Raw genomic sequence first — 67,464 nt, 5'->3', positions numbered from 1 at the left:
GACAGTGAACCATGAAATTACAGGATGGAGAATCTGACGTGCAAATAATCTTCCTCTGGAGCTCAGATTCAACCTGGTAGGTGATTTATTTTTGTAAAGTCTTCTCATGATTTGATTAGTCCCCAGATGTGACACAAATGTAATGATGTGAATAATACTGTGTGACTTAAGATTTTCAGATGTAATTAATTTGGCTGCCATGTGTCAATGAATAGTGGCAAATTATCTGATTAAAGGTCTGACCCAGTAGGGACCTTCTTATGTAGTGTCATTTGTAAATCAGTGCTGCCTCATCAGCTACTTCTTACTTGATGTAAGTGATGTCATGTTGTCGATAAAGCCACCAGAACAGAGACAAACACCCTGTTTGTCAGAGTTGTGAGAGGAATGAACAATGGATTAAGAGAGGAGCAAAACTGGGACTCAAATAGAGAAAAGACACGAGTGTTTGATCCAAAACACAGACAGATTCTCTTCATCTTTAAGATGCTAAGAGTTAATATCAAAGCCCTCAAAGGATAGATGTGTTTGGTACACACATGATCCCTGGTTATGTTTCACAACACAAAAAAATATATCATTGATTGGATTGAGGAAACACTCAAGTTAGATAAACTCAACCACAACAGCAGTTCAATTTTGAAAGTTATATTACAGCAAAGGGAAGAAAGAAAAAGACCAGATCAAAACCTAGTATATAGCTGGACACTCCTTTATCTGTTTACTTCTGTCCTACTGTCTGTGCTCAAATATACAGTAATTTAATGCAGCTGAATTCCCAATGAAGCCGTTCTCATTTACATGTTTTTCTGTTTCTGTTGTTAGACGACAGAACAAGTATGAAACAGTGACTGAAACGTGGCCCATTAAGACGACATGTTAACCAGCAGTCACTTCCAAGCTGCTGCTCTGCTGCTAAAATCCTGGTTTCATAACCACGACGTCTTCTACGGAAAGTAGCTAAGGTTTGTCCAGAAAGTTGTTAGATTTATCGCCTGGTGCTTTTGTGAAGAAAAGTCACTAAATGGGTGAAAAGTCTGTAAATCTAGCGACAAAAGGTGCTCAGTTGGCAACGCTGCCTGTAACCCCCCCTGATTAGTCAACAGAAACTCTTTGTGCTAATTCATTTGAAAGAAATAGAAACAAGGGGAAAGATCCAACACTCGATGGCCGACCAGTGTTGTAACTTTATCACTCACTCAGTCGGTCACGGACATTTGCGTTTATACGGCTCGCCCCACTGTTGTGGTCCAGCCTAAAACACAAAATTCTTCATACTCAAGTACAGTTCCAAATGTTCAGTTCAGTTCATTAAATAACACAAATATCCACTTTGGGATTTCCTGGCATCCCACAAACAAAAGTCAAAACAAGTAAGTTTTTCCAAAGACAGTTCAGTTCAGTTCACTCACAAAAAAATCCACAAAGTCTCAGTCAAGAAGGACAAAAAAAAAGAACAAACAGTCACCAGGCTTCCATAGATTCACACTTACGGTGGTGAGTCTTTTATACGCCGTTGTCAGGTCTCCGGAGATGTTTAGTTGTCAGATCCCTGGCAGTTCCCTGGAAATGGTGAGAGGAGCGAAGATACTTTGCCAGGGTCACGGGGATAAACACCCGCATGTGGTTCGAACGCAGGCTTAACACGCCATAAATGCCTGGGGCAGACTTACCAAGTGTTTCCTGTGCACAAATGACATCTGGTTTACTGGATAAATCATCTACATCCTCTTTTAATACCTGTCCGTGATCCGACAAACTTCTAGCATTCCATTGTAGCAGGAGGACCATTATTAGTACTCTCCAACCCGTGATTGCTGCTGGCTTGGTTGAATTCCGAGATCGTTCCTCACCTCCTTCCATCTCAGCCCGCTGATATCTAGACGATGACCTGCCGCCTTCACGACTAACTGTACTCTCTCCGTTTTGGCTTTAACTTCCATTGTAGCATTTACTACTCCTGCTATGAAAGTGACTGGCACTCTTCCCTCATTTGCCTGGTCAGAATCTTGTGTGGGTTGTTTTCCTGCTCTGTTTCTTTCTTCAGTTCCTCCTCTGACTCACCATCTTCACAGCCTCTGCATACGTGACCTTTCTGTGAGCTCTTACCTGCTGTATTCCCATTTCCCTTTTCATCACTTCACATCCCCTATAAGCCACACTGTGATTGCCACCACAATTACAACATTTTGGTTGTTCCAGATTACATTGCCCATACTCATGATCTTCACCACATCTGGTACATCCTCTTCTGCTTTTACATTTCATGGCTGTATGACGGAACCTTTGACATTTGTAACAGCTCATTGGCTTTGTGCACGTACTCCCTTACGCTGTAACTCAAGAAGCTTAGAGTCACTTTCTTTGGGAGGACTTGCTCCTCAAAATCCAGCACAACAAACTCACTATCTTCCCTCACTCCTTCTAGAGTTACCTGCAACCCCCAAGCACCTTTCAGAATTCCTCCCTCTAAGTTTGATTTAACTTCCTCCGTCGTGACTCCGACTGGCCCCCACCAAATCACTCCCTTACTCCACTCACTCGCTCTTTCAATACAGCTTGCACTTGCCACTTTAAACAGCTCTATTTCTCTCATGCTGTCAGCCTGCTCTCTCGCTTCTCCACTTGTGCCAACAATCAACAAAGTTCCATCTTTCAAAAACGTAGCCATGTGTATATCCCCAATCTGGTTTCTTGATACAGTTGTCAATTTCACCCGACTCATGGAAGAAATTCCTCTCTCCTCACCAAACTTCCTCAGCTCTCTCCTCTATTCCTCTCCCATACCCTCCACTGCTCCTGATTTTCTTTGCACTGGCCCCAGCAAAGTTATTTACTCCTCACTACCTTGGCTTACCTCCATAATGTCATTACTATGAGCTCTATCAGAATCTCCCCACTCTGGTCCATTCACAGCACAGTTGTGCCGTCCCACCACAGCTTTCGTCAGCTCATTGGGTTTCTCCATTCTTGTTAGTTCTCCTAGTTTCGGACCTCCAGCTGAAAAACATGCCTTTGTCCCATGATCATCCGTCAGACTTCTCTGACGGTTTTGTTGAAGTTTCAACCGTATGATTCTGCACACCAAACTCCGCTACTAGCCGAGGCCGACATCTGAGCCTGTCGCCACACTGATTTGTGTGTCTTATCATAAAGGAAGGTAACGGGCTGGACACTCTGAAAGCAGGTAAATCAGAGCCATATCACTGGTTGACAGGACTGGTGGGGTGTGGAGGTGGGTGAATAAAAACCCATTATCAACGTGACTCAGGCCTTGGCCAAAATCCTCACACTGATTATTATGTTGACATAATAATGCAATCTATAATTTAGTCTTATAACTGTGCCAGACAAACACAAACAGCAAAAATTACAAGACTTTCAAGTCATCATTACAACTATTGTTTCCAGTATAGCATTTTTACATGGTGCAGTCATTAATATAAACCCATCAGTGGTTATAATTTGGCTGATCGCCACAACCTACAGTCTGTTTGTGACTTTGTTTCTGGTCACAATAAGATGTAGGTGAGATATTTAACATTGACAGAGTTCCACTGATTTATGAACTGTTTGATCATAAAGTTACAGAGTCATCTCTTCCTTTAGGCGTCAACTGTGAAGATCTGACTCCAGTCAACAATGAAGAGTTCAGTTCAGAAGGCAGCACTGTTACTCTGTCCTACACATACTCCAAAGCTGCTGCTGCTTACTTCTTCTGGTATCGACAATATCCAGGAAAACCACCAGAGTTCCTCATCTCTCACTCTGCTTGAGGAACAGTGGGAACTGCTTCAGTCCCTGGACTGAAGATTAAAGTGGAGAAAAACCAAATCAACATGAACATCTCCTCTGCTGCAGTGACTGACTCTGCTGTGAAGCCCACAGTGACAGCAAACCCACAGTCTCTGTACAAAAACACAAGCTGACACACTGACAAGCTGCTGGAAGCCTTTTTTCCACGGTGGAACGCAGCTTTTTACCTCCACTAGAGGGCGACATTATCCAGTAGGCGGTGCATTACTGCTGCACTACGTTCAACCATTCTGTCAATAATAACTGCTGCTGTGAAGAGAACAATTCTCAGACTGAATGTTGAACATCAGCTAGTTTCTCCTGCTGATTTAAACCTTGTTGTAGAGATGGAACTTTGGCTGTGGATTATTCTCGCTGCTCTTTTCTTTGGTAAGATGGAAAGAACAAAACGTTTCCTCTGAAAACACTTCAACATGTTACTGAGCTGTAGAGTCAGTGCTTTTAATGATTATTATACAGAAAATCAGAGCAGATCATTTCTGCCGACAATTGTAACCTTGTAAAAGCACTTTGTGTGTCTGACTCTCTGGGCAGGTAACTGTTTAAACCACTGATTGTTCTCCTTTAATCAATCATCTTCATTGATTCGTCTCTTCCTCTGCATGTTCTGTTCTTCCCCAGAGTGTAAAGGAGAAGACAGAGTGATCCAGCCAACAGGAGATGTCATTGCTACTGAAGGAGAGACAGTTACACTCGGTTGTACATTTGAGACCAGTGACCCGGGACCTTATCTGTTCTGGTACAAACAAGAAGCAAATGACTTCCCAAAGTTCATGTTGAAATGTTTCTCAAAAACAGTACAAAATGCTGAAGAGTTCCCAAAAGACAGATTTAATGCTGAACTAAACAAGACATCAGTTCCTCTGAAGATCCAGAAGCTTCAGGTGACTGACTCTGCTGTGTACTACTGTGCTTTGAGGCCCACAGTGACAGGAAACACCAGAACTCTGTACAAAAACCTTTGGAGCAAAGACAACAGAATACTCCACAACATCCACTAGAGGGAGTCACACACTGTTAAACTTCACTGGTTTCTTATGATCCAGTCTAGATTCTATGTACTGAAGAAAAAAGCAGCAGAGAAATGAAGTGTTTGCTGTATCATGAAACAATGAAACTCTGATGATAAGGAGGTTTTGTGAGATGATAACTCAGTGGATGCGGCAGCATTTATAGAAACAAGAACAGAGACATTATTTAAATACCTGGTACCTACTGGGTACAGTACTGGGTAATAAAACTTTCTTCATATCGTATAAATGAAGATCAAAAAGAGAACAGTCGCCTCTTGACATTACATGACACAGATTATATTCCTACATTGTAGTTTCACTCATTCACAATCATTAGTACACAGGGATTTATTTTCATGTCTTCTACTTCACTGTACGATGTGGAATGAGGAAAAGTCAAGAGAGCTGCTCTGGATGCTGAAATAACCTGTCTGAACTGAACTTTGGGAGGAAGAGAATCTCTAAAAAGGTTTATCTCTGGCCCGCCACTGGAGTCCACCTCAAACAATGAGATTATTTCTGTCTCCAGAGCAGAAATGTTTGAGGAACTAGAAGCTCAATCAGCTTGATGTTGAGGAGAAGGGCTGTGCAGCAGAGAGGCTGTTTAGTTTTTTCATTCTACTGCAGTGGAAGAACATTGTTCATCTGTTTGGCTTCAACAACTCCAAAGACATGTTGCTTTACCTCTTTTTGATTTTATCTCACTTCATAGGTGAGTTTAGGAACAAATGAGTGTCTCATTTAACCTGATGTATTAACCTGATATCCTGTCGCCATTTTACAAAACTTCATGGTCGGAAACGCACCATAATCTGTCTTTGTCATGAAGTTTTGTATAATCCAGTTATGATCTCAGCTACAGTTGAGTTGTTTCTGTCCACAGAGTAAAACTGTACAGTGACATTTTCCACTGTCTTCTCCTCTCAGCCTCATGGACAATGTCAGTCTCATGGCTTCATTTTCTCTACTTTTTCCAGGACTAATAGCTGGAGACACAATCTCTCCTGTAAGAGATGAAGTCAGTGGAGGAGAAGGAGAATCTGTCAAACTCAGATGTGTCTATGAGACAACCAGAGATTATGTTTATCTTTACTGGTACAGACATCATTCTGACCTTCAGGCACCTCAGTTTATACTCTGGAAAGGAGCAAAATCATGGAGAGATGGGGAATATATTCCTAACAATCGATACGAATCCCAAACAACAGATACATCAACTGAACTGACCATAAACAGACTAACCCTGGCAGACACAGCCCTCTACTACTGTGCTCTAGAGACACAGTGATACAAAGTGTAGAAGAGGCTGTACAAAAACCTGAACACAGATATCTGACTACTCTTCAAAGAGGAGTGAAGTGGTATTCAACCCACAGCTTCATATCAGATGGACTCTGCTAATTGCTGTTTTCTCAGAGTCACTGTGGTGACAGCTGCTAGTGAAACACTGTGGGTGGATTCACATGAGCAGCAAATCCACATCAATGAAGAACCAACTGGATGGTGCTTCAAACACGAGACACCAGGAAAACAAATAAATGGACAATGACGTCCTCACTTAATCCTCTTCATACACTGCGGGTCATTAGGCCACGATGAGCTGCTTCCATTGTTCACTGTCCTTGGCAACATGTGGAGCTACATCCCAAATACACACTAAAGCATTAACTCATAAAACTCTGAAATCATCAGTACTTTATTTTTACAGACATTGAAATCGAAGGAAAAACTCAGCAGAATCAAACTTTAACAGCTCAAGTTTTTACCTAGTTTCAACATTGGCTGATTTAAGCTTCCACAACAACTCCGCCATCTTTGTATTTGACCAACAGATACTAAACTGGCAAATCATCCTCAAGAGAAAAAACACTCTGAAAAGAACATAAAAAGTCACATGATGATCAAATATTAACCCTCAGTTTACCTGTGATCTTTCTGATAAAAGATATTAAAGGGGCCGTAGCAGGTTCACAACAATTAGTCAATCTGCGCTATTTGTAAAAGAGGAAACGTGTCACCTCAAATTTCCAATGATGATTTCATACAAGACAAGTTAAGGTAGGAAAGCAGAGCGGTACAAAACTGTGTTGAGTGTAAAGTTGTCAGTAGGGGGGGTAACAGAGGGCTGTGAATGAGCCCTGTCACTGTGATCAGGCTCCTTCTAGTCCACCAACTTAGTGTTGATGAAGACTAAACAGAGACTTCACAGCCTTCGTTATACTTGCTGTAGCTCACAGCGACTCAACACTGCAGATATGACGCCTCTGCTCATCTCAGTGCTGCTGGCTGCTATGTGCCTTGGTATGAACACAACTCAGTTTCTCTGATATCGATCCAACACTGAGACGATTCTCTGACAGCACACTGATACCGTTTGTTGGTGTTTTACAGAATGCAGAGCACAAAAAGTCAACGTGCTGCAACCAAAAAGAGATGTGACTGCTACTGAAGGAGAGGCAGTAACACTTGACTGTCTATATAACAGCAGTTCCACAAGTAATTATCTCTTCTGGTACAAACAGGATGGAAACAACAGCCCCAAGTTCATCCTGAGGCGCTTTAAACTGGATGGAGGGATCACAGCCGATGAGTTCAGGGAGAGATTTTCATCCACTCTGAATTCCACCTCAAGATCAGTTCCTCTGAAGATCCAGAAGCTTCAGCTGACTGACTCTGCTGTGTACTACTGTGCTGTGAAGCCCACAGTGACAGGAAACACCAGAACTCTGTACAAAAACCTTTGGAGCAAAGACAACAGAATACTCCACAACATCCACTAGAGGGAGTCACACACTGTTAAACTTCAGTGGTTTCTTATGATCCAGTCTAGATTCTATGTACTGGTGATAAAAACAACAGAAAATGAAGAATTAAAGATAAAAAACTTGTTTCATACGATATAAACTCTGATGATAATAATGTTTTGTAGCTTATTATTAATAACTGAGTGTAACAGTTAATACTTTGACATCTAATAGAGCTCAAATTCACCTGTGTAGGGAGAATATTTTCTGTGAGTTTCTCTCTCCTTTATTGACAATTGCCCACATGTGAAACACTTTTAATACTGAAAACAACATATTTGATGTAAAAATAATCAATATATCAGTATAACAGTAATCATATGCAACTGGGGGTCAATATATTTTATGTTATACTTCATCCCTATGTTGACAGATCACAGTGTGAGTCCACTGTCTCTATAAACTGGTTGGCTTCACAGATTTGGGTTTTGATTTCTCTTAATCGCATATGAATAAAAATAGATTTCTCCGTTGTCCTTTTAGGCTGTGATATCCTGTGGTGTACCACAGGGTTAAGTCCTAGGTCCTCTTATTTTTTATGGACATGTTGCCTTTGGATCCTTACACACTACATCAGTTTCCTTTTTCTTTTTTTGCTGACAATGTCATGATCAATCTATGTTTGTTTAAAACTGAGTAATTATGGAAGTTGGTGGATTACATGTTATGTGCTGGTGTTTAAGACCAGTCTGCAATTGCATAACTCTAGGACTAAGGTCCTTGTGATAGAAAATGAGAAAAGTAAGTGGGTTTATCATTTAAATATCGCTTTTAAAGAAGAATTCAACTTAAACCCAGATTCAGCTCCAACATATTACATAGCTTACAACATATTACATGTAATGTACACAGAAGAGCAAGGCTTCAGTCTCTTCATGACCAAAGATGGTAACACTGTACTGGACTAGTGTTGATTAATCAAGTTGAGTTGTTGGGCTCGTGGTTTCCTATTTCCTATACATATGCATGTGAATGTATGTTTGGCAAATTGGCCATTGGATGGAATAAACAGCTCTGGAAAAAATTAGGAGACAAATTTTTCTGAAATCAGCATCTCTACATGTATGACAGCCAGTGTCTGTTGAATTCCAACACAAGCACATCTCATTCTACTTAATGAGGTACTGATTAGATGATCACCTGAACCAAATCTTATTTAACGAGGAAGAGTATAAAAACCACTGCTGTGGTCATCACTATCCTCTTGCAATAGGACCAGCTGGATGGCAAAACAGTGCTAGTAGTACCTCAAAAGTAATTGGAATCAAAAATAACTGTTGACCATGCAAAAAAAGTTTTGAGTGAGAAAAGAAGGGTTCAATTCTGGCTTTACTGGCAGAGGATACAATGAGCGTCAGGTTGTTTTCATCCTTAAAATTTCTAAGACTGCGGTTCAAAGAACAAGGTCAAGCAGCAGACATTGGGGAAAACAAAGGTAAAGACCCGACTCTCCACTGACTGGGATGACCGTCAACTCATTTGAATGGCACTCAGCAAGCGTAGGATGACATCAAGTGACCTACAAAAATAATGGCAAATGGCAGCTGGGGTGAAGTGCACGGCGAGAACGGTTCGAAACAGGCTCCTGGGGCAGGGCTCAAGTCGTGTAAAGCTAGAAAAAAGTCCTTCATCACTGAGAAGCAAAGAAGAGCCAAGCTGAGGTTTGCAAAAGGCCATAAGGATTGGACCATAGAGGACTGGAGTAAGGTTATCTTCTCTGATGAGTCCAATTTTCAGTTTTGCCCAACACCTGGTCGTCTAAAGGTGAGACGGAGACCTGGAGAGGCCTACAAGCCACAGTGTCTCGCACCCACTGTGAAATTTGGTGGAGGATCGGTGATGATCTGGGGGTGCTTCAGCAAGGCTGGAATCAGGCAGATGCGTCTTTGCGAAGGACGCAGGAATCAAGCCACGTACAAGGTTATCCTGGAAGAAAACTTGCCGCCTCCTGCTCTGACAATGTTCCCCAACTCTGAGGATTGGTTTTTTTCCAGCAGGACAACGCTCCATGCCACACAGCTAGGTCAATCAAGGTGTGGATGAAGGACCACCAGATCAAGACCCTGTCATGGCCAGCCCAATCTCCAAACCTGAACCCCATGAAAAACCTCTGGAATGTGATCAAGAGGAAGATGGATGGTCACAAGCCATTAAACAAAGCTGAGCTGCTTGAATTTTTGCACCAGGGGTGGCACAAAGTCACCCAACAGCAATGTGAAAGACTGGTGGAGAACATGCCAAGACGCATGAAAGCTGTGATTTGAAAATCAGGGTTATTCCACCAAATAATGATTTCTGAACTCTTCCTTAGTTAAAACATTAGTATTGCGTTGTTGAAAAATGAATATGAACTTGTTTTCTTTGCATTATTTGAGGTCCCAAAGCACTGCATCTTTTTTGTTATTTTGGCCATTTGTCATTTTCTGCAAATTAATGCTCTAGAGGACAATATTTTTATCTGGAATTTGGGAGAAATTTTGTCAGTAATTTATAGAATAAAACAAAAATGTTCATTTAACTCAAACACATACCTATAAATAGTGAAATCAGAGAAAGTGATAATTTTGCAGTGGTCTCTCAATTTTTTCCAGAGCTGTATATGTTATGTACTGACCAACCAGAATGAGTTTCTTTGCTTTCTAGAAAACTACAACAGATTAGTTTTGCTCTCTGTTCGGGGAGACAGGGGTGTTTTGCTGACTTGTGTAAGTTGCTGTCTCCTTTTATTGATCAATAATAATCACATTAATATTCAAATCTGTCAGTGTCTGTGCTTTATTTGACCCTGTGTCCAGAGTGTTGACAGAATTTCCACCACATTATTGAAGGTCCCACCGAGATAGCTGCCCCTCTGCCTGCGTCCAGAGAGGTATGACCTCCCCTTCCCGGCCGGGGCAGCTTTACAAAAACCTGGTTGAGAACCCTCTAATCTTTTCTGAGACGCCTAGGACGTTTTCTCAGGTCGCAGAACGGTGTTAGGGGCTTTTCTTTTTGGTGGATTATAGGAACTAAATTGGCATGTTAATTTTTGTGGAAATTATAGCCGGTCACCGTTTCTGTTTCTAAAACTGCATATGTTTGTCTAAACGCCTGCACTGATTGGGATTGAAGATTTTTGTTTGTTTTGACTCCAAGCTTGGAGAGGGAGTTTCGCTGAAGAAATTTGCCTGGCGGAGAGATGGTCTCTTGCCCTTAAAAGTGCATCAAAAACAGGGAGATCGGAGTGGGATTTCGCCTGAAGAGGAACAGGTCTCCTGTTGCCTCCGGATCAGTTCGAAAAGGTTTTCGATAAAAGCGCTGAGTGAGTCTGGGCACTCATAGCTTCCTTGATCAGGGCGAGGCACTAGCCCTCGTTTAAAGAACAGGTTCTTTCTCTGTCCGGAGGCGCTAGCCCTCACTAACATCTCAGAATTAAATGAGTGCTCGATTAAATGAGTGTATGATTTCTCTTGGGTAAGTGATATTTTAACTGTATCCGAATTTTCGGGGAATATTTCTTTTTCACCTCTGTGTATGTGACAGACAGTCTGGGGTGGGTGTGTGTGAAGGCCTCCTTTTAAAAGGTTGTGTGCTGTTGAACTGGATGATGTGTGTGTGTGTGTGTGTGAAAGTGTAAAAGCCTTTGTTTCTTTGTGTCTAGAGGATTTTAGGCCCAAAAAGCAACAGCATCCCCTGAGGCCTGATGCAGAAGAGGGCATGACTCCCATCATTGAGCAACTCCTAAGGGATAAAATTATTGTTCCAGCCCCAACCCCTCCATGTAACACTACACTTCTTCCACTGAAAAAAGCTGATGGCAAATCCTGGCGACCTCTTCAAGCTTTGCGTGCTGTAAATGAGGCTTTGTCTGCTCGAGCACCGGTTTTACCGAATCCAGCCACAATTTTGTCTTCTGTTCCTGGAGATGCAAAGTGGTTCACTGTGATAAATGTGGCTAATGCATTTTTTAGCATTCTACGTGAACCAGAATCACAATCCTTGTTTATGTTTACTTTTAAAGGTAAAAAGTACGAGTGGACTTCGTGTCCACAAGGCTATTAGCAATCGCCAACAATTTAATCACTTTGAGGGAAATTTGGCAGGCTTTGTACTCCCTAGAGGGAGTAAAGTGACTCAGTACGTTGATGATCTTCTGGTGTGTTCTACATCTGTAGAAAATTGTATCGCCGATACAAATGCCCTATTGAAATATGTGGCTCCAAAGGGGCAAAAAGCATCGCTAGAAAAACTCCAATTGGAGAAACAACAAGTAGACTACCTAGGACATGAGATCTCACAAAACAAACCAACAATTGGCAAAGACAGAATCCAAGAGGTGTTGTCAAGGCCAAAGCCTGTGACAAAAAAGCAGGTGCTGTCCTTTTTAGCATGTACAGGCTACTGTAGACAGTGGATCGCTGGTTATGCTAAATTGGCTCAACCACTTTCTGACATGGCGCATGCGAATGGACTGACTGCACGTGACTCTAACTGACTCCTGACGATACTGGCTCCTTTGTGAAACTGAAGGAAGCGTTGGCTTCTGCTCTGACTTTAGGCATTCCTGATATGTCAAAAGATTTTACTTTAGCAGTAGATGAAAACAATGGATTCTACAGCACTGTCTTGCTCCAGAAACACGCTGACAAGTTCGAGCCGGTAGCTTACTACTCTCAAAGACTTTCGCCTGTTGCGAGAGGTCTTCCACCTTGTTCTAGAGCAGTGGCTGCCGCTGCAGCGGCAGTGAAGGTTTCGTCTTCCTTGGTAGCTTATAGACCGCTGACTGTCTTGGTTCCACATGCTGTAGCTGCCATCCTTTTGCAGGCCAAAACAACTCATTTTACCCCCGCTTCCACTCTTCATTACTACAATATCCTGAACTTGTCACACGTCACCCTGCAAAGGTGTAATGGTTTGAATCCTGCCACTCTTCTTCCAACTGAGGAAGATGGGGAACCGCATGACTGTCTGGCAGTACTCACTGAAGCAGTGACTCCCAGAAAGGATCTTTCTACCACACCCCTTTCTTAGCTGGACCTGATCTGTTATGTGGATGGATCGACTAGAGGGGTAGATGGAACCGGAGCTGTTGCCTATGCCATTGTTATGGATCATGACGTAATGAAATCTGCGAGGCTTCCAATCCACCTTTCTGCCCAGGCAGAACTGAACTTTTTGCTTTGACAAGGGTATGTATTCTTGCAACTGGAAAATCTGCTACTATCTATACTGATAGTCGTTATGCTTTTGGGGTGGTTCATGATTTTGGGGACCCTATGGAAAAACAGTGGATTCTTTACATCGTAGGGTACATCGATTCAGCATCATCACCTTGTCAACTACCTTCTTGAGGCCATCTTACTTCCGTCTCAGGTGGCTCATATTAAGAGCCAGGCACATGGTAGGGGTGTAGATGCTGTCTCTAAAGGAAATGCTTTTGCTGATTCCTTTCCTAAATCTGAAGCAATTTCATCTGATTTCTTTGATCCGCACATGTCCCTCAAAGACATCAAGTCCATGGCAAACCCTGCGGAGAAGTCTGCATGGAGGAAACATGGTCGTTGTGACCCAGAAAGTGTTTGGAGGGGCCCAAAAGATGAACCTTGTTTACCCAAGCAACTTTTTCCTTACATGGCTGAGCTCGCACATGGGCTAGACCGTATTTCAAAGGGAGGTATGATTGATTTCATTGCTCAAAACTTGGATTCAATTTGGTTTGGCACGGTGGCGGAGAACTCCTGTAAGAGGTGTTTGGTGTATGCTCAACATAACACATGTAAGAAACTCAACACGACACGCTCAGCATTTCCTACACCTAGCAGCCCCTTTCAACATCTCAAGATCTATTTCACTGAACTCACTCCAGCTAGAGGATATAAATATTGTCTAGTTGTCGTGGATTTGTCCTCTAAGTGGGTTGAAGCCTTTCCCTGTAAACATGCAGATGCAAAATCAACTGCTAAACATTTGCTACAGAATTTCATTTCAAGGTGGGGGACTCCAGAAAAATTGTCATCAGATAATGGTCCCCATTTTAATAAACAATAAAACAAACTTGTTTTTGGCAGAGAGAGCAGGTATTGATTTGAAACGACATTGCACCTACCACCCAGAGAGTGGAGGTACTGTAAATGGAGCAAATGGAGCAAATGGACTGCTGAAAAACAGGCTCACAAAGATGATGGAAGAGACGCAATTAGATTTGGTCTATGGTCTCCCCGTGGTGCTAATGTATATGAGGGGAAGACATCATTCTACCATAGGTTTGTCACCACATGAAGTCCTAAGAGGCAGAGTTATGGCTATAGGCCAAAATCTGAAGCAGGGAGCACATACAGGTCAGATTTTTGTCGATGAAGCCATAGTAGCTTATTGAAAGCAGTTCAACCACATTGTATCTTCTATTTCTGCTCAGGTGAAGGCGGCCCTGCCATCGCCCCTGGGGAAAGGTCAGACGACCCATCCGTTCCAGCCATTGGACTGGATATTGGGGAAGGACCTGAGGAGGCGCCATTGGCATTCCCCACGTTGGAGAGGCCCATACCAGGTTCTGCTCACCACACCCACAGCGGTGAAAGTCAAGGAGAGAACAACTTGGATACATGCGTCCCACTGTAAGAAGGCATTGATGTAGTGAGATGGAAATGGCCAAACTGGAGTTGGTGGTGTTGGCCGTGCTGATATGCTCACTAGCACCTATGAGGGGGTTATCAATCTCCAATGTTGCCTTGGAAGAACATACTGCAGTTAATTTAGCCTTTTATTGGAACCATGCTGTTGTTATGTGTCTTTTGAGTTGTGCTAAAGCTATGATCTGTAAGCTCATTAACACTTCATTGACTGCTGTAGCAATACAATATGGTGCTAAATGTAATGACACTGATGATGAAAACTATCTCCAGCAGTTGAAACTCTACCTGGATCCAGATGCACAAAGTATATTGGTTGATGAAACCGGAGTATAACAGTGATGAAATGTTTTACTATGTATGTATTAAAGACATTTTCACTTTGTTATGTTTTGAATGTATACTGAAGTGTATTACTCTATGATTATATGCTAGGCCTTCATTATAGACTTTAAAATGCTAGTGCCTTAACTAAATATGATAAGCATGTTTATTTTTGATTGTTTTGAAATGGTTTGATGTATACCCTTAAACCCAGATTCAGCTCCAACATATTACATAGCTTACAACATATTACATGTAATGTAAACAGAAGAGCAAGGCCTCAGTCTCTTCATGACCAAAGATGGTAACACTGTACTGGACTAGTGTTGATTAATCAAGTTGAGTTGTTGGGCTCGTGGTTTCCTATTTCCTATACATATGCATGTGAATGTATGTTTGGAAAAATTGACCATTGGATGGAAAGTATACGTTGATATGTACTGACCAACCAGAATGAGTTTCTTTGTTCTCTAGAAAACTATAACAGATTAGTTTTCCTCGCTGTTCGGGAAGACGGGTTTTTTTTTTTTTGGCGACTTATTACCCTATTACTGATCAATAATAATCACATTAATATTCAAATCTGTCAGTGTCTGTGCTTTGTTTGAGTCTGTGTCCAGAGTGTTGACAGAATTTCCACCACATCCTTTTACTCACCCCTGATATTATTAAACCACTCGAAATTAAATGTTACTCAGCTGACTTCTGATGCTAAACTCGTGGTCTGGAAATAATAATTCATGTGGTTCATTATCAGCTGACTTAAGTTGCAGTGATGATAGAAAATAATCTGAAAAGGTGATCTATCATTTAAATAAATCCCACTACCGTCTTGTAAATCCCACTATAAAGAAATCACCAAAACCTTGAAAAAAATGCTGCTACCAGTCTGTTAACCAGGAGGAAGTGTAACAGAGAGAAGTGAAAATACAGATCTAAGACGGAGAGAGATTCAGGGAGGAGCTGAGCTGTTACTGACCTATAGAAGAGAGAGGAACTTCCAGATTCAGCAGAGTTCAATACACAAACCAGAAACATTACCTGTGTTCAACATGCTGTCATTGCATTATTCTGGATTTTCTCTACTGGTTCTCTCCACTCTAACAGGTATGTTAGATAATACAGCACAACAAAAGTTCATAACATCTGAATGTGAACTGTTCACTGAGACTTTACATCATCAAGTAACAGTTATTTTTCCTTTAGGCATCAACTCTCAGGATCTGACTCCAGTCAACAATGAAGAGTTCAGTTCAGAAGGCAGCACTGTTACTCTGTCCTACACATACTCCAAACTGTCACCTGGTGATTATTTCTTCTGGTATCGACAATATCCAGGAAAACCACCAGAGTTCCTGATCTCTCACACAGAAAAAGGAAACACATTAAAGGTTCAGGTCCCTGGACTGTCTGTTAAAGTGAGTGAGGATAAAAGACAAATGGATCTGCAGATCTCCTCTGCTGCAGTGACTGACTCTGCTGTGTACTACTGTGCTCTGCAGCCCACAGTGACAGGAAACACCAGAACTCTGTACAAAAACCTTTGGAGCAAAGACAACAGAATACTCCACAACATCCACTAGAGGGAGTCACACACCGTTAAACTTCAGTGGTTTCTTATGATCCAGTCTAGATTCTATGTACTGAAGAAAAAAGCAGCAGAGAAATGAAGTGTTTGCTGTATCATGAAACAATGAAACTCTGATGATAAGGAGGTTTTGTGAGATGATAACTCAGTGGATGAGGCAGCATTTATAGAAACAAGAACAGAGACATTATTTAAATACCTGGTACCTACTGGGTACAGTACTGGGTAATAAAACTTTCTTCATATCGTATAAATGAAGATCAAAAAGAGAACAGTCGCCTCTTGACATTACATGACACAGATTATATTCTTACATTGTAGTTTCACTCATTCACAATCATTAGTGCAGTGTGTAGGCGATAATATAATATGAGAGGGGAGCTCGGTTACAGCCACAACACAGGGATTTATTTTCATGTCTTCTACTTCACTGTACGATGTGGAATGAGGAAAAGTCAAGAGAGCTGCTCTGGATGCTGAAATAACCTGTCTGAACTGAACTTTGGGAGGAAGAGAATCTCTAAAAAGGTTTATCTCTGGCCCCGCCACTGGAGTCCACCTCAACCAATGAGATCATTTCTGTCTCCAGAGCAGAAATGTTTGAGGAACTAGAAGCTCAATCAGCTTGATGTTGAGGAGAAGGGCTGTGCAGCAGAGAGGCTGTTTAGTTTTTTCATTCTACTGCAGTGGAAGAACATTGTTCATCTGTTTGGCTTCAACAACTCCAAAGACATGTTGCTTTACCTCTTTTTGATTTTATCTCACTTCATAGGTGAGTTTAGGAACAAATGAGTGTCTCATTTAACCTGATGTATTAACCTGATATCCTGTCGCCATTTTACAAAACTTCATGGTCGGAAACGCACAATAATCTGTCTTTGTCATGAAGTTTTGTATAATCCAGTTATGATCTCAGCTACAGTTGAGTTGTTTCTGTCCACAGAGTAAAACTGTACAGTGACATTTTCCACTGTCTTCTCCTCTCAGCCTCATGGACAATGTCAGTCTCATGGCTTCATTTTCTCTACTTTTTCCAGGACTAATAGCTGGAGACACAATCTCTCCTGTAAGAGATGAAGTCAGTGGAGGAGAAGGAGAATCTGTCAAACTCAGTTGTGTCTATGAGACAACCTATACTAATGTTTATCTTCACTGGTACAGACATCATTCTGACCTTCAGGCACCTCAGTTTATACTCTGGAAAGGAGCAAAATCAGCGAGAGATGAGGAATATATTCCTAACAATCGATACGAATCCCAAACAACAGATACATCAACTGAACTGACCATAAACAGACTAACCCTGGCAGACACAGCCCTCTACTACTGTGCTCTAGAGACACAGTGATACAAAGTGTAGAAGAGGCTGTACAAAAACCTGAACACAGATATCTGACTACTCTTCAAAGAGGAGTGAAGTGGTATTCAACCCACAGCTTCATATCAGATGGACTCTGCTAATTCCTGTTTTCTCAGAGTCACTGTGGTGACAGCTGCTAGTGAAACACTGTGGGTGGATTCACATGAGCAGCAAATCCACATCAATGAAGAACCAACTGGATGGTGCTTCAAACACGAGACACCAGGAAAACAAATAAATGGACAATGACGTCCTCACTTAATCCTCTTCATACACTGTGGGTCATTAGGCCACGATGAGCTGCTTCCATTGTTCACTGTCCTTGGCAACATGTAGAGCTACATCCCAAATACACACTAAAGCATTAACTCATAAAACTCTGAAATCATCAGTACTTTATTTTTACAGACATTGAAATCGAAGGAAAAACTCAGCAGAATCAAACTTTAACAGCTCAAGTTTTACCAAGTTTCAACATTGGCTGATTTAAGCTTCCACAACAACTCCGCCATCTTTGTATTTGACCAACAGATACTAAACTGGCAAATCATCCTCAAGAGAAAAACACTCTGAAAAGAACATAAAAAGTCACATGATGATCAAATATTAACCCTCAGTTTACCTGTGATCTTTCTGATAAAAGATATTAAAGGGGCCGTAGCAGGTTCACAACAATTAGTCAATCTCGCTTATTTGTAAAAAGAGAAGCGTGTCACCTCAAATTTCCAATGATGACTTCATACAAGACAAGTTAAGGTAGGAAAGCAGAGCGGTACAAAACTGTGTTGAGTGTAAAGTTGTCAGTAGGGGGGGTAACAGAGGGCTGTGAATGAGCCCTGTCACTGTGATCAGGCTCCTTCTAGTCCACCAACTTAGTGTTGATGAAGACTAAACAGAGACTTCACAGCCTTCGTTATACTTGCTGTAGCTCACAGCGACTCAACACTGCAGATATGACGCCTCTGCTCATCTCAGTGCTGCTGGCTGCTATGTGCCTTGGTATGAACACAACTCAGTTTCTCTGATATCGATCCAACACTGAGACGATTCTCTGACAGCACACTGATACTGTTTGTTGGTGTTTTACAGAATGCAGAGCACAAAAAGACAACGTGCTGCAACCAAAAAGAGATGTGACTGCTACTGAAGGAGAGGCAGTAACACTTGACTGTCTATATAACAGCAGTTCCGCGAGTAATTATCTCTTCTGGTACAAACAGGATGGAAACAACAGCCCCAAGTTCATCCTGAGGCGCTTTAAACTGGATGGAGGGATCACAGCCGATGAGTTCAGGGAGAGATTTTCATCCACTCTGAATTCCGCCTCAAGATCAGTTCCTCTGAAGATCCAGAAGCTTCAGCTGTCTGACTCTGCTGTGTACTACTGTGCTTTGCAGCCCACAGTGACAGGAAACACCAGAACTCTGTACAAAAACCTTTGGAGCAAAGACAACAGAATACTCCACAACATCCACTAGAGGGAGTCACACACACTTTAACTTCAGTGGTTTCTTATGATCCAGTCTAGAATCTTATTACTGGTGATAAAAGCAAAAAACAGAAAATCAGGTAGTAAAAATAAAAGTCAGGATGAGGGAACGCTTGTTTTATACAACACAGACTCTGATGATAATGAGGTGCTGTGGGATGTTATTGATATTAACAATAAGACGTCCCAACTAATTGCAACAGCAAATCCTCTCACATCTAACAGACTTCAAATTCATATTTGTACATTAATTATATTTGTGAGGCTGCCCAACTGACGAAATGTGATAAAAGGAATTAATTGATGAAAGCAATATATTTGCGTAAATTCGAGTGGTCATCACATGTAATAGTCTAATATGTTTAATGTTATACTTTTTATTCACAGTATTATAAATTAGAAAATTCAATTCAATTCAATTTTATTTATAGGAGCCAAATCATAACAGAGGTTATTTCAGGTCACTTTTCATGTAGAGCAGTAGAGACTCCTTGTTACAGAGATCCATCACTTGGCGACAGGGGTGAGAAAAACCTCCCTTTCAACATGTAGAAACCTTGAACAGAACCCAGCTCATAATGGGGGGGGGGCATAGCACAGTAGACGTATAACATTAAGACGTTTAACAATAATGAGACTAATAATAAAACTAATAATTAAAAGAATAAGGTGAATAATAGTACTAATAAAACTAAATAATGATAGATATTATAATTAATAATAATAGATGATAATCATAATATTTGAAGCAGGGGGCAGTAGGTGGTTTGCAATCACAGATCCAGACTCTGCAGAACCAGGGGCAGAAATACCTGCAGAGAGCGACAGGAGGAGAGAGGAGAGAGACCAGAAAGGACAAAACTACGAGAGAGAGGAGAAGACAAGTTAGTAACGAGCACCGATGCCATATGAATGCGTGCAGATGGAGAGGAAAAGGAGGAGAGGGGAGCTTGGTGCATCATGGGAAGTCACCCGTCAGTCTAGGCCTACAGCAGCATAACTAGGGGATGGTTCAAGACCAGCCTGAGCCAGACCTGACTGGGGTCTAAGAGACAGGTTGATGGTTTAGATGAAGACATTGTTGAGGTTATTGGTGAAGGTTGATGGGAGAGAAACTGTCTAATTATACATCAGGTTTTGCAGCTGTTTCTAAGGCTCCTGTGTTTGAAGATAAGTTGGTGCCAGAGGTGGTGAACTTTGTCTCCAATAGTTAGAATTTTATCATTAAAGAAGCTCATGAAATCGTCACTACTGAGAGCTATAGGAATACATGGATCAATGAAGCTATGACTCTCTGTCAGCCTGGCTACAGTGCTGAAAAGAAACCTAGGGTTGTTTTTGTTTTCCTCTAATAAATTGAGTTATAGGCTGTTCTGGCATTACAGAGGGCCTTCCTATATGTTTTAAGACTATCATGCCAGGCTAAGTGGGAAGCAAGTGGTAGAACGCCATATCCTTTCAAGTTTTCGCCTAGTTTGCTTTAATATACGGGTTTGGGAGTTAAACCATGGAGCTAACCTCCTTTGTTTTATTATCTTCTTTTTTAGAGGGGCAATGGAGTCGAGTGTCATTCTCATTGAACCTGCAGCAATATCAACAAGATGGTCAATTTGGGAGGGACTAAAGTTAGCATAGGAGTCCTCTGTTATATTGAAACACGGAAGTGAATTAAGTGCTGATGGAATCAGTTCCTTAAATTTAGCTACAGCACTGTCAGACAGACATCTAGAAAAGACATTTCTGCCTCATAGTGTGTAATTTAGGCATTTAGGCTAACTAAATCATCATGACACAGCCAGGTTTCAGTGAGACTAAATATATCAATATAATGATCTGATACTAGATCATTTACGAATACGGCTTTGGATTGGAGCGATCTAATGTTTAAGAGTCCACATTTAATTCTCCTTCTTTTGTTGTACTTCTGCAGAGGTGGTCTTAATTTGTATGAGGTTTCTGTGTACAACTCCTCTTCTGTTTCTTTTTGAGTTAATTAGTTTAGGTGGTCGGGGGCAGACACAGTCTCTATGGGGGTTTGGGTGGGTGACTGCTGTAATGGAAGCACAGAGAAGCCTGTAAGACTGCAACTCTGCCTCCCGATCTCAACTCTGGGTTGTCATGGTTTTGGTCTACTAATAAACTCAGTCAGATTTCTAGATATGAGAGCTTCTCCATCCAAAGTGGGATGTATGCCGTCTCTCCTGATCAGACCGGGTCTTCCCCCAAAAGTCCGCCAGTTATCTACAAAGCCCACGTTGTTTGGTGGACACCACCTCGACAGCCAGCAGTTATACATGTCATTGCTGGTCAGATTAGGCAGGGGCCCGGAGAAAACTACGGAGTCCGACATTGTCTTTGGAAATGTAAACACCGACTCTGCATTAATTTTTGTAACCTCCGATTGGCGTGATCAGGTATCATTACCACAGACGTGAATAACAATCTTACTATATTTACATTTATCCTTAGCCAGCAGTTTTAAGTAGGATTCAACGTCGCCCGCTCTGGCCCCGGGAATACATTTGACTATGGTCGTCGATGTCGCTAACTTCACGTTTCTCAAGATAGAGCTGCCAATAACCAGAATTGGTTTCTCAGCGAGAGTGTCGCTGAGTGGGGAGTATCTGTTTGAAACGTTAACTGGTTGGTGGTGAACCACGGGCTTCTGCTTAGGGCTACGCTTCTTGTTACGGACATTCACCCAGCCGCTTGGCTTCCCGGCTGCTCGGGAGCTGCCGGGGGGAGAGAGGGAGCTAGACTGGGTTGGCTCGTACCGGCTAATGGGGGCTGGCTAACAGCAGCAGTTAACGATTTGGTTTCCATGGTGCGGAGCCATGGTTCCAATTGACTAAGCCTCGCCTCCATCACTGCAAATAAACTACGTTTATTACACGTACCATTATCGCTAAAGGAGGCAGAGGAATAACTAAACATGTGACACACCGAGCAAGACAGAGCGGGAGAGTGAGAAACCATCGCTAACTGCTAAGCTAAAGTAACTAGTGGATGTAGAAGCGTGTAAACAACTGTACAGTAGCGAGGAAGTCGCTAGAAGAAAGAGAGAGCTAAGAGGGCTTAAGCAGAACTAATGTACGTTTAAACGTAGAGCGGGTAATTGGCTGCTGTAATGAAGAAAAATAGCAAAATTAACTGGGTAGAGGCAGAGCAGTAAAACTCGCTACCAGTCACACGGAAGCTGGCAACTGGAAATGAGACAATACGCTTACCTCAGCACGTCAGCACGTCAGAAAACAATGGATCAAGAATCGAGAAAAGTGCATGTGTATAACAATACGCAACACAATCAGGACTTCCATTTGTAAAAACTGTCACTTGTTGGTCTGTATTAAGATGGTAGCTTTTTATTACCTGAACAAATTATGTAATTGTATGAAAATCAATATTAGAGCAGTAAAACCACACCGGTTCTTGGAGATGTGAGTAAAGGCAGGAAAGCAGTTAAATCACCCTTTATCTGTTTACTTCTCTCCTACTGTCTGTGCTCACATATACAGTAATTTAATGCAGCTGAATTCCCAATGAAGCCGTTCTCATTTACATGTTTTTCTGTTTCTGTTGTCAGACGACGGAACAAGTATGAAACAGTGACTGAAACGTGGCCCATTGAGACGACATGTTAACCAGCAGTCACTTCCAAGCTGCTGCTCTGCTGCTAAAATCCTGCTTTCGTAACCAGGACGTCGTCTGACAGAATCACCAGACACTTAAGTTAAAGACAACGACTGTGCTGTGATTTCAGATAAATTTACCTGTAAAATGATCAGTCAGAGAGAAAGTTAGAAGCTCATCCGCATTGTGAGCTTTTCTCGATAAAAGTGTCAGCTGAATAAAGATGTTTTTAGGGAATCAAAGTGCGACATTGAATACTGGAAAGAAGCAGACGAACTGTAATTCAGAGAAAAACTGAAATTGGAATCATATAGAAGTATTTCATGATAATCTGATGTGTATGGACATTAAGCCATTTTTTTCCCGCAGTAATAGTGGATTGCGTCATGTTTCACATAATGAAAACACAAGGTTATGAATTTCCAAGGACTTAAATGAACATGTAATCTATCTGCTGCCGTGCAAACCTATGGACTTGGAATCACATCCCATGGTTAAAGTTTTCACTTGTGTCAGTGAATGTGGTCCTTCAACTGAACAGAAACTGTATGGTTATTTACATTGGCAAGAAAGAGTAAGCGAAGCCTTTGGAATTATCCGCATTTATGTATAAATTTGTCCTAAAACGTGTTCAAATCTTCATCTAGGTTACAACTGTGAACAAACACAATCTATTTCAACTAGTAACACACAAATCATTGTATTGTTCTTCTCCATATCGAAAACATCCTTCAAACACTCACAGTGTAGCTTGGAAAAAGTATGTGATACCCTCGTCTAATTACATCAACTAAAGTTAATTGGAAACCTGGAGTCCAGTCAGTGAGACCAGATTGGAGGTGTGGGTTAGAGCTACTGTGACTCATAAAAAGGACTCAAACATTTTGAGTTTGTTATTCAACCAGGCCTCATAAACAAGATCTCAGAAGACGCAGGATCAAGAATTGTTGGTTTGTTCAAAGCTGGAGACGTTTAAAGAGTCACCTCAAAGAGTTTAAACATTCATCAGTCCACAGTCAGACAAACTGTCTGTAAACAGAGACACTTTAGTTCTGTGACTACTCTCCCTAGGGGTTGGCGTCCAATCAAGATGACTCCAAAGTCTCAAAGCAGAATGATCAATCAATGAGGTAAAAAAAGAGGCCCAGAGTAACAGCTAAATGCTTACAGGAATCATGAAGTGGGTTGACATCTCTGTTCGTGAGTCTTTCATACGCAGATCATGGAGCACAGTGTCCAGGGCAGGGCACCACGGGCGAAGCTGCTGCTCTCCCACAAAAACATCACTGCACACCTGAAGTTTACCAAACAGCAGCTCGACACTGCACAACACTACTGGGAAAATGTTTTGGGGACTGAACCAAGGTTTAATTGTTTGGGAAGAACACCCAGCACTATGCATGGTGTAAGAAAGACTCTGCATACCAACATGAAAACATCATCCCAGCGGTGAAGTACGGGGGAGGGATCATCGTGATTGGGGGCTTTCTCTGCCTCTGGACCTGGAAGACTCACCATCGTCGAGGGTAAAATGAATTCCCAGGTTTATCAAGGCATCTTACAGGATAATGCCAGGGTGGCTGTACGCTAGTTGAACCTCAGTAGAAGTTGGGAGACGCAGCAGGAGAATGACTCTAAACATCAAATTAGATCTACTACAGAATGAATTCAAACGGTCCAACGTTCCTCCTGAACGCTCTGCAGATCTGATCCACAGCTACTGGAAGAGCTTGTTGAGGTTCCAGCAGTTATTAAATCCAAGGGTTCACTGACTTTTTCCACCAGAACTAAACTTTTAATGGGACACGACATGAACGATTGTAACTGTTTGTGTATTATTATCTTAAGCATGTTGCATTTGTCAATACCCGTGACTTAGATGAAGCGCAGATCACATTTTATGACCAGTAATGCAGAAAACCAGGTCATTCCAAAGGTTTCACTTACTTTTTCTTGCCACTGTGGTTAAAGTGTCTGTAACGTAGATCAATAAAAATAATGTTACGTTATGGTCAGACTGTTAATTGGAAAAGAGTGTGGTGCGGTATTTCTTTACCATTACATAGTGACCAACTATTAAGGTATATAATGATTCATAAATGATCCTTCAGACACTGTCTGTTAAAGATGGTTGAACGATGATGATTAAACAGATTTAGAGAGGAACCAAACTATGACTAATGCAGGAAGAGACAAACTGTTTCTGTGTTAATACAAAACAGACGTTCAAGTTTCTCAGGAGCTGTTCTGGATAAGAATGTCAGCTGAATACCTGAAAATCTTTGTGGAATTTGTGGTTGTTTGAAGCAATAATATGTAAAATCAACTGATCCTTCTCAGTTTGAACTCCACATTTGACAAATCACACAATTTAATCAAGCTTCTTCATAAACTGGTTGGAATCACAGCCTCACATCTTGATTGATTTAATTATCACCTGTTGAATAAGAGTTTCTCTGTCCGCTCTGGTTGTAACTTCTGGTGATGTACCACACGGTTGAGTCCTAGATCCTCTCATTTTCTATTTGATGTTACTGTTGGGTGAAATTTCTCATAAAACATAAACATTATATGAAATATTTGTACCTTCCATTAAGAACCTGTTATGTTGGCAGCAGGACTTTTATTTTAGCCTCTTTATGAAAAGGTGAGAGCTGGTGTTGCCAAACTTCTCTCAGCTGAGTGAATCAGAATCTGACATCCTTTTATTTCTACAGCTGAAACAACCTGCTGCTACCAGTCTGTTAACAGGAAAATAAAGATCTATGAGAGACACGAAGATTCAGGGAGGAGCTGAGCTGTTACTGACCTATAGAAGAGAGAGGAACTTCCAGATTCATCAGAGTTCAATACACAAACCAGAAACATTACCTGTATTCAACATGCTGTCATTGCATTTTTCTGGATTTTCTCTACTGGTTCTCTCCACTCTAACAGGTATGTTAGATTATGCAGCACAAGAAAAGTTTACAACATCTGAATGTGAACTGTTCACTGAGACTTTTACATCATCAAATAACAGTTATTTTTCCTTTAGGCATCAACTGTGAAGATCTGACTACAGTCAATAAAGAAGAGTTCAGTTCAGAAGGCAGCACTGTTACTCTGTCCTACACATACTCCAAAGCTGCTGCTGCTTACTTCTTCTGGTATCGACAATATCCAGGAAAACCACCAGAGTTCCTCATCTCTCACTCTGCTTGAGGAACAGTGGGAACTGCTTCAGTCCCTGGACTGAAGATTAAAGTGGAGAAAAACCAAATCAACATGAACATCTCCTCTGCTGCAGTGACTGACTCTGCTGTGAAGCCCACAGTGACAGCAAACCCACAGTCTCTGTACAAAAACACAAGCTGACACACTGACAAGCTGCTGGAAGCCTTTTTTCCACGGTGGAACGCAGCTTTTTACCTCCACTAGAGGGCGACATTATCCAGTAGGCGGTGCACTGCTGCTGCACTGCGTTCAACCATTCTGTCAATAATAACTGCTGCTGTGAAGAGAACAATTCTCAGACTGAATGTTGAACATCAGCTAGTTTCTCCTGCTGATTTAAACCTTGTTGTAGAGATGGAACTTTGGCTGTGGATTATTCTCGCTGCTCTTTTCTTTGGTAAGATGGAAAGAACAAAACGTTTCCTCTGAAAACACTTCAACATGTTACTGAGCTGTAGAGTCAGTGCTTTTAATGATTATTATACAGAAAATCAGAGCAGATCATTTCTGCCGACATTTGTAACCTTGTAAAAGCACTTTGTGTGTCTGACTCTCTGGGCAGGTAACTGTTTAAACCACTGATTGTTCTCCTTTAATCAATCATCTTCATTGATTCGTCTCTTCCTCTGCATGTTCTGTTCTTCCCCAGAGTGTAAAGGAGAAGACAGAGTGATCCAGCCAACAGGAGATGTCATTGCTACTGAAGGAGAGACAGTTACACTCGGTTGTACATTTGAGACCAGTGACACGGGACCTTATCTGTTCTGGTACAAACAAGAAGCAAATGACTTCCCAAAGTTCATGTTGAAATGTTTCTCAAAAACAGTACAAAATGCTGAAGAGTTCCCAAAAGACAGATTTAATGCTGAACTCAACAAGACATCAGTTCCTCTGAAGATCCAGAAGCTTCAGCTGACTGACTCTGCTGTGTACTACTGTGCTCTGCAGCCCACAGTGACAGGAAACACCAGAACTCTGTACAAAAACCTTTGGAGTAAAGACAACAGAATACTCCACAACATCCACTAGAGGGAGTCACACACCGTTAAACTTCAGTGGTTTCTTATGATCCAGTCTAGATTCTATGTACTGAAGAAAAAAGCAGCAGAGAAATGAAGTGTTTGCTGTATCATGAAACAATGAAACTCTGATGATAAGGAGGTTTTGTGAGATGATAACTCAGTGGATGAGGCAGCATTTATAGAAACAAGAACAGAGACATTATTTAAATACCTGGTACCTACTGGGTACAGTACTGGGTAATAAAACTTTCTTCATATCGTATAAATGAAGATCAAAAAGAGAACAGTCGCCTCTTGACATTACATGACACAGATTATATTCTTACATTGTAGTTTCACTCATTCACAATCATTAGTACACAGGGATTTATTTTCATGTCTTCTACTTCACTGTACGATGTGGAATGAGGAAAAGTCAAGAGAGCTGCTCTGGATGCTGAAATAACCTGTCTGAACTGAACTTTGGGAGGAAGAGAATCTCTAAAAAGGTTTATCTCTGGCCCCGCCCACTGGAGTCCACCTCAAACAATGAGATTATTTCTGTCTCCAGAGCAGAAATGTTTGAGGAACTAGAAGCTCAATCAGCTTGATGTTGAGGAGAAGGGCTGTGCAGCAGAGAGGCTGTTTAGTTTTTTCATTCTACTGCAGTGGAAGAACATTGTTCATCTGTTTGGCTTCAACAACTCCAAAGACATGTTGCTTTACCTCTTTTTGATTTTATCTCACTTCATAGGTGAGTTTAGGAACAAAGGAGTGTCTCATTTAACCTGATGTATTAACCTGATATCTTGCCGCCATTTTAGAAAACTTCATGGTCGGAAACGCACAATAATCTGTCTTTGTCATGAAGTTTTGTATAATCCAGTTATGATCTCAGCTACAGTTGAGTTGTTTCTGTCCACAGAGTAAAACTGTACAGTGACATTTTCCACTGTCTTCTCCTCTCAGCCTCATGGACAATGTCAGTCTCATGGCTTCATTTTCTCTACTTTTTCCAGGACTAATAGCTGGAGACACAATCTCTCCTGTAAGAGATGAAGTCAGTGGAGGAGAAGGAGAATCTGTCAAACTCAGTTGTGTCTATGAGACAACCAGTGATTATGTTTATCTTCACTGGTACAGACATCATTCTGACCTTCAGGCACCTCAGTTTATACTCTGGAAAGGAGCAAAATCATGGAGAGATCGGGAATATATTCCTAACAATCGATACGAATCCCAAACAACAGATACATCAACTGAACTGACCATAAACAGACTAACCCTGGCAGACACAGCCCTCTACTACTGTGCTCTAGAGACACAGTGATACAAAGTGTAGAAGAGGCTGTACAAAAACCTGAACACAGATATCTGACTACTCTTCAAAGAGGAGGGAAGTGGTATTCAACCCACAGCTTCATATCAGATGGACTCTGCTAATTCCTGTTTTCTCAGAGTCACTGTGGTGACAGCTGCTAGTGAAACACCGTGGGAGGATTCACATGAGCAGCAAATCCACATCAATGAAGAACCAACTGGATGGTGCTTCAAACACGAGACACCAGGAAAAACAACAAGAAAATAAACAAATAAATAACTTCAGATTGACAACACTGAGAAATCAACTCTGGATTTATGATCGTTTATATGTTCAGGCATGAAAATCCAGAGCAGAACCACAGTTCATCAGCTGAAGAGTAAAAGTGGCAGAATTTAAACAAATAGCAGCTTTCACAAAAACTCCACCGTCTTTTCTGTCGACCTGACGCTGCTGTGGAAAATGACAAGTTCCAGATTTCCCCTTTTAATCAAAGTACAGTCTTTCATTTCTGATCCAAAAGAAAAAGACTCAAATATGAAAAGTCTGATTGTGTCTGAATACTCAGTCTTTTCACTTCATGTGGTATTTTTACGTTGAGAAAAAAAACAAGGGGCAGTGGCAGGTTCAGAATCATCAGCACCTTTAATATTTTAGGTAAACGTTCCAGCTGTAAAACAGGACACGTGTCAGCTCAATCGACAGCGGCGACTACACTAAAGTTGTGGGGCCACTGTCTGAAGGAAAACACGGGTTCAAGACACTAAGAGCAGGTTTTGAAATTGTGCCTCTTCGCTGCCCCCAGTGGTAGTAAACATGCGAGGGACACTGAGATGAAAACACTGGCAGCAACAAAACAGGTCTTGGCTTTTTTCTGAAACTGGACGAAGGCACAAGTCCGATCTCCTGGCACACCTGGGTGAGACCAGCTATTTTTTACTGTGTTGGAGACCAGTGGAGGAAGCACAAACCTGGTGCAGTGCAGTGCTTTGAGAAGAGGTTGGAAGAAAGACTCATTCCAGTGTTTGTATGAGCAACACAGACTCAACAGGTGACCTGTCTTCTGCAAATTCCTGATTGAAATCAGTGAAATATTGACTACACCACTTGTAAAACCATGTGTTTGCATGAAGTAGTCGTCTGAGCCGGGGGAAATGTAGACGCGGTTTTAGACCAAAATGAGAACCAAAGTTGTTCTGCGCCGCCCGATCAACATAAACACGACATGAGCTGCACCACTGCACCAACCTCAGAACAAGTGGATTGGTTTTCAACCAGGACGTTACCAGGAATATTCACTAATGAAGTACTGCTAATGGAAAATTACATTGGGAGTGCATTGGAGAGACTGCTGGATTGGTATACCATAACTCATAGACTAAACCAGCTTTTTTTTAAAAATCAGACTCCACAGGTATTAATTACAGCCCCAAATACATGATGGGTTCGTCCAGCAATAATGAAGGAGCCTCACAGAAAACAATGGGGACACAGTTGATCTGAAGACCTCACACTAACGAGATTTAGTGGGAAAAACTTTTTTGAAATAAAGTTCATGTAACAAGATACACTAGACAGGATAGTTTAACACGAAAACCTTGTAGAACAACATCTGTAGAAAACGTAAAACCAACTGGTCAAATGGTTCAGGAATTTTGAAGGGAGTCACACACTGTTAAACTTCAATGGTTTCTTATGATCCAGTCGAGATTCACTTTACTCTCAGGCAGGATCGTGATGAAAAGCTTTAGAAATGGAGCCACTGCTTTGGTAACCATGCCAACACACTTAAATTCTGGTTCAAATGTTATATGTTTAAAATTTTTAAGAAGACAAGCCAAAATTAAAAGTAAGGAGTCCTTTAATAAATAACAGTTGAATGCAGAGAAAAATATCTTTGATGTGATGTTTTTCAAAGGAGGTCGTCTCATTTAAGAATAAAACTAAAAATATACCTTAAGTGTATAACTAGGTAATGACTTGGAAGATATTAGTAGCAGATCTGAAGTGTTTTCAAATCACGTCTCACAAAAGGTTGATAATGAAGTCTTGTTCGATGGCATCTGTATAAAATGAGGTGTTGTTTATAGAAATGAGAGACTATCACACAGCAAATCCTCTGACAACCAAGCTAACAGCTGAGACGCTTCTACCAAGGGTGTCCCCTTTCTCTCCACTGCTGTTTTATCCTTAAGGAATAAATGATTCAAATGTCCGTTCTGTAAAAAAGGCATGATGTCCAGGTCCTCACTTAGGATCTGTAGAATATATCGGATCCATTCTGGAAGTTGAAACTTTGCTAACGCAAGCCCGGCCCGTGAAATGATTTACAGAAGAAAAAATTCACAGCTGAGCGAGTGACAGTGAACCATGAAATTACAGGATGGAGAATCTGACGTGCAAATAATCTTCCTCTCTGGAGCTCAGATTCAACCTGGTAGGTGATTTATTTTTGTAAAGTCTTCTCATGATTTGATTAGTCCCCAGATGTGACACAAATGTAATGATGTGAATAATACTGTGTGACTTAAGATTTTCAGATGTAATTAATTTGGCTGCCATGTGTCAATGAATAGTGGCAAATTATCTGATTAAAGGTCTGACCCAGTAGGGACCTTCTTATGTAGTGTCATTTGTAAATCAGTGCTGCCTCATCAGCTACTTCTTACTTGATGTAAGTGATGTCCTGTTGTCGATAAAGCCACCAGAACAGAGACAAACACCCTGTTTGTCAGAGTTGTGAGAGGAATGAACAATGGATTAAGAGAGGAGCAAAACTGGGACTCAAATAGAGAAAAGACACGAGTGTTTGATCCAAAACACAGACAGATTCTCTTCATCTTTAAGATGCTAAGAGTTAATATCAAAACCTTCAAAGGATAGATGTGTTTGGTACACACATGATCCCTGGTTATGTTTCACAACACAAAAAAATATATCATTGATTGGATTGAGGAAACACTCAAGTTAGATAAACTCAACCACAACAGCAGTTCAATTTTGAAAGTTATATTACAGCAAAGGGAAGAAAGAAAAAGACCAGGTCAAAACCTAGTATATAGCTGGACACTCCTTTATCTGTTTACTTCTCTCCTACTGACTGTGCTCAAATATACAGTCATTTAATGCAGCTGAATTCCCAATGAAGCCGTTCTCATTTACATGTTTTTCTGTTTCTGTTGTTAGACGACAGAACAAGTATGAAACAGTGACTGAAACGTGGCCCATTAAGACGACATGTTAACCAGCAGTCACTTCCAAGCTGCTGCTCTGCTGCTAAAATCCTGGTTCCATAACCACGACGTCTTCTACGGAAAGTAGCTAAGGTTTGTCCAGAAAGTTGTTAGATTTATCGCCTGGTGCTTTTGTGAAGAAAAGTCACTAAATGGGTGAGAAAAGTCTGTAAATCTAGCGACAAAGTTGCTCAGTTGGCAACGCTGCCTGTAACCCCCCCTGATTAGTCAACAGAAACTCTTTGTGCTAATTCATTTGAAAGAAATAGAAACAATGGGGAAGATCCAACACTCGATGGCCGACCAGTGTTGTAACTTTATCACTCACTCAGTCGGTCACGGACATTTGCGTTTATACGGCTGGCCCCACTGTTGTGGTCCAGCCTAAAACACAAAATTCTTCATACTCAAGTCCAGTTCCAAATGTTCAGTTCAGTTCATTAAATAACACAAATCTCCACTTCGGGATTTCCTGGCATCCCACAAACAAAAGTCAAAACAAGTAAGTTTTTCCAAAGACAGTTCAGTCCAGTTCACTCACAAAAAAATCCACAAAACCCCAAAGTGTGAGTCAAGAAGGACAAAAAAAAAGAACAAACAGTCACCAGGCTTCCACAGATTCACACTTACGGTGGTGAGTCTTTTATACGCCGTTGTCGGGTCTCCGGAGATGTTTAGTTGTCAGATCCCTGGCAGTTCCCTGGAAATGGTGAGAGGAGCGAAGATACTTTGCCAGGGTCACGGGGATAAACACCCGCATGTGGTTCGAACGCAGGCTTAACACATCGCAAATGCCTGGGGCAGACTTACCAAGTGTTTCCTGTGCACAAATGACATCTGGTTTACTGGATAAATCATCTACATCCTCTTTTAATACCTGTCCGTGATCCGACAAACTTCTAGCATTCCATTGTAGCAGGAGGACCATTATTAGTACTCTCCAACCCCTGATTGCTGCTGGCTTGGTTGAATTCCGAGATCGTTCCTCACCTCCTTCCATCTCAGCCCGCTGATATCTAGACGATGACCTGCCGCCTTCACGACTAACCGTACTCTCTCCGTTTTGGCTTTAACTTCCATTGTAGCATTTACTACTCCTGCTATGAAAGTGACTGGCACTCTTCCCTCATTTGCCTGGTCAGAATCTTGTGTGGGTTGTTTTCCTGCTCTGTTTCTTTCTTCAGTTCCTCCTCTGACTCACCATCTTCACAGCCTCTGCATACGTGACCTTTCTGTGAGCTCTTACCTGCTGTATTCCCATTTCCCTTTTCATCACTTCACATCCCCTATAAGCCACACTGTGATTGCCACCACAATTACAACATTTTGGTTGTTCCAGATTACATTGCCCATACTCATGATCTTCACCACATCTGGTACATCCTCTTCTGCTTTTACATTTCATGGCTGTATGACGGAACCTTTGACATTTGTAACAGCTCATTGGCTTTGGTACGTACTCCTTACGCTGTAACTCAAGAAGCTTAGAGTCACTTTCTTTGGGAGGACTTGCTCCTCAAAATCCAGCACAACAAACTCACTATCTTCCCTCACTCCTTCTAGAGTTACCTGCAACCCCCAAGCACCTTTCAGAATTCCTCCCTCTAAGTTTGATTTAACTTCCTCTGTCGTGACTCCGACTGGCCCCCACCAAATCACTCCCTTACTCCACTCACTCGCTCTTTCAATACAGCTTGCACTTGCCACTTTAAACAGCTCTATTTCTCTCATGCTGTCAGCCTGCTCTCTCGCTTCTCCACTTGTGCCAACAATCAACAAAGTTCCATCTTTCAAAAACGTAGCCATGTGTATATCCCCAATCTGGTTTCTTGATACAGTTGTCAATTTCACCCGACTCATGGAAGAAATTCCTCTCTCCTCACCAAACTTCCTCAGCTCTCTCCTCTATTCCTCTCCCATACCCTCCACTGCTCCTGATTTTCTTTGCACTGGCCCCAGCAAAGTTATTTACTCCTCACTACCTTGGCTTACCTCCATACTGTCATTACTATGAGCTCTATCAGAAACTCCCCACTCTGGTCCAGTCACAGCACAGTTGTGCCGTCCCACCACAGCTTTCGTCAGCTCATTGGGTTTCTCCATTCTTGTTAGTTCTCCTAGTTTCGGACCTCCAGCTGAAAAACATGCCTTTGTCCCATGATCATCCGTCAGACTTCTCTGACGGTTTTGTTGAGAAGTTTCAACCGTATGATTCTGCACACCAAACTCCCGCTACTAGCCGAGGCCGACATCTGAGCCTGTCGCCACACTGATTTGTGTGTCTTATCATAAAGGAAGGTAACGGGGCTGGACACTCTGAAAGCAGGTAAATCAGAGCCATATCACTGGTTGACAGGACTGGTGGGGTGTGGAGGTGGGTGAATAAAAACCCATTATCAACGTGACTCAGGCCTTGGCCAAAATCCTCACACTGATTATTATGTTGACATAATAATGCAATCTATAATTTAGTCTTATAACTGTGCCAGACAAACACAAACAGCAAAAATTACAAGACTTTCAAGTCATCATAACAACTATTGTTTCCAGAATAGCATTTTTACATGGTGCAGTCATTAATATAAACCCATCAGTGGTTATAATTTGGCTGATCGCCACAACGAACAGTCTGTTTGTGACTTTGTTTCTGGTCACAATAAGAGGTAGGTGAGATATTTAACATTGACAGAGTTTTACTGATTTATGAACTGTTTGATCATAAAGTTACAGAGTCATCTCTTCCTTTAGGCGTCAACTGTGAAGGTCTGACTCCAGTCAACAATGAAGAGTTCAGTTCAGAAGGCAGCACTGTTACTCTGTCCTACACATACTCCAAAGCTGCTGCTGCTTACTTCTTCTGGTATCGACAATATCCAGGAAAACCACCAGAGTTCCTCATCTCTCACTCTGCTTGAGGAACAGTGGGAACTGCTTCAGTCCCTGGACTGAAGATTAAAGTGGAGAAAAACCAAATCAACATGAACATCTCCTCTGCTGCAGTGACTGACTCTGCTGTGAAGCCCACAGTGACAGCAAACCCACAGTCTCTGTACAAAAACACAAGCTGACACACTGACAAGCTGCTGGAAGCCTTTTTTCCACGGTGGAACGCAGCTTTTTACCTCCACTAGAGGGCGACATTATCCAGTAGGCGGTGCACTACTGCTGCACTGCGTTCAACCATTCTGTCAATAATAACTGCTGCTGTGAAGAGAACAATTCTCAGACTGAATGTTGAACATCAGCTAGTTTCTCCTGCTGATTTAAACCTTGTTGTAGAGATGGAACTTTGGCTGTGGATTATTCTTGCTGCTCTTTTCTTTGGTAAGATGGAAAGAACAAAATGTTTCCTCTGAAAACACTTCAACATGTTACTGAGCTGTAGAGTCAGTGCTTTTAATGTTTATTATACAGAAAATCATAGCAGATCATTTCTGCCGACATTTGTAACCTTATAAAAGCACTTTGTGTGTCTGACTCTCTGGGCAGGTAACTGTTTAAACCACTGATTGTTCTCCTTTAATCAATCATCTTCATTGATTCGTCTCTTCCTCTGCATGTTCTGTTCTTCCCCAGAGTGTAAAGGAGAAGACAGAGTGATCCAGCCAACAGGAGATGTCATTGCTGCTGAAGGAGAGACAGTTACACTCGGTTGTACATTTGAGACCAGTGACACGGGACCTTATCTGTTCTGGTACAAACAAGAAGCAAATGACTTCCCAAAGTTCATGTTGAAATGTTTCTCAAAAACAGTACAAAATGCTGAAGAGTTCCCAAAAGACAGATTTAATGCTGAACTCAACAAGACATCAGTTCCTCTGAAGATCCAGAAGCTTCAGGTGACTGACTCTGCTGTGTACTACTGTGCTCTGCAGCCCACAGTGACAGGAAACACCAGAACTCTGTACAAAAACCTTTGGAGCAAAGACAACAGAATACTCCACAACATCCACTAGAGGGAGTCACACACTGTTAAACTTCACTGGTTTCTTATGATCCAGTCTAGATTCTATGTACTGAAGAAAAAAGCAGCAGAGAAATGAAGTGTTTGCTGTATCATGAAACAATGAAACTCTGATAAGGAGGTTTTGTGAGATGATAACTCAGTGGATGAGGCAGCATTTATAGAAACAAGAACAGAGACATTATTTAAATACCTGGTACCTACTGGGTACAGTACTGGGTAATAAAACTTTCTTCATATCATATAAATGAAGATCAAAAAGAAAACAGTCGCCTCTTGACATTACATGACACAGATTATATTCTTACATTGTAGTTTCACTCATTCACAATCATTAGTGCAGTGTGTAGGCGATAATATAATATGAGAGGGGAGCTCGGTTACAGCCACAACACAGGGATTTATTTTCATGTCTTCTACTTCACTGTACGATGTGGAATGAGGAAAAGTCAAGAGAGCTGCTCTGGATGCTGAAATAACCTGTCTGAACTGAACTTTGGGAGGAAGAGAATCTCTAAAAAGGTTTATCTCTGGCCCCGCCCACTGGAGTCCACCTCAACCAATGAGATCATTTCTGTCTCCAGAGCAGAAATGTTTGAGGAACTAGAAGCTCAATCAGCTTGATGTTGAGGAGAAGGGCTGTGCAGCAGAGAGGCTGTTTAGTTTTTCATTCTACTGCAGTGGAAGAACATTGTTCATCTGTTTGGCTTCAACAACTCCAAAGACATGTTGCTTTACCTCTTTTTGATTTTATCTCACTTCATAGGTGAGTTTAGGAACAAATGAGTGTCTCATTTAACCTGATGTATTAACCTGATATCCTGTCGCCATTTTACAAAACTTCATGGTCGGAAACGCACCATAATCTGTCTTTGTCATGAAGTTTTGTATAATCCAGTTACGATCTCAGCTACAGTTGAGTTGTTTCTGTCCACAGAGTAAAACTGTACAGTGACATTTTCCACTGTCTTCTCCTCTCAGCCTCATGGACAATGTCAGTCTCATGGCTTCATTTTCTCTACTTTTTCCAGGACTAATAGCTGGAGACACAATCTCTCCTGTAAGAGATGAAGTCAGTGGAGGAGAAGGAGAATCTGTCAAACTCAGATGTGTCTATGAGACAACCAGTGATTATGTTTATCTTTACTGGTACAGACATCATTCTGACCTTCAGGCACCTCAGTTTATACTCTTGAAAGGAGCAAAATCATTGGCCAGTTATGGATATATTCCTAACAATCGATACGAATCCCAAACAACAGATACATCAACTGAACTGACCATAAACAGACTAACCCTGGCAGACACAGCCCTCTACTACTGTGCTCTAGAGACACAGTGATACAAAGTGTAGAAGAGGCTGTACAAAAACCTGAACACAGATATCTGACTACTCTTCAAAGAGGAGGGAAGTGGTATTCAACCCACAGCTTCATATCAGATGGACTCTGCTAATTCCTGTTTTCTCAGAGTCACTGTGGTGACAGCTGCTAGTGAAACACTGTGGGAGGATTCACATGAGCAGCAAATCCACATCAATGAAGAACCAACTGGATGGTGCTTCAAACACGAGACACCAGGAAAACAAATAAATGGACAATGACGTCCTCACTTAATCCTCTTCATACACTGCGGGTCATTAGGCCACGATGAGCTGCTTCCATTGTTCACTGTCCTTGGCAACATGTAGAGCTACATCCCAAATACACACTAAAGCATTAACTCATAAAACTCTGAAATCATCAGTAGTTTATATTTACAGACATTGAAATCGAAGGAAAAACTCAGCAGAATCAAACTTTAACAGCTCAAGTTTTTACCAAGTTTCAACATTGGCTGATTTAAGCTTCCACGACAACTCCGCCATCTTAGTATTTGACCAACAGATACTAAACTGGCAAATCATCCTCAAGAGAAAAAACACTCTGAAAAGAACATAAAAAGTCACATGATGATCAAATATTAACCCTCAGTTTACCTGTGATCTTTCTGATAAAAGATATTAAAGGGGCCGTAGCAGGTTCACAACAATTAGTCAATCTGCGCTATTTGTAAAAGAGGAAACGTGTCACCTCAAATTTCCAATGATGACTTCATACAAGACAAGTTAAGGTAGGAAAGCAGAGCGGTACAAAACTGTGTTGAGTGTAAAGTTGTCAGTAGGGGGGGTAACAGAGGGCTGTGAATGAGCCCTGTCACTGTGATCAGGCTCCTTCTAGTCCACCAACTTAGTGTTGATGAAGACTAAACAGAGACTTCACAGCCTTCGTTATACTTGCTGTAGCTCACAGCGACTCAACACTGCAGATATGACGCCTCTGCTCATCTCAGTGCTGCTGGCTGCTATGTGCCTTGGTATGAACACAACTCAGTTTCTCTGATATCGATCCAACACTGAGACGATTCTCTGACAGCACACTGATACCGTTTGTTGGTGTTTTACAGAATGCAGAGCACAAAAAGACAACGTGCTGCAACCAAAAAGAGATGTGACTGCTACTGAAGGAGAGGCAGTAACACTTGACTGTCTATATAACAGCAGTTCCCCGAGTAATTATCTCTTCTGGTACAAACAGGATGGAAACAACAGCCCCAAGTTCATCCTGAGGCGCTTTAAACTGGATGGAGGGATCACAGCCGATGAGTTCAGGGAGAGATTTTCATCCACTCTGAATTCCGCCTCAAGATCAGTTCCTCTGAAGATCCAGAAGCTTCAGCTGTCTGACTCTGCTGTGTACTACTGTGCTTTGAGGCCCACAGTGACAGGAAACACCAGAACTCTGTACAAAAACCTTTGGAGCAAAGACAACAGAATACTCCACAACATCCACTAGAGGGAGTCACACACTGTTAAACTTCACTGGTTTCTTATGATCCAGTCTAGATTCTATGTACTGGTGATAAAAACAACAGAAAATGAAGAATTAAAGATAAAAAACTTGTTTCATACGATATAAACTCTGATGATAATAATGTTTTGTGGCTTATTATTAATAACTGAGTGTAACAGTTAATACTCTGACATCTAATAGAGCTCAAATTCACCTGTGTAGGGAGAATATTTTCTGCGAGTTTCTCTCCCCTTTATCGACAATTGCCCACATGTGAAACACTTTTAATACTGAAAACAACATATTTGATATAAAAATAATCAATATATCAAAAACACTGATAACAGTAATCATATGCAACTGGGGGTCAATATATTTTATGTTATACTTCATTCCTATGTTGACAGATCACAGTGTGAGTCCACTGTCTCTATAAACTGGTTGGCTTCACAGATTTGGGTTTTGATTTCTCTTAATCGCATATGAATAAAAATAGATTTCTCCGTTGTCCTTTTAGGCTGTGATATCCTGTGGTGTACCACAGGGTTAAGTCCTAGGTCCTCTTATTTTTATGGACATGTTGCCTTTGGATCCTTACACTACATCAGTTCCCCATTTCTTTTTTTGCTGACAATGTCATGATCAATCTATGTTTGTTTAAAACTGAGTAATTATGGAAGTTGGTGGATTACATGTTATGTGCTGGTGTTTAAGACCATTCTGCAATTGCATAGCTCTAGGACTAAGGTCCTTGTGATAGAAAATGAGAAAAGTAAGTGGGTTTATCATTTAAATATCACTTTTAAAGAAGAATTCAACTTAAACCCAGATTCAGCTCCAACATATTACATAGCTTACAACATATTACATGTAATGTAAACAGAAGAGCAAGGCCTCAGTCTCTTCATGACCAAAGATGGTAACACTTGTACTGGACTAGTGTTGATTAATCAAGTTGAGTTGTTGGGCTCATGGTTTCCTATTTCCTATACGTATGCATGTGAATGTATGTTTGGCAAATTGGCCATTGGATGGAATATACAGCTCTGGAAAAAATTAGGAGACAAATTTTTCTGAAATCAGCATCTCTACATGTATGACAGCCAGTGTCTGTTGAATTCCAACACAAGCACATCTCATTCTACTTAATGAGGTACTGATTAGATGATCAGTACCTCAGCAACCGTAGGATGACATCAAGTGACCTACAAAAATAATGGCAAATGGCAGCTGGGATGAAGTGCACGGCGAGAACCGTTCGAAACAGGCTCCTGGGGCAGGGCTCAAGTCGTGTAAAGCTAGAAAAAAGTCCTTCATCACTTAGAAGCAGAGAAGAGCCAAGCTGAGGTTTGCAAAAGGCCATAAGGATTGGACCATAGAGGACTGGAGTAAGGTTATCTTCTCTGATGAGTCCAATTTTCAGCTTTGCCCAACACTTGGTCGTCTCAAGGTGAGACGGAGACCTGGAGAGGCCTACAAGCCACAGTGTCTCGCACCCACTGTGAAATGTGGTGGAGGATCGGTGATGATCTGGGGGTGCTTCAGCAAGGCTGGAATCAGGCAGATGCGTCTTTGCGAAGGACGCAGGAATCAAGCCACGTACAAGGTTATCCTGGAAGAAAACTTGCCGCCTCCCGCTCTGACAATGTTCCCCAACTCTGAGGATTGGTTTTTTTCCAGCAGGACAACGCTCCATGCCACACAGCTAGGTCAATCAAGGTGTGGATGAAGGACCACCAGATCAAGACCCTGTCATGGCCAGCCCAATCTCCAAACCTGAACCCCATGAAAAACCTCTGGAATGTGATCAAGAGGAAGATGGATGGTCACAAGCCATTAAACAAAGCTGAGCTGCTTGAATTTTTGCACCAGGAGTGGCACAAAGTCACCCAACAGCAATGTGAAAGACTGGTGGAGAACATGCCAAGACGTATGAAAGCTGTGATTTGAAAATCAGGGTTATTCCACCAAATAATGATTTCTGAACTCTTCCTTAGTTAAAACATTAGTATTGCGTTGTTGAAAAATGAATATGAACTTGTTTTCTTTGCATTATTTGAGGTCCCAAAGCACTGCATCTTTTTTGTTATTTTGGCCATTTGTCATTTTCTGCAAATGAATGCTCTAAAGGACAATATTTTTATCTGGAATTTGGGAGAAATGTTGTCAGTAGTTTATAGAATAAAACAAAAATGTTCATTTAACTCAAACACATACCTATAAATAGTGAAATCAGAGAAAGTGATAATTTTGCAGTGGTCTCTCAATTTTTTCCAGAGCTGTATATGTTATGTACTGACCAACCAGAATGAGTTTCTTTGCTCTCTAGAAAACTACAACAGATTAGTTTTGCTCTCTGTTCGGGGAGACAGGGGTGTTTTGCTGACTTGTGTAAGTTGCTGTCTCCTTTTATTGATCAATAATAATCACATTAATATTCAAATCTGTCAGTGTCTGTGCTTTATTTGACCCTGTGTCCAGAGTGTTGACAGAATTTCCACCACATTATTCAAGGTCCCACCGAGATAGCTGCCCCTCTGCCTGCGTCCAGAGAGGTATGACCTCCCCTTCCCGGCCGGGGCAGCTTTACAAAAACCTGGTTGAGAACCCTCTAATCTTTTCTGAGACGCCTAGGACGTTTTCTCAGGTTGCAGAACGGTGTTAAGGGCTTTTCTTTTTGGTGGATTATAGGAACTAAATTGGCATGTTAATTTTTGTGGAAATTACAGCCGGTCACCGTTTCTGTTTCTAAAACTGCATATGTTTGTCTAAACGCCTGCACTGATTGGGATTGAAGATTTTTGTTTGTTTTGACGCCAAGCTTGGAGAGGGAGTTTCTTAACTTTTGTGGCTGAAGAAATTTGCCTGGCGGAGAGATGGTCTCTTGCCCTTAAAAGTGCATCAAAAACAGGGAGATCGGAGTGGGATTTCGCCTGAAGAGGAACAGGTCTCCTGTTGCCTCCGGATCAGTTCGAAAAGGTTTTCGATAAAAGCGCTGAGTGAGTCTGGGCAGTCATAGCTTCCTTGATCAGGGCGAGGCACTAGCCCTCGTTTAAAGAACAGGTTCTTTCTCTGTCCGGAGGCGCTAGTCCCCACTAACATCTCAGAATTAAATGAGTGCTCGATTAAATGAGTGTATGATTTCTCTTGGGTAAGTGATATTTTAACTGTATCCGAATTTTCGGGGAATATTTCTTTTTCACCTCTGTGTATGTGACAGACAGTCTGGGGTGGGTGTGTGTGAAGGCCTCCTTTTAAAAGGTTGTGTGCTGTTGAACTGGATGATGAGTGTGTGTGTGAAAGTGTAAAAGCCTTTGTTTCTTTGTGTCTAGAGGATTTTAGGCCCAAAAAGCAACAGCATCCCCTGAGGCCTGATGCAGAAGAGGGCATGACTCCCATCATTGAGCAACTCCTAAGGGATAAAATTATTGTTCCAGCCCCAACCCCTCCATGTAACACTACACTTCTTCCACTGAAAAAAGCTGATGGCAAATCCTGGCGACCTCTTCAAGCTTTGCGTGCTGTAAATGAGGCTTTGTCTGCTCGAGCACCGGTTGTACCGAATCCAGCCACAATTTTGTCTTCTGTTCCTGGAGATGCAAAGTGGTTCACTGTGATAGATGTGGCTAATGCATTTTTTAGCATTCTACGTGAACCAGAATCACAATCCTTGTTTATGTTTACTTTTAAAGGTAAAAAGTACGAGTGGACTTCGTGTCCACAAGGCTATTAGCAATCGCCAACGATTTAATCAAACGCTTTGAGGGAAATTTGGCAGGTTTTGTACTCCCTAGAGGGAGTAAAGTGACTCAGTACGTTGATGATCTTCTGGTGTGTTGTACATCTGTAGAAAATTGTATCGCCGATACAAATGCCCTATTGAAATATGTGGCTACAAAGGGGAAAAAAGCATCGCTAGAAAAACTCCAATTGGAGAAACAACAAGTAGACTACCTAGGACATGAGATCTCACAAAACAAACCAACAATTGGCAAAGACAGAATCCAAGAGGTGTTGTCAATGCCAAAACCTGTGACAAAAAAGCAGTTGCTGTCCTTTTTAGCATGTACAGGCTACTGTAGACAGTGGATCGCTGGTTATGCTAAATTGGCTCAACCGCTTTCTGACATGGCGCATGCGAATGGACTGACTGCATGTGACTCTAACTTGGACTCCTGATGATACTGGCTCCTTTGTGAAACTGAAGGAAGCGTTGGCTTCTGCTCTGACTTTAGGCATTCCTGATATGTCAAAAGATTTTACTTTAGCAGTAGATGAAAACAATGGATTCTACAGCACTGTCTTGCTCCAGAAACACGCTGACAAGTTCGAGCCGGTAGCTTACTACTCTCAAAGACTTTCGCCTGTTGCGAGAGGTCTTCCACCTTGTTCTAGAGCAGTGGCTGCCGCTGCAGCGGCAGTGAAGGTTTCGTCTTCCTTGGTAGCTTATAGACCGCTGACTGTCTTGGTTCCACATGCTGTAGCTGCCATCCTTTTGCACGCCAAAACAACTCATTTTACCCCCGCTTCCACTCTTCATTACTACAATATCCTGAACTTGCCACACGTCACCCTGCAAAGGTGTAATGGTTTGAATCCTGCCACTCTTCTTCCAACTGAGGAAGATGGGGAACCGCATGACTGTCTGGCAGTACTCACTGAAGCAGTGACTCCCAGAAAGGATCTTTCTACCACACCCCTTTCTAAGCTGGACCTGATCTGTTATGTGGATGGATCGGCTAGAGGGGTAGATGGAACCGGAGCTGTTGGCTATGCCATTGTTATGGATCATGATGTAATGAAATCTGCAAGGCTTCCAATCCACCTTTCTGCTCAAGCAGAACTGAACTTTTTGCTTTGACAAGGGTATGTATTCTTGCAACTGGAAAATCTGCTACTATCTATACTGATAGTCGTTATGCTTTTGGGGTGGTTCATGATTTTGGGGACCCTATGGAAAAACAGTGGATTCTTTACATCGTAGGGTACATCGATTCAGCATCATCACCTTGTCAACTACCTTCTTGAGGCCATCTTACTTCCATCTCAGGTGGCTCTGTTTAAGAGCCAGGCACATGGTAGGGGTGTAGATGCTGTCTCTAGAGGAAATGCTTTTGCTGATTCTGTTGCTAAATCTGAAGCAATTTCGTCTGATTTCTTTGATCCGCACATGTCCCTCAAAGACATCAAGTCCATGGAGAAGTCTGCATGGAGGAAACATGGTCGTTGTGACCCAGAAAGTGTTTGGAGGGGCCCCAGAGATAAACCTTGTTTACCCAAGCAACTTTTTCCCTACATGGCTGAGCTCGCACATGGGCTGGACCGTATTTCAAAGGGAGGTATGATTGATTTCATTGCTCAAAACTTGGATTCAATTTGGTTTGGCACGGTGGCGGAGAACTCCTGTAAGAGGTGTTTGGTGTTTGCTCAACATAACACATGTAAGAAACTCAACACGACACGCTCAGCATTTCCTACACCTAGCAGCCCCTTTCAACATCTCAAGATCGATTTCACTGAACTCACTCCAGCTAGAGGATATAAATATTGTCTAGTTGTCGTGGATTTGTCCTCTAAGTGGGTTGAAGCCTTTCCCTGTAAACATGCAGATGCAAAATCAACTGCTAAACATTTGCTACAGAATTTCATTTCAAGGTGGGGGACTCCAGAAAAATTGTCATCAGATAATGGTCCCCATTTTAATAAACAATAAAACAAACTTGTTTTTGGCAGAGAGAGCAGGTATTGGTTTGAAACGACATTGGACCTACCACCCAGAGAGTGGAGGTACTGTAAATGGAGCAAATGGAGCAAATGGACTGCTGAAAAACAGGCTCACAAAGATGATGGAAGAGACGCAATTAGATTGGGTCTATGGTCTCCCCGTGGTGCTAATGTATATGAGGGGAAGACATCATTCTACCATAGGTTTGTCACCACATGAAGTCCTAACAGGCAGAGTTATGGCTATAGGCCAAAATCTGAAGCAGGGAGCACATACAGGTCAGATTTTGTCGATGAAGCCATAGTAGCTTATTGAAAGCAGTACAACCACATTGTATCTTCTATTTCTGCTCAGGTGAAGGCGGCCCTGCCATCGCCCCTGGGGAAAGGTCAGACGACCCATCTGTTCCAACCATTGGACTGGATATTGGTGAAGGACCTGAGGAGGCGCCATTGGCATTCCCCGCGTTGGAGAGGCCCATACCAGGTTCTGCTCACCACACCCACAGCGGTGAAAGTCAAGGAGAGATCAACTTGGATACATGCGTCCCACTGTAAGAAGGCATTGATGTAGTGAGATGGAAATGGCCAAACTGGAGTTGGTGGTGTTGGCCGTGCTGATATGCTCACTAGCACCTATGAGGGGGTTATCAATCTCCAATGTTGCCTTGGAAGAACATACTGCAATTAATTTAGCCTTTTATTGGAACCATGCTGTTGTTATGTGTCTTTTGAGTTGTGCTAAAGCTATGATCTGTAAGCTCATTAACACTTCATTGACTGCTGTAGCAATACAATATGGTGCTAAATGTAATGACACTGATGATGAAAACTATCTCCAGCAGTTGAAACTCTACCTGGATCCAGATGCACAAAGTATATTGGTTGATGAAACCGGAGTATAACAGTGATGAAATGTTTTTACTATGTATGTATTAAAGACATTTTCACTTTGTTATGTTTTGAATGTATACTGAAGTGTATTACTTTATGATTATATGCTAGGCCTTGATTATAGACTTTAAAATGCTAGTGCCTTAATTAAATATGATAAGCATGTTTATTTTTGATTGTTTTGAAATGGTTTGATGTACACCCAGTTAACCATAATGCATGTTTTATTAATTTTTCTATCTTATATTAGTCCGATGTGTTTAGTGATGTTAAAATGATAAAAAGGGAGGAATGTAATAGAAAATGAGAAAAGTAAGTGGGTTTATCATTTAAATATCACTTTTAAAGAAGAATTCAACTTAAACCCAGATTCAGCTCCAACATATTACATAGCTTACAACATATTACATGTAATGTAAACAGAAGAGCAAGGCCTCAGTCTCTTCATGACCAAAGATGGTAACACTGTACTGGACTAGTGTTGATTAATCAAGTTGAGTTGTTGGGCTCGTGGTTTCCTATTTCCTATACATATGCATGTGAATGTATGTTTGGAAAAATTGACCATTGGATGGAAAGTATACGTTGATATGTACTGACCAACCAGAATGAGTTTCTTTGTTCTCTAGAAAACTATAACAGATTAGTTTTCCTCTCTCTGTTCGGGAAGACGGGTTTTTTTTTTTTTGGCGACTTATTACCCTATTACTGATCAATAATAATCACATTAATATTCAAATCTGTCAGTGTCTGTGCTTTGTTTGAGTCTGTGTCCAGAGTGTTGACAGAATTTCCACCACACCCTTTTACTCACCCCTGATATTATTAAACCACTCGAAATTAAATGTTACTCAGCTGACTTCTGATGCTAAACTCGTGGTCTGGAAATAATAATTCATGTGGTTCATTATCAGCTGACTTAAGTTGCAGTGATGATAGAAAATAATCTGAAAAGGTGATCTATCATTTAAATAAATCCCACTACCGTCTTATAAATCCCACTATAAAGAAATCACCAAAACCTTGAACAAAATGCTGCTACCAGTCTGTTAACCAGGAGGAAGTGTAACAGAGAGAAGTGAAAATACAGATCTAAGAGGAGACGGAGAGATTCAGGGAGGAGCTGAGCTGTTACTGACCTATAGAAGAGAGAGGAACTTCCAGATTCAGCAGAGTTCTATACACAAACCAGAAACATTACCTGTGTTCAACATGCTGTCATTGCATTATTCTGGATTTTCTCTACTGGTTCTCTCCACTCTAACAGGTATGTTAGATTATGCAACACAACAAAAGTTCATAACATCTGAATGTGAACTGTTCACTGAGACTTTTACATCATCAAGTAACAGTTATTTTTCCTTCAGGCATCAACTGTCAGGATCTGACTCCAGTCAACAATGAAGAGTTCAGTTCAGAAGGCAGCACTGTTACTCTGTCCTACACATACTCCAAACTGTCACCTGGTGATTATTTCTTCTGGTATCGACAATATCCAGGAAAACCACCAGAGTTCCTCATCTCTCACACAGGGACAGGAAAACCATTAAAGGATCCAGTCCCTGGACTGTCTGTTAAAGTGAGTGAGGATAAAAGACAAATGGATCTGCAGATCTCCTCTGCTGCAGTGACTGACTCTGCTGTGTACTACTGTGCTCTGCAGCCCACAGTGACAGGAAACACCAGAACTCTGTACAAAAACCTTTGGAGCAAAGACAACAGAATACTCCACAACATCCACTAGAGGGAGTCACACACTGTTAAACTTCACTGGTTTCTTATGATCCAGTCTAGATTCTATGTACTGAAGAAAAAAGCAGCAGAGAAATGAAGTGTTTGCTGTATCATGAAACAATGAAACTCTGATGATAAGGAGGTTTTGTGAGATGATAACTCAGTGGATGAGGCAGCATTTATAGAAACAAGAACAGAGACATTATTTAAATACCTGGTACCTACTGGGTACAGTACTGGGTAATAAAACTTTCTTCATATCGTATAAATGAAGATCAAAAAGAGAACAGTCGCCTCTTGACATTACATGACACAGATTATATTCCTACATTGTAGTTTCACTCATTCACAATCATTAGTGCAGTGTGTAGGCGATAATATGAGAGGGGAGCTCGGTTACAGCCACAACACAGGGATTTATTTTCATGTCTTCTACTTCACTGTACGATGTGGAATGAGGAAAAGTCAAGAGAGCTGCTCTGGATGCTGAAATAACCTGTCTGAACTGAACTTTGGGAGGAAGAGAATCTCTAAAAAGGTTTATCTCTGGCCCCGCCCACTCGAGTCCACCTCAACCAATGAGATCATTTCTGTCTCCAGAGCAGAAATGTTTGAGGAACTAGAAGCTCAATCAGCTTGATGTTGAGGAGAAGGGCTGTGCAGCAGAGAGGCTGTTTAGTTTTTTCATTCTACTGCAGTGGAAGAACATTGTTCATCTGTTTGGCTTCAACAACTCCAAAGACATGTTGCTTTACCTCTTTTTGATTTTATCTCACTTCATAGGTGAGTTTAGGAACAAATGAGTGTCTCATTTAACCTGATGTATTAACCTGATATCCTGTCGCCATTTTACAAAACTTCATGGTCGGAAACGCACCATAATCTGTCTTTGTCATGAAGTTTTGTATAATCCAGTTATGATCTCAGCTACAGTTGAGTTGTTTCTGTCCACAGAGTAAAACTGTACAGTGACATTTTCCACTGTCTTCTCCTCTCAGCCTCATGGACAATGTCAGTCTCATGGCTTCATTTTCTCTACTTTTTCCAGGACTAATAGCTGGAGACACAATCTCTCCTGAAGAAGATGAAGTCAGTGGAGGAGAAGGAGAATCTGTCAGACTCAGATGTGTCTATGAGACAACCAGTGATTATGTTTATCTTTACTGGTACAGACATCATTCTGACCTTCAGGCACCTCAGTTTATACTCTTGAAAGGAGCAAAATCATATGCCAGTTATGGATATATTCCTAACAATCGATACGAATCCCAAACAACAGATACATCAACTGAACTGACCATAAACAGACTAACCCTGGCAGACACAGCCCTCTACTACTGTGCTCTAGAGACACAGTGATACAAAGTGTAGAAGAGGCTGTACAAAAACCTGAACACAGATATCTGACTACTCTTCAAAGAGGAGGGAAGTGGTATTCAACCCACAGCTTCATATCAGATGGACTCTGCTCATTCCTGTTTTCTCAGAGTCACTGTGGTGACAGCTGCTAGTGAAACAGTGTGGTAGGATTCACATGAGCAGCAAATCCACATCAATGAAGAACCAACTGGATGGTGCTTCAAACACGAGACACCAGGAAAACAAATAAATGGACAATGACGTCCTCACTTAATCCTCTTCATACACTGCGGGTCATTAGGCCACGATGAGCTGCTTCCATTGTTCACTGTCCTTGGCAACATGTAGAGCTACATCCCAAATACACACTAAAGCATTAACTCATAAAACTCTGAAATCATCAGTACTTTATATTTACAGACATTGAAATCGAAGGAAAAACTCAGCAGAATCAAACTTTAACAGCTCAAGTTTTTACCAAGTTTCAACATTGGCTGACTTAAGCTTCCACAACAACTCCGCCATCTTAGTATTTGACCAACAGATACTTAACTGGCAAATCATCCTCAAGAGAAAAAACACTCTGAAAAGAACATAAAAAGTCACATGATGATCAAATATTAACCCTCAGTTTACCTGTGATCTTTCCGATAAAAGATATTAAAGGGCGTAGCAGGTTCACAACAATTAGTCAATCTGCTATTTGTAAAAGAAACGTGTCACCTCAAATTTCCAATGATGACTTCATACAAGACAAGTTAAGGTAGGAAAGCAGAGCGGTACAAAACTGTGTTGAGTGTAAAGTTGTCAGTAGGGGGGGTAACAGAGGGCTGTGAATGAGCCCTGTCACTGTGATCAGGCTCCTTCTAGTCCACCAACTTAGTGTTGATGAAGACTAAACAGAGACTTCACAGCCTTCGTTATACTTGCTGTAGCTCACAGCGACTCAACACTGCAGATATGACGCCTCTGCTCATCTCAGTGCTGCTGGCTGCTATGTGCCTTGGTATGAACACAACTCAGTTTCTCTGATATCGATCCAACACTGATACGATTCTCTGACAGCACACTGATACCGTTTGTTGGTGTTTTACAGAATGCAGAGCACAAAAAGACAACGTGCTGCAACCAAAAAGAGATGTGACTGCTACTGAAGGAGAGGCAGTAACACTTGGCTGTCTATATAACAGCAGTTCCCCGAGTAATTATCTCTTCTGGTACAAACAGGATGGAAACAACAGCCCCAAGTTCATCCTGAGCCGCTTTAAACTGGATGAAGGGATCACAGCCGATGAGTTCAGGGAGAGATTTTCATCCACTCTGAATTCCGCCTCAAGATCAGGTCCTCTGAAGATCCAGAGGCTTCAGGTGACTGACTCTGCTGTGTACTACTGTGCTCTGCAGCCCACAGTGACAGGAAACACCAGAACTCTGTACAAAAACCTTTGGAGCAAAGACAACACAATACTCCACAACATCCACTAGAGGGAGTCACACACTGTTAAACTTCACTGGTTTCTTATGATCCAGTCTAGATTCTATGTACTGGTGATAAAAACAACAGAAAATGAAGAATTAAAGATAAAAAACTTGTTTCATACGATATAAACTCTGATGATAATAATGTTTTGTGGCTTATTATTAATAACTGAGTGTAACAGTTAATACTCTGACATCTAATAGAGCTCAAATTCACCTGTGTAGGGAGAATATTTTCTGTGAGTTTCTCTCTCCTTTATCGACAATTGCCCACATGTGAAACACTTTTAATACTGAAAACAACATATATGATATAAAAATAATCAATATATTAAAAACACTGATAACAGTAATCATATGCAACTGGGGGTCAACATATTTTATGTTATACTTCATTCCTATGTTGACAGATCACAGTGTGAGTCCACTGTCTCTATAAACTGGTTGGCTTCACAGATTTGGGTTTTGATTTCTCTTAATCCCATATGAATAAAAATAGATTTCTCCGTTGTCCTTTTAGGCTGTGATATCCTGTGGTGTACCACAGGGTTAAGTCCTAGGTCCTCTTATTTTTTATGGACATGTTGGTTTTGGATCCTTACACACTACATCAGTTTCCTTTTTCTTTTTTTTGCTAACAATGTCATGATCAATCTATGTTTGTTTAAAACTGAGTAATTATGGTAGTTGGTGGATTACATGTTATGTGCTGGTGTTTAAGACCATTCTGCAATTGCAAAGCTCTAGGACTAAGGTCCTTGTGATAGAAAATGAGAAAAGTAAGTGGGTTTATCATTTAAATATCACTTTTAAAGAAGAATTCAACTTAAACCCAGATTCAGCTCCAACATATTACATAGCTTACAACATATTACATGTAATGTAAACAGAAGAGCAAGGCTTCAGTCTCTTCATGACCAAAGATGGTAACACTGTACTGGACTAGTGTTGATTAATCAAGTTGAGTTGTTGGGCTCGTGGTTTCCTATTTCCTATACATATGCATGTGAATGTATGTTTGGCAAATTGGCCATTGGATGGAATATACAGCTCTGGAGAAAATTAGGAGACAAATTTTTCTGAAATCAGCATCTCTACATGTATGACAGCCAGTGTCTGTTGAATTCCAACACAAGCACATCTCATTCTACTTAATGAGGTACCAAATCCTATTTAACGAGGAAGAGTATAAAAACCATTGCTGTGGTCATCACTATCCTCTTGCAATAGGACCAGCTGGATGGCAAAAACAGTGCTAGTAGTACCTCAAAAGTAATTGGAATCAAAAAATAACTGTTGACCATGTAAAAAGAAATGTTCTGAGTGAGGAAAAGAAGGGTTCAATTCTGGCTTTACTGGCAGAGGGATACAATGAGCGTCAGGTTGTTTTCATCCTTAAAATTTCTAAGACGGCGGTTCATAAGAACAAGGTCAAGCAGTAGACATTGGGGACAACAAAGCTAAAGACCGGCAGAGGGCCAAAACGACTCTCCACTGACCAGGATGACCGTCAACTCATTTGAATGGCACTCAGCAACCGTAGGATGACATCAAGTGACCTACAAAAATAATGGCAAATGGCAGCTGGGGTGAAGTGCACGGCGAGAACCGTTCGAAACAGGCTCCTGGGGCAGGGATCAAGTTGTGTAAAGCTAGAAAAAAGTCCTTCATCACTGAGAAGCAAAGAAGAGCCAAGCTGAGGTTTGCAAAAAGCCATAAGGATTGGACCATAGAGGACTGGAGTAAGGTTATCTTCTCTGATGAGTCCAATTTTCAGCTTTGCCCAACACCTGGTCGTCTAAAGGTGAGACGGAGACCTGGAGAGGCCTACAAGCCACAGTGTCTCGCACCCACTGTGAAATTTGGTGGAGGATCGGTGATGATCTGGGGGTGCTTCAGCAAGGCTGGAATCAGGCAGATGCTACTTTGCGAAGGACGCAGGAATCAAGCCACGTACAAGGTTATCCTGGAAGAAAACTTGCCTCCTCCTGCTCTGACAATGTTCCCCAACTCTGAGGATTGTTTTTTTTCCAGCAGGACAATGCTCCATGCCACACAGCTAGGTCAATCAAGGTGTGGATGAAGGACCACCAGATCAAGACCCTGTCATGGCCAGCCCAATCTCCATATCTGAACCCCATGAAAAACCTCTGGAATGTGATCAAGAGGAAGATGGATGGTCACAAGCCATTAAACAAAGCTGAGCTGCTTGAATTTTTGCACCAGGAGTGGCACAAAGTCACCCAACAGCAATGTGAAAGACTGGTGGAGAACATGCCAAGACGTATGAAAGCTGTGATTTGAAAATCAGGGTTATTCCACCAAATAATGATTTCTGAACTCTTCCTTAGTTAAAACATTAGTATTGCGTTGTTGAAAAATGAATATGAACTTGTTTTCTTTGCATTATTTGAGGTCCCAAAGCACTGCATCTTTTTTGTTATTTTGGCCATTTGTCATTTTCTGCAAATGAATGCTCTAAAGGACAATATTTTTATCTGGAATTTGGGAGAAATGTTGTCAGTAATTTATAGAATAAAACAAAAATGTTCATTTAACTCAAACACATACCTATAAATAGTGAAATCAGAGAAAGTGATAATTTTGCAGTGGTCTCTCAATTTTTTCCAGAGCTGTATATGTTATGTACTGACCAACCAGAATGAGTTTCTTTGCTCTCTAGAAAACTACAACAGATTAGTTTTGCTCTCTGTTCGGGGAGACAGGGGTGTTTTGCTGACTTGTGTAAGTTGCTGTCTCCTTATATTGATCAAGAATAATCACATTAATATTCAAATCTGTCAGTGTCTGTGCATTATTTGACCCTGTGTCCAGAGTGATGACAGAATTTCCACCACATTATTGAAGGTCCCACCGAGATAGCTGCCCTCTGCCTGCGCCCAGAGAGGTATGACCTCCCTTCGGCCGGGCAGCTTTACAAAAACCTGGTTGAGAACCCTCTAATCTTTTCTGAGACGCCTAGGACGTTTTCTCAGGTCGCAGAACGGTGTTAGGGGCTTTTCTTTTTGGTGGATTATAGGAACTAAATTGGCATGTTAATTTTTGTGGAAATTATAGCCGGTCACCGTTTCTGTTTCTAAAACTGCATATGTTTGTCTAAACGCCTGCAATGATTGGGATTGAAGATTTTTGTTTGTTTTGACGCCAAGCTTGGAGAGGGAGTTTCTTAACTTTTGTGGCTGAAGAAATTTGCCTGGCGGAGAGATGGTCTCTTGCCCTTAAAAGTGCATCAAAAACAGGGAGATCGGAGTGGGATTTCGCCTGAAGAGGAACAGGTCTCCTGTTGCCTCCGGATCAGTTCGAAAAGGTTTTCGATAAAAGCGCTGAGTGAGTCTGGGCAGTCATAGCTTCCTTGATCAGGGCGAGGCACTAGCCCTCGTTTAAAGAACAGGTTCTTTCTCTGTCCGGAGGCGCTAGTCCCCACTAACATCTCAGAATTAAATGAGTGCTCGATTAAATGAGTGTATGATTTCTCTTGGGTAAGTGATATTTTAACTGTATCCGAATTTTCGGGGAATATTTCTTTTTCACCTCTGTGTATGTGACAGACAGTCTGGGGTGGGTGTGTGTGAAGGCCTCCTTTTAAAAGGTTGTGTGCTGTTGAACTGGATGATGTGTGTGTGTGTGTGTGAAAGTGTAAAAGCCTTTGTTTCTTTGTGTCTAGAGGATTTTAGGCCCAGCAAGCAACAGCATCCCCTGAGGCCTGATGCAGAAGAGGGCATGACTCCCATCATTGAGCAACTCCTAAGGGATAAAATTATTGTTCCAGCCCCAACCCCTCCATGTAACACTACACTTCTTCCACTGAAAAAAGCTGATGGCAAATCCTGGCGACCTCTTCAAGCTTTGCGTGCTGTAAATGAGGCTTTGTCTGCTCGAGCACCGGTTGTACCGAATCCAGCCACAATTTTGTCTTCTGTTCCTGGAGATGCAAAGTGGTTCACTGTGATAGATGTGGCTAATGAATTTTTTAGCATTCTACCTGAACCAGAATCACAATCCTTGTTTATGTTTACTTTTAAAGGTAAAAAGTACGAGTGGACTTCGTGTCCACAAGGCTATTAGCAATCGCCAACAATTTAATCACTTTGAGGGAAATTTGGCAGGCTTTGTACTCCCTAGAGGGAGTAAAGTGACTCAGTACGTTGATGATCTTCTGGTGTGTTCTACATCTGTAGAAAATTGTATCGCCGATACAAATGCCCTATTGAAATATGTGGCTCCAAAGGGGCAAAAAGCATCGCTAGAAAAACTCCAATTGGAGAAACAACAAGTAGACTACCTAGGACATGAGATCTCACAAAACAAACCAACAATTGGCAAAGACAGAATCCAAGAGGTGTTGTCAAGGCCAAAACCTGTGACAAAAAAGCAGGTGGGGTCCTATTTAGCATGTACAGGCTACTGTAGACAGTGGATCGCTGGTTATGCTAAATTGGCTCAACCACTTTCTGACATGGCGCATGCGAATGGACTGACTGCACGTGACTCTAACTGACTCCTGACGATACTGGCTCCTTTGTGAAACTGAAGGAAGCGTTGGCTTCTGCTCTGACTTTAGGCATTCCTGATATGTCAAAAGATTTTACTTTAGCAGTAGATGAAAACAATGGATTCTACAGCACTGTCTTGCTCCAGAAACACGCTGACAAGTTCGAGCTGGTAGCTTACTTCTCTCAAAGACTTTCGCCTGTTGCGAGAGGTCTTCCACCTTGTTCTAGAGCAGTGGCTGCCGCTGCAGCGGCAGTGAAGGTTTCGTCTTCCTTGACTGTCTTGGTTCCACATGCTGTAGCTGCCATCCTTTTGCACGCCAAAACAACTCATTTTACCCCCGCTTCCACTCTTCATTACTACAATATCCTGAACTTGCCACACGTCACCCTGCAAAGGTGTAATGGTTTAAATCCTGCCACTCTTCTTCCAACTGAGGAAGATGGGGAACCGCATGACTGTCTGGCAGTACTCACTGAAGCAGTGACTCCCAGAAAGGATCTTTCTACCACACCCCTTTCTTAGCTGGACCTGATCTGTTATGTGGATGGATCGGCTAGGGGGGTAGATGGGACCGGAGCTGTTGGCTATGCCATTGTTATGGATCATGACGTAATGAAATCTGCGAGGCTTCCAATCCACCTTTCTGCCCAGGCAGAACTGAACTTTTTGCTTTGACAAGGGTATGTATTCTTGCAACTGGAAAATCTGCTACTATCTATACTAATAGTCGTTATGCTTTTGGGGTGGTTCATGATTTTGGGGACCCTATGGAAAAACAGTGGATTCTTTACATCGTAGGGTACATCGATTCAGCATCATCACCTTGTCAACTACCTTCTTGAGGCCATCTTACTTCCATCTCAGGTGGCTCTGTTTAAGAGCCAGGCACATGGTAGGGGTGTAGATGCTGTCTCTAAAGGAAATGCTTTTGCTGATTCCTTTCCTAAATCTGAAGCAATTTCATCTGATTTCTTTGATCCGCACATGTCCCTCAAGGACATCAAGTCCATGGCAAACCCTGCGGAGAAGTCCGCATGGAGGAAACATGGTCGTTGTGACCCAGAAAGTGTTTGGAGGGGCCCAAGAGATAAACCTTGTTTACCCAAGCAACTTTTTCCCTACATGGCTGAGCTCGCACATGGGCTAGACCGTATTTCAAAGGGAGGTATGATTGATTTCATTGCTCAAAACTTGGATTCAATTTGGTTTGGCACGGTGGCGGAGAACTCCTGTAAGAGGTGTTTGGTGTTTGCTCAACATAACACATGTAAGAAACTCAAAACGACATGCTCAGCATTTCCTACACCTAGCAGCCCCTTTCAACATCTCAAGATCTATTTCACTGAACTCACTCCAGCTAGAGGATATAAATATTGTCTAGTTGTCGTGGATTTGTTCTCTAAGTGGGTTGAAGACTTTCCCTGTAAACATGCAGATGCAAAATCAACTGCTAAACATTTGCTACAGAATTTCATTTCAAGGTGGGGGACTCCAGAAAAATTGTCATCAGATAATGGTCCTCATTTTAATAAACAATAAAACAAACTTGTTTTTGGCAGAGAGAGCAGGTATTGATTTGAAACGACATTGGACCTACCACCCAGAGAGTGGAGGTACTGTAAATGGAGCAAATGGAGCAAATGGACTGCTGAAAAACAGGCTCACAAAGATGATGGAAGAGACGCAATTAGATTGGGTCTATGGTCTCCCCGTGGTGCTAATGTATATGAGGGGAAGACATCATTCTACCATAGGTTTGTCACCACATGAAGTCCTAACAGGCAGAGTTATGGCTATAGGCCAAAATCTGAAGCAGGGAGCACATACAGGTCAGATTTTTGTCGATGAAGCCATAGTAGCTTATTGAAAGCAGTTCAACCACATTGTATCTCCTATTTCTGCTCAGGTGAAGGCGGCCCTGCCATCGCCCCTGGGGAAAGGTCAGACGACCCATCTGTTCCAGCCATTGGACTGGATATTGGTGAAGGACCTGAGGAGGCGCCATTGGCATTCCCCGCGTTGGAGAGGCCCATACCAGGTTCTGCTCACCACACCCACAGCGGTGAAAGTCAAGGAGAGAACAACTTGGATACATGCGTCCCACTGTAAGAAGGCATTGATGTAGTGAGATGGAAATGGCCAAACTGGAGTTGGTGGTGTTGGCCGTGCTGATATGCTCACTAGCACCTATGAGGGGGTTATCAATCTCCAATGTTGCCTTGGAAGAACATACTGCAGTTAATTTAGCCTTTTATTGGAACCATGCTGTTGTTATGTGTCTTTTGAGTTGTGCTAAAGCTATGATCTGTAAGCTCATTAACACTTCATTGACTGCTGTAGCAATACAATATGGTGATACATGTAAGGACACTGATGATGAAAACTATCTCCAGCAGTTGAAACTCTACCTGGATTCAGATGCACAAAGTATATTGGTTGATGAAACCGGAGTATAACAGTGATGAAATGTTTTTACTATGTATGTATTAAAGACATTTTCACTTTGTTATGTTTTGAATGTATACTGAAGTGTATTACTTTATGATTATATGCTAGGCCTTGATTATAGACTTTAAAATGCTAGTGCCTTAACTAAATATGATAAGCATGTTTATTTTTGATTGTTTTGAAATGGTTTGATGTATACCCTTAAACCCAGATTCAGCTCCAACATATTACATGTAATGTAAACAGAAGAGCAAGGCTTCAGTCTCTTCATGACCAAAGATGGTAACACTGTACTGGACTAGTGTTGATTAATCAAGTTGAGTTGTTGGGCTCGTGGTTTCCTATTTCCTATACATATGCATGTGAATGTATGTTTGGAAAAATTGACCATTGGATGGAAAGTATACGTTGATATGTACTGACCAACCAGAATGAGTTTCTTTGTTCTCTAGAAAACTATAACAGATTAGTTTTCCTCTCTGTTCGAAGACGGGTTTTTTTTTTTTTGGCGACTTATTACCCTATTACTGATCAATAATAATCACATTAATATTCAAATCTGTCAGTGTCTGTGCTTTGTTTGAGTCTGTGTCCAGAGTGTTGACAGAATTTCCACCACACCCTTTTACTCACCCCTGATATTATTAAACCACTCGAAATTAAATGTTACTCAGCTGACTTCTGATGCTAAACTCGTGGTCTGGAAATAATAATTCATGTGGTTCATTATCAGCTGACTTAAGTTGCAGTGATGATAGAAAATAATCTGAAAAGGTGATCTATCATTTAAATAAATCCCACTACCGTCTTGTAAATCCCACTATAAAGAAATCACCAAAACCTTGAAAAAAATGCTGCTACCAGTCTGTTAACCAGGAGGAAGTGTAACAGAGAGAAGTGAAAATACAGATCTAAGAGGAGACGGAGAGATTCAGGGAGGAGCTGAGCTGTTACTGACCTATAGAAGAGAGAGGAACTTCCAGATTCAGCAGAGTTCAATACACAAACCAGAAACATTACCTGTGTTCAACATGCTGTCATTGCATTATTCTGGATTTTCTCTACTGTTTCTCTCCACTCTAACAGGTATGTTAGATTATGCAGCACAACAAAAGTTTACAACATCTGAATGTGAACTGTTCACTGAGACTTTTACATCATCAAATAACAGTTATTTTTCCTTCAGGCATCAACTGTCAGGATCTGACTCCAGTCAACAATGAAGAGTTCAGTTCAGAAGGCAGCACTGTTACTCTGTCCTACACATACTCCAAACTGTCACCTGGTGATTATTTCTTCTGGTATCGACAATATCCAGGAAAACCACCAGAGTTCCTCATCTCTCACACAGGGACAGGAAAACCATTAAAGGATCCAGTCCCTGGACTGTCTGTTAAAGTGAGTGAGGATAAAAGACAAATGGATCTGCAGATCTCCTCTGCTGCAGTGACTGACTCTGCTGTGTACTACTGTGCTCTGCAGCCCACAGTGACAGGAAACACCAGAACTCTGTACAAAAACCTTTGGAGCAAAGACAACAGAATACTCCACAACATCCACTAGAGGGAGTCACACACTGTTAAACTTCACTGGTTTCTTATGATCCAGTCTAGATTCTATGTACTGAAGAAAAAAGCAGCAGAGAAATGAAGTGTTTGCTGTATCATGAAACAATGAAACTCTGATGATAATGAGTTTTTGTGAGATGATAACTCAGTGGATGAGGCAGCATTTATAGAAACAAGAACAGAGACATTATTTAAATACCTGGTACCTACTGGGTACAGTACTGGGTAATAAAACTTTCTTCATATCGTATAAATGAAGATCAAAAAGAGAACAGTCGCCTCTTGACATTACATGACACAGATTATATTCTTACATTGTAGTTTCACTCATTCACAATCATTAGTGCAGTGTGTAGGCGATAATATAATATGAGAGGGGAGCTCGGTTGCAGCCACAACACAGGGATTTATTTTCATGTCTTCTACTTCACTGTACGATGTGGAATGAGGAAAAGTCAAGAGAGCTGCTCTGGATGCTGAAATAACCTGTCTGAACTGAACTTTGGGAGGAAGAGAATCTCTAAAAAGGTTTATCTCTGGCCCCGCCCACTGGAGTCCACCTCAACCAATGAGATCATTTCTGTCTCCAGAGCAGAAATGTTTGAGGAACTAGAAGCTCAATCAGCTTGATGTTGAGGAGAAGGGCTGTGCAGCAGAGAGGCTGTTTAGTTTTTTCATTCTACTGCAGTGGAAGAACATTGTTCATCTGTTTGGCTTCAACAACTCCAAAGACATGTTGCTTTACCTCTTTTTGATTTTATCTCACTTCATAGGTGAGTTTAGGAACAAATGAGTGTCTCATTTAACCTGATGTATTAACCTGATATCCTGTCGCCATTTTACAAAACTTCATGGTCGGAAACGCACCATAATCTGTCTTTGTCATGAAGTTTTGTATAATCCAGTTATGATCTCAGCTACAGTTGAGTTGTTTCTGTCCACAGAGTAAAACTGTACAGTGACATTTTCCACTGTCTTCTCCTCTCAGCCTCATGGACAATGTCAGTCTCATGGCTTCATTTTCTCTACTTTTTCCAGGACTAATAGCTGGAGACACAATCTCTCCTGAAGCAAATGAAGTCAGTGGAAGAGAAGGAGAATCTGTCAAACTCAGATGTGTCTATGAGACAACCAGTAGTGATGTTTATCTTAACTGGTACAGACATCATTCTGACCTTCAGGCACCTCAGTTTATACTCTGGAAAGGAGCAAAATCAGCGAGAGATGAGGAATATATTCCTAACAATCGATACGAATCCCAAACAACAGATACATCAACTGAACTGACCATAAACAGACTAACCCTGGCAGACACAGCCCTCTACTACTGTGCTCTAGAGACACAGTGATACAAAGTGTAGAAGAGGCTGTACAAAAACCTGAACACAGATATCTGACTACTCTTCAAAGAGGAGGGAAGTGGTATTCAACCCACAGCTTCATATCAGATGGACTCTGCTCATTCCTGTTTTCTCAGAGTCACTGTGGTGACAGCTGCTAGTGAAACACTGTGGGAGGATTCACATGAGCAGCAAATCCACATCAATGAAGAACCAACTGGATGGTGCTTCAAACACGAGACACCAGGAAAACAAATAAATGGACAATGACGTCCTCACTTAATCCTCTTCATACACTGCGGGTCATTAGGCCACGATGAGCTGCTTCCATTGTTCACTGTCCTTGGCAACATGTAGAGCTACATCCCAAATACACACTAAAGCATTAACTCATAAAACTCTGAAATCATCAGTACTTTATTTTTACAGACATTGAAATCGAAGGAAAAATTCAGCAGAATCAAACTTTAACAGCTCAAGTTTTTACCAAGTTTCAACATTGGCTGATTTAAGCTTCCACAACAACTCCGCCATCTTTGTATTTGACCAACAGATACTAAACTGGCAAATCATCCTCAAGAGAAAAAACACTCTGAAAAGAACATAAAAAGTCACATGATGATCAAATATTAACCCTCAGTTTACCTGTGATCTTTCTGATAAAAGATATTAAAGGGGCCGTAGCAGGTTCACAACAATTAGTCAATCTGCGCTATTTGTAAAAGAGGAAACGTGTCACCTCAAATTTCCAATGATGACTTCATACAAGACAAGTTAAGGTAGGAAAGCAGAGCGGTACAAAACTGTGTTGAGTGTAAAGTTGTCAGTAGGGGGGGTAACAGAGGGCTGTGAATGAGCCCTGTCACTGTGATCAGGCTCCTTCTAGTCCACCAACTTAGTGTTGATGAAGACTAAACAGAGACTTCACAGCCTTCGTTATACTTGCTGTAGCTCACAGCGACTCAACACTGCAGATATGACGCCTCTGCTCATCTCAGTGCTGCTGGCTGCTATGTGCCTTGGTATGAACACAACTCAGTTTCTCTGATATCGATCCAACACTGAGACGATTCTCTGACAGCACACTGATACCGTTTGTTGGTGTTTTACAGAATGCAGAGCACAAAAAGACAACGTGCTGCAACCAAAAAGAGATGTGACTGCTACTGAAGGAGAGGCAGTAACACTTGACTGTCTATATAACAGCAGTTCCACAAGTAATTATCTCTTCTGGTACAAACAGGATGGAAACAACAGCCCCAAGTTCATCCTGAGCCGCTTTAAACTGGATGGAGGGATCACAGCCGATGAGTTCAGGGAGAGATTTTCATCCACTCTGAATTCCACCTCAAGATCAGGTCCTCTGAAGATCCAGAGGCTTCAGGTGACTGACTCTGCTGTGTACTACTGTGCTCTGCAGCCCACAGTGACAGGAAACACCAGAACTCTGTACAAAAACCTTTGGAGCAAAGACAACAGAATACTCCACAACATCCACTAGAGGGAGTCACACACTGTTAAACTTCACTGGTTTCTTATGATCCAGTCTAGATTCTATGTACTGGTGATAAAAACAACAGAAAATGAAGAATTAAAGATAAAAAACTTGTTTCATACGATATAAACTCTGATGATAATAATGTTTTGTGGCTTATTATTAATAAGTGAGTGTAACAGTTAATACTCTGATATCTAATAGAGCTCAAATTCATCTGTGTAGGGAGAATATTTTTGTGAATTTCTAACATATTCACATCTGCGGAAATGAAAAACAATTTTAAATATGAATAAACAATTGAAAAATACTAATATTTGACAATTGAAATAATCATATTTAGGTCATCTTTATATGTGTACGGTCACATTAAATATTTCATAGATCAAAGCTGCTGATAGATCACATCAGCAGCTTCCTCTTGTTTTGATGGATTTAACAAGTCCTCAAGCCTGAGCGACCATATAGGTTTTTGGTCCCCTTTTGAACCATAGCAGCGTCTCATTAAAGAGTGTTCCTGCAGCGGCAGGTGTACCGCACCTTTGTCATCATGGTCACAATAATAACCACGCAGTTGAGATTGTGGACCCATCCTTACACCTAAACCTCTTCCCTATGTGGACTTTGTCACTCTTTATGCAGCGTCAGCTGACTTCCTCTTCTGCTCCCATAATAATTAGTACCACCACAAGAGGTCGCCTATCGATAAAACACAACTATAGGTCATAATAAGCTGCTGCACAGACGACTTATATGGTTGTTTTTTATGGGAGGACTGTGTCAATGGATTTTATTCTCATCTTTCTAAAAGAAGTTTCTCTGTTATTTTCTCAGGATGTGATTTCTTGTGGGGTACCACAGGGTACAATCCTGGGTCCTCTCATTTTCTATTAACATGATTCCTTTGCATCATATTATTTTTAAAAACATCAGGAAACACCAGAACTCTGTACAAAAACCTTTGGAGCAAAGACAACAGAATACTCAACAACATCCACTAGAGGGAGTCACACACACTTTAACTTCAGTGGTTTCTTATGATCCAGTCTAGAATCTTATTACTGGTAATAAAAGCAAAAAACAGAAAATCAGGTAGTAAAAATAAAAGTCAGGATGAGGGAACGCTTGTTTTATACAACACAGACTCTGATGATAATGAGGTGCTGTGGGATGTTATTGATATTAACAATAAGACGTCCCAACTAATTGCAACAGCAAATCCTCTCACATCTAACAGACTTCAAATTCATATTTGTACATTAATTATATTTGTGAGGCTGCCCAACTGACGAAATGTGATAAAAGGAATGAATTGATGAAAGCAATATATTTTATGAATTGAGTGGTCATCACATGTAATAGTCTAATATGTTTAATGTTATACTTTTTATTCACAGTATTATAAATTAGAAAATTCAATTCAATTCAATTTTATTTATAGGAGCCAAATCATAACAGAGGTTATTTCAGGTCACTTTTCATGTAGAGCAGTAGAGACTCCTTGTTACAGAGATCCATCACTTGGCGACAGGGGTGAGTAAAACGTCCCTTTCAACAGGTAGAAACCTTGAACAGAACCCAGCTCATAATGGGGGGGGGGCATAGCACAGTAGACGTATAACATTAAGACGTGTAACAATAATGAGACTAATAATAAAACTAATAATTATTAGAATTAGGTGAATAATAGTACTAATAAAACTAAATAATAATAGATATTATTATAATTAATGATAATAGATGATAATCATAATATTTGAAGCAGGGGGCAGTAGGTGGTTTGCAATCACAGATCCAGACTCTGCAGAACCAGGGGCAGAAATACCTGCAGAGAGCGACAGGAGGAGAGAGGAGAGAGACCAGAAAGGACAAAACTACGAGAGAGAGGAGAAGACAAGTTAGTAACGAGCACCGATGCCATATGAATGCGTGCAGATGGAGAGGAAAAGGAGGAGAGGGGAGCTTGGTGCATCATGGGAAGTCACCTGTCAGTCTAGGCTTACAGCAGCATAACTAGGGGATGGTTCCAGACCAGCCTGAGCCAGCCCTGACTATAAGCTTTATAAAAAAGGAAGGTTTTAAGCCTACTCTTAAGCGTTGAGAGAACGTCTGCCTCCTGGACCAAAACTGGAAGATGGTTCCACAGTAGAGGAGCCTGATCCTAATCTGGAATTTACAGCGAGCCAATGCAGAGAAGCTAACATGGGAGAAATGTGATCTCTTTTCCTATTTCCTGTTAGTACTCGTGCTGCAGCGTTCTGGATCAGCTGGAGCATATTTAAAGATTTGTTGGGACGGCCTGATAATTAGGAATTACTAAAAACCAGCCAAGCGGTAGCAAAAGCATGGACTAGTTTTTCAGCAGCGTCTTTTTGAGTAAGGATGTGCCTGATTTTTGCAATGATACGTAGGTGAAAAAAGGAAGTCCTTGAAGTTTGTTTTATGTGGGAGTTAAAGGACATATCCTGATCAAAGACATCTCTCCCAGAGTCCTAACAGTGGTGCCGGAGGCCAGAGCAAAGCTCTCCAGAGTAACTTTATCATTAGAGAAGGTGTTTCTGAGGTGTTGGGGGCCAAGCAGAATAACTTCAGTTTTGTCTGAGTTTAAGAGCAGAAAGTTGCTGGTCATCCAGGTCTTTATTTCCTTAAGGCATGTTTGAAGTTTTGTTAACTGATTGGTTTCACCGGGTTTCAGTGACAAGTACATTTGGTTATCATCAGCATAGCAATTAAAGTTTATGGAGTGTTTCCTAATAATATGGCCTAAAGGAAACATATATAAGGTGAATAGAACTGGTCCAAGCACAGAACCTTGTGGAACTCCGTGACTAACCTTTGAGTATACGGAGGATTAATCGTTAAAATGCACAAACTGAAATCGATCTGATAGACAGGACCTAAACCAGCTTAGAGCGGTTCCCTTAAAGCAAATTAAATGTTCCAGTCTCTGTAATAGGATATGATGGTAAATGGTATCAAATGCAGCACTAAGGTCTAACAAGACAAGTACAGAGACAAGTTCTTTGTCCGATGCAGTAAAAAGGTCATTTGTACCTTTCACCAGTGCTGTCTCTGTGCTATGATGCACTCTAAATCCTGACTGAAAATCCTCAAATAAACTATTATCATGTAAAAAGTCACACAACTGGTTGGCGACAGCTTTCTCAAGGATCTTAGAGAGACAGGGAAGGTTAGACATGGGTCTATAGTTGGCTAAGACATCTGGATCAAGAGTAGGCTTTTTAAGTAGAGGTTTAATTACAGCTGTTTTAAAGGACTGTGGTACATAGCCTGTTCATAAAGACATATTGATTATATCTAGTAAAGACGTGCTAACTAAGGGTATAAATTCCCTAAGCAGGCTAGTTGGGATGGGTTCTAAGAGACAGGTTGATGGTTTAGATGAAGACATTGTTGAGGTTATTGGTGAAGGTTGATGGGAGAGAAACTGTCTAATTATACATCAGGTTTTGCAGCTGTTTCTAAGGCTCCTGTGTTTGAAGATAAGTTGGTGCCAGAGGTGGTGAACTTTGTCTCCAATAGTTAGAATTTTATCATTAAAGAAGCTCATGAAATCGTCACTACTGAGAGCTATAGGAATACATGGATCAATGAAGCTATGACTCTCTGTCAGCCTGGCTACAGTGCTGAAAAGAAACCTAGGGTTGTTTTTGTTTTCCTCTAATAAATTGAGTAATAGGCTGCTCTGGCATTACAGAGGGCCTTCCTATATGTTTTAAGACTATCATGCCAGGCTAAGTGGGAAGCAAGTGGTAGAACGCCGTATCCTTTCAAGTTTTCGCCTAGTTTGCTTTAATATACGGGTTTGGGAGTTAAACCATGGAGCTAACCTCCTTTGTTTTATTATCTTCTTTTTTAGAGGGGCAATGGAGTCGAGTGTCATTCTCATTGAACCTGCAGCTCTATCAACAAGATGGTCAATTTGGGAGGGACTAAAGTTAGCATAGGAGTCCTCTGTTATATTGAAACACGGAAGTGAATTAAGTGCTGATGGAATCAGTTTCTTAAATTTAGCTACAGCACTGTCAGACAGACATCTAGAAAAGACATTTCTGCCTCATAGTGTATAATTTAGGCATTTAGGCTAACTAAATCATCATGACACAGCCAAGTTTCAGTGAGACTAAATATATCAATATAATGATCTGATACTAGATCATTTACGAATACGGCTTTGGATTGGAGCGATCTAATGTTTAAGAGTCCACATTTAATTCTCCTTCTTTTGTTGTACTTCTGCAGAGGTGGTCTTAATTTGTATGAGGTTTCTGTGTACAACTCCTCTTCTGTTTCTTTTTGAGTTAATTAGTTTAGGTGGTCGGGGGCAGACACAGTCTCTATGGGGGTTTGGGTGGGTGACTGCTGTAATGGAAGCACAGAGAAGCCTGTAAGACTGCAACTCTGCCTCCCGATCTCAACCCTGGGTTGTCATGGTTTTGGTCTACTAATAAACTCAGATTTCAGATTTCTAGATATGAGAGCTTCTCCATCCAAAGTGGGATGTATGCCGTCTCTCCTGATCAGACCGGTCTTCCCAAAAGTCCGCCAGTTATCTACAAAGCCCCGTTGTTTGGTGGACACCACCTCGACAGCCAGCAGTTATACATGTCATTGCTGGTCAGATTAGGCAGGGGCCGGAGAAAACACGAGTCCGACATTGTCTTTGGAAATGTAAACACCGACTCTGCATTAATTTTGTAACCTCCGATTGGCGTGATCAGGTATCATTACCACAGACGTGAATAACAATCTTACTATATTTACATTTATCCTTAGCCAGCAGTTTTAAGTAGGATTCAACGTCGCCCGCTCTGGCCCCGGGAATACATTTGACTATGGTCGCCGATGTCGCTAACTTCACGCTTCTCAAGATAGAGCTGCCAATAACCAGAATGGTTTCTCAGCGAGTGTCGCTGAGTGGGGAGTATCTGTTTGAAACGTTAACTGGTTGGTGGTGAACCACGGGCTTCTGCTTAGGGCTACGCTTCTTGTTACGGACATTCACCCAGCCGCTTGGCTTCCGGCTGCTCGGGAGCTGCCGGGGGGAGAGAGGGAGCTAGACTGGGTTGGCTCGTACCGGCTAATGGGGGCTGGCTAACAGCAGCAGTTAACGATTTGGTTTCCATGGTGCGGAGCCATGGTTCCAATTGACTAAGCCTCGCCTCCATCACTGCAAATAAACTACGTTTATTACACGTACCATTATCGCTAAAGGAGGCAGAGGAATAACTAAACATGTGACACACCGAGCAAGACAGAGCGGGAGAGTGAGAAACCATCGCTAACTGCTAAGCTAAAGTAACTAGTGGATGTAGAAGCGTGTAAACAACTGTACAGTAGCGAGGAAGTCGCTAGAAGAAAGAGAGAGCTAAGAGGGCTTAAGCAGAACTAATGTACGTTTAAACGTAGAGCGGGTAATTGGCTGCTGTAATGAAGAAAAATAGCAAAATTAACTGGGTAGAGGCAGAGCAGTAAAACTCGCTACCAGTCACACGGAAGCTGGCAACTGGAAATGAGACAATACGCTTACCTCAGCACGTCAGCACGTCAGAAAACAATGGATCAAGAACCGAGAAAAGTGCATGTGTATAACAATACGCAACACAATCAGGACTTCCATTTGTAAAAACTGTCACTTGTTGGTCTGTATTAAGATGGTAGCTTTTTATTACCTGAACAAATTATGTAATTGTATGAAAATCAATATTAGAGCAGTAAAACCACACCGGTTCTTGGAGATGTGAGTAAAGGCAGGAAAGCAGTTAAATCACCCTTTATCTGTTTACTTCCCTCCTACTGTCTGTGCTCACGTATACAGTAATTTAATGCAGCTGAATTCCCAATGAAGCCGTTCTCATTTACATGTTTTTCTGTTTCTGTTGTCAGACGACGGAACAAGTATGAAACAGTGACTGAAACGTGGCCCATTGAGACGACATGTTAACCAGCAGTCACTTCCAAGCTGCTGCTCTGCTGCTAAAATCCTGGTTTCGTAACCAGGACGTCGTCTGACAGAATCACCAGACACTTAAGTTAAAGACAACGACTGTGCTGTGATTTCAGATAAATTTACCTGTAAAATGATCAGAGATGATCAGTCAGAGAGAAAGTTAGAAGCTCATCCGCATTGTGAGCTTTTCTCGATAAAAGTGTCAGCTGAATAAAGATGTTTTTAGGGAATCAAAGTGCGACATTGAATAGTGGAAAGAAGCAGACGAACTGTAATTCAGAGAAAAACTGAAATTGGAATCATATAGAAGTATTTCATGATAATCTGATGTGTATGGACATTAAGCCATTTTTTTCCCGCAGTAATAGTGGATTGCGTCATGTTTCACATAATGAAAACACAAGGTTATGAATTTCCAAGGACTTAAATGAACATGTAATCTATCTGCTGCCGTGCAAACCTATGGACTTGGAATCACATCCCATGGTTAAAGTTTTCACTTGTGTCAGTGAATGTGGTCCTTCAACTGAACAGAAACTGTATGGTTATTTACATTGGCAAGAAAGAGCAAGCGAAGCCTTTGGAATTATCCGCATTTATGTATAAATTTGTCCTAAAACGTGTTCAAATCTTCATCTAGGTTACAACTGTGAACAAACACAATCTATTTCAACTAGTAACACACAAATCATTGTATTGTTCTTCTCCATATCGAAAACATCATTCAAACACTCACAGT

The 67,464-nt window shown here is 41.4% G+C and overlaps 1 long non-coding RNA gene and 3 gene segments (V, D, J or C); all 4 read left to right on the top strand.

The window, feature by feature from the left end:
- Positions 1-18,251: 18,251 nt before the first annotated feature.
- LOC120800622 lies at positions 18,252-18,985 on the top strand (the record flags this gene model as incomplete). The annotated part of the segment is given in 2 exon segments: positions 18,252-18,512; positions 18,603-18,985. Coding segments are annotated over 2 exon segments (501 nt in total), but the record flags the coding sequence as incomplete, so codon positions are not given.
- A 17,045-nt stretch (positions 18,986-36,030) lies between these two features.
- Positions 36,031-37,908, top strand: LOC120799658. Its single transcript, XR_005708866.1, has 3 exons — positions 36,031-36,133; positions 36,399-37,722; positions 37,813-37,908. It is a non-coding gene; the product is annotated as an uncharacterized LOC120799658 (long non-coding RNA).
- Positions 37,909-48,654: 10,746 nt separating this feature from the next.
- Positions 48,655-49,331, top strand: LOC120800278 (the record flags this gene model as incomplete). The annotated part of the segment is given in 2 exon segments: positions 48,655-48,915; positions 49,006-49,331. Coding segments are annotated over 2 exon segments (444 nt in total), but the record flags the coding sequence as incomplete, so codon positions are not given.
- A 10,389-nt stretch (positions 49,332-59,720) lies between these two features.
- LOC120800918 lies at positions 59,721-60,691 on the top strand (the record flags this gene model as incomplete). The annotated part of the segment is given in 2 exon segments: positions 59,721-60,281; positions 60,372-60,691. Coding segments are annotated over 2 exon segments (438 nt in total), but the record flags the coding sequence as incomplete, so codon positions are not given.
- Positions 60,692-67,464: the final 6,773 nt, after the last annotated feature.

This window comes from Xiphias gladius, chromosome 15, assembly GCF_016859285.1.
Source record: "Xiphias gladius isolate SHS-SW01 ecotype Sanya breed wild chromosome 15, ASM1685928v1, whole genome shotgun sequence".
Lineage (NCBI taxonomy): Eukaryota > Metazoa > Chordata > Actinopteri > Istiophoriformes > Xiphiidae > Xiphias > Xiphias gladius.
Note: the sequence above shows the minus strand (reverse complement) of the source record. Positions and strands in the feature narration are given on the sequence as shown.